Source organism: Stomoxys calcitrans, chromosome 3 (genome assembly GCF_963082655.1).
Source record: "Stomoxys calcitrans chromosome 3, idStoCalc2.1, whole genome shotgun sequence".
Taxonomy (NCBI): domain Eukaryota; kingdom Metazoa; phylum Arthropoda; class Insecta; order Diptera; family Muscidae; genus Stomoxys; species Stomoxys calcitrans.
This window is the reverse complement of record NC_081554.1, coordinates 30,677,616-30,749,704: the sequence shown is the minus strand read 5'-3', so window position 1 is coordinate 30,749,704 and position 72,089 is coordinate 30,677,616.

The window sequence follows — 72,089 nt, the reverse complement described above, 5'->3', positions numbered from 1 at the left end:
TTCGCATACAATCAGAACGCTGCCGCAAGCAGACGCTATGAATGATATGCTATTTTAATTTAGAAATCTAATTTTTGCATAAATTGGTTTGTAATGGATTTATTTTATCCAAAGAATTAACGACGTTAAACTTTCTTCAAAAAGTTATAAATTATTTTTAAACCCACCACCGTAGGAGGGGGGAGTTCCAGTTTAGTCGTTCCGTAACACCTTGAAATATTGATCCGCCACCCCGCAAAGTTTGTATATTCTAAGTATTGTTGTTCTAGTCATGTCCATTCGTCATTCTGTTCGTCTCTCCGTCCGTTAGTCTGTGGAAGTCACGCATAAAGCTAGCCGCTCGAAATTTTGCACAGATACTTCTGTGTATTGATGTAGGTCGTTGGGGATTGCAAATCTGCCATATCCAAATGCAAATTTTGCCCATGAACATTCCACTAAGGAACAGGCGCAAACGTCTCACATATTAATGAGTGCAGTTCGATTCAAGTTTTTTATGGTTTCGCCTGGATTCGAACCCAGGCGTTCAGCGTCACAGGCGGACATGCTAACCTCTGCGCTACAGTGGCCTCCATATCTGCCATATCGGTTCAGATTTGTATCACACATCCAGCCGACATGCAACAAATACAAATTTTTCCACTGGACATTCCACTAAGGAACAGGGGCAAACTTCTGACCTATCAATGAGTGCAGTCTAATTCTAGTTTAAGCTCAATGGTAAGGCCCTCCTTTTTATAACCCAGTTCGAACGGCGTGCCGCAGTGCGACACCTCTTTGGAGAGAAGTTTTACATGACATAGTACCTCACAAATGTTGCCAGCATTAGGAGGAAAAAATCACCGCTGAAAATTTTTTCTGATGGTCTCGCCAGGATTCGAACCCAGGCGTTCAGCGTCATAGGCGGACATGCTAACCTCTGCGCAACGGTGACCGCCGACATGCAAGACACATTTATTTGCATAAATACGCATGGCCCATTCACACTACCATTCATACACTCATTTACTTTAATGGACATTTTGCTTATTGGCACAGATGCTGGCATTGGTTATCGTTATTCAACATCTATTTTAACATGATAAGTGGGTTATAATTCTCACCTGGTTGATATAACAATTCCTATTTAATGTCACATCGTTCGCATCGCAGGTCAGGTGTCATTGCGCAGACAGAATAGTAAGACGTGTGGGATAGTCCGTAGTCGGAAAGCCTCGAAACTCTATGGACTTAATCAACAACTAACGCAATCTGTTCACATCCTAATGCGACTTGTTCGCATCCTAGCGCTGATTCGTTACCATCCTAATGCGACTCGTTTGCATGCCAACGCTGACTTGTTCGCATTCTAACGCAAATTCGTTTGCATCCTATCGCGACTAGTCCGCATCCTGACGCTGATTTGTTCGCAAATTAACACTGGTTAGTTCGCATCCTAACGCTCATCATCCGCATCCCGACGCTGACTTGTTCGTATCCTAACTCTGATTCTTTCGCATAAAAACGCGACCGGTCCGCACCCTAACTTGTTCTTGTTCGCATTGTAACGCGACTTAAGAGCATCGAAGCGGTGATTCGTTCCCATCCTAACACGACTCGTCTACATCCCAACACTGGCTTGTTCCCATCCTAACGCGACTCGTCTGCATTCGCTGATTCGTTCGCATTCTGAATCACATCTTTGACTTGTTCGCATTCTAACGCAAATTCATTCGCATCCTCTCGCGACTAGTCCGCAACCTGACGCTGATTTGTTCGCAAACTAACTCTGGTTAGTTCGCATCCTAACGGTACTCATTCGAATCCCGACTCTGACTTGTTCATATCCTAACTCTGATGCGTTCGCATTAAAACGCGACTGGTCCGCACCCTAACTCTGAATTGTTTGCATTCTAACGCGATTTATTCGCATCCAAGCGCTGATTCGTTCCCATCCTAACGCGGCTTGTCTGCATCCCAACGCTGACTTGTTCGCATCCCAACGCTGATTCGTTCGCATCCTAACGCTGATTCGTTCGCATTCTGCATCCCAACTTTGACTTGTTCGCATCCTAACGCGATTCGTTTCTTAATCTGATCTTAACGCGACTCATCTGCATGCTAATGCTGACTTGTTCGTATCCTAACGCGACTCGTCTGCATCCTGACGCTGACTTGTTCGTATCCTAACTCTGATTCGTTCGCATCCTTGCGCGACTGGTCCGTATTCTAACGCTGGCTTGTTCGCATTCAAGCTTTGATTCTTTCGCATCCTAACTCTGATTCGTTCCCATCCTAACGCAACTCATCTGCATCCCAAAGCTGACCTGTCCATATCCTAACGCAATCCGTTTGCATACATACTACATTACACACCCCTCCCCTACCTCTGCTCTTATCTTTCCAGACTCCAGCTGTGAAACCAATGTTGCGCGCATAAGGCAAATCTAAGCCCTTCGAAAAAACTCACTGCCGGAAGACAAACGAATACCAGATAGTTCGAATACCAGAAAATCCGAATACTAGCCGAATCCTTAACCGCCAGAAAGTTTAACGGAATTGTTACACTGTCCGATTGCCGAAGAAATCTACCGAATACCGAATCTACCCGGCTCAATTTCCTAGAACAGGCACTTACGGGCTAAAAGACATCGATGGGGATTTTAACAATATGCGGACCGACACACTGATTCAATCCTTAAACCAGTACTGGGTGGACCGGGTCCTCAGAGACTGGATAGGCCATAGGCTAAGAAACAGTTAAATTGTAGGTCCCAAGACATAGATGTAAGGGAGAAAGTGGCACAGGGCACTGTATCGCCTCTTCAATGGGTGACCACCATAACCGACCTATTACGGATGATGACAGAGGATGGATTTGAACACGTCTGCTACGCAAACGATGTTAGAATACTTCTAAGGGATAAGGATCCGAACAAGCTATGCAGTAGAGCCGAAAGGGTCTTGCAGATGGCCTACGACTGGGCTAGACCTAGGGGTCTCAATGTTAACCCAGAAGATACCGAAATCTGCTTGATCACGTGAAAGACAAAGCTGGGCCAGTTTGACTCACCACGTTTCCTCAATAGGACGATTTCGATTTCTGACAAGGTCAAACACTTGGATGTGATCTTAGGCAGGAAACTGACTTGGAAATGTCACATTCAGGAGTGTACCGAGAAGGCTCCTCACTTCTATGGAGGAAAAGTGAAACGTGAGGATAATACAAAAGGTGCAAAGAACATGTTGTCTTGGCATAGGCAGGGGGTGAGAACCACGCCCACTAAGGTACTGGAGACTATTCTACATAGCCAGCTCATAGGCATACATATTAAGTGTGAGGCAGCCATTTCGGCTATGAGACTTAAGGCGATGGGAGAATGGATAAAGAATAGGACGAGGCACTGCTGCCAGCAGCACAGACTTGGATTGACTGGACCCTAGTATTGCCATCTGGAAGATCATGTTACACGGATGGATCAAAGCTAGAGGACAGATTGGGCCTGGGGGTTTACATTGAGAACCCGGAGACTGGGATCTGTTTTAGACTGCCTGAACACAAAACGGTCCTGCAGGCGGAGATCCGGCCGATTGCGAAATGCCTGAGGTGGTGTGGTGTTAACGAGAGGACGTCGAGTGTGAATATCTTTACGAGCAGTAAACTGGCCATAATGGCAATAAAAACCAAGACGATGAGCAACGACCAACCTTGGAGTGTAAGAGTGAGAATAACGCCTTTTCTGATGATGGCACAAACGGCATCGTTTGTGTGCCGGGTAATAGCGGAGTAGGGGGGATTGAAGGGCAGACGATTTGGCTGTGAAGACCAGAGGACTGCCGTCAATAAACTTGGTTAACCCGAAGCCTTTCGGGTCGACGCAATCCGAGTAAAGGGCGTGGGTGATGAACGTGCATTCAACACTGTGGAACAGCGAAATGGTCGGTAGGATAACGAAAGTCCTATGGATTGTGAAGACCACTCTTTTATGGAAAGAAAGTAAGAGGGAGATCAATATAGCTTACGGTATCATATCAGGACACATAGGACTACAAGCTCACTTATGGAAAATCAGTGCGGCAAGTGATAACATGTGTTGGGCATGTGTGGAAGATGAAGAGACGTTGGAGCCTTTACTATGTCATTGCCAGGCTTTCGCGGCTTACAGACAGCAGCACTTAGGTGGGGACACAATACCAGACATGAACCAACTTAGGGGCGTGGCATGGAAAACAGTTGAGGTCTTGTAAGATGAAAATATTCCTGACTTAGATTTCTCCTCGAGGTTATTTTTTAGTATTTGAAGCGCACAACAAGCCGATTACTGGCTTGGGTGTATGTCCAGAGCAGTGTTGCCAATCAAGAAAATTATTTCCTACCAAAATTTGAGACAAATCCTACAAAATCCGATTAAAACCTACCAAATATTCTACAAGCTAAGAATGTGGTATATATTTTTTTCTTTCAGCCAACACTCAGGGGATGTCCCCTATGAATGCAGTGGATTTGCGTTGGCGAGAGGAAATTAGGAATTAAAGGGGGGAAAAGGATGCAGTGTTTATTGACATTCGTCTCAAATCCCTGGATGTCAAAGTGGGTGGGACAAACATTAGCCGGAAGTAGATTCGAACGGTTCGGGGGAAATAAGAATTCTCTATATAATGCATTGTACGGTCTGCTGGCCAATCAATTACAAAGTGGTGTAAGTTCCTGGAATATCTAGTATGCCTGACATACATCCTTACATCAGGATTAAGAAGACGGATATCAGACAAACACACACCATGAAAGTATCGATAGAACAACGCCAAACAACCCACATTGCGACGATGATGAAGGGAGGCAATAGAGTTGGATATCCCAATCAACGCCATCGCTCTTCTCTGTACACGGTCCCGTAGCTCCAGGGATGATTTTGAAGCTCCAGCCCATACATGTGAGTTGTACTCCATTTTCGGCCTTGTGAAAGTGGTGTAGATGTTAAGAAGATCAGACGGAGTGAAGTAAATCTTACATGGAAGCCTAAACACTTGAATGCTTCTTTCGACACTTCGAACACATGTTTAGCCCAACGGACATCACTTTGTATTTTCATGCCTAGAACATCAAGAGCTTCTGATTGCTCAACATCTACAGCGTTGATAGACAAAGATGATGATATGTTCCTGTACCCATCACCGAAGAGTTGGCCATTTTGGGATTCCTTTTGCAACCAAATAAAGTATATATACTAGCCCGTCCTTATATTCGTAGACGATCTAGCCATGTCCAGCCATCTGTTTGTTGAAATCACTCTACAGCTTAAAGTTCAAAGATGGCCCAAATGTTGATATATCATCCTTTATATCGATATCCCACCATAGTGCAGAGGTTAGCATGTTCGCCTATGACGCTGAACGCCTGGGTACGAATCCTGGCGAGACCATCAGAAAAAATGTCAGCGGTGGTTTTTCCCTCCTAATGCTGGCAACATTTGTGAGGTATTATGCCATGTAAAACTTCTCTCCAAAGAGGTGTCGCACTGCGGCACGCCGTTCGGACTCGGCTATAAAAAGGAGGCCCCTTATCATTGAGATAAAACTTGAATCGGACTGCACTCATTGATATGTGAGAAGTTTGCCCCTGTTCCTTAGTGGAATATCCATGGGCAAAAAAATTTGCATATCGATATCACGATAAGAAAATTTGGTTTTATAAAAGTCGTTTTTTTTTTGTTATGATTTCAATAAACAGCCGTGCCGAATTTGGATGAAGCGATCTCCATGCTTAAGGGGTTTGAGACCAGAAAAGCGCTTTTGCTACCAATTTTCGCCGTTGCATTGAGATGTATGGGCTCTGGAATAACTGAGTACGTACCAGATTTGGCCATATTTGTATGCAGCTGCCATTTGGCCCTGTTTTTCTATTGAAAGCATTGAACGCAAAAAAGCTACATATCTTACCCAGAATTTAAGAAATTTGGAAGCGATCCCTTGACACTTGTACCAGTCAGAGTCAATAGCAGAACTTTCACCCGTTTTGATGCAATCAGATCCCTAAAAACAAATACACAGAAAGGACAAGAAGTTAAATAATTTAAGTTTATCCCTTATTAACTTTGTATTTATATGTTGGAAATCCTAGCATAAATTGAGGTCAGCCTACCTACCAAATCTACCCAAAACGGCCACACTCCAGAGTGGCATGGGCCGGATTAATACCCAAACCCTCTTTTCACTCAAACCTAACCTAACCTAATGGATTCATTAATTACGGTTCTTTTTATGTAAGTCACATAGTTTAAGAGATACAGCCATTTTAAAGTTTTAAAAGCCAAGATTAAATTTTTGATTGATTTTCTATGAAATTTAGATTTTTTATTCATAGGTTCAGGCCAGATCAGAACCTTTTTAGGCACCGTTATGATCGAACCACGTCCTTTCAAAAAAAATTTTTTCACTCATCCTTAAAACTTTTAACTTCACGGCAGAATTAAAACAAAAGACTTAAGCAACGAACTTGCTTTGGAAAACTTTCAAATAACCAATGTTACCAACATCCAGATATTATCTCAAATACACATTAATCACACACCAAATAGGATTCATTTCGCTACTTGACGGTTAATATAGTTGCTATTACCATAATATGAAAATTTCAAAAGCCTTATATAGAGAATCAAAACTCAAAAATTATACGAACAACTCGATGTTAGCCTCCACAATCTATATAAATTATGTTTAAATTAGAGATTTTTCACTATTTAAAATACAAATAAAATGAAATCGGAGACTTTAAATTCCATTTGCTTGGCTGCACTTTGCGTACAGGCACCACGGCTTTGGGCAGGCAGGCATTATTCATTGCTGGTTCAGCCGCAGCACTTATTATTATGCCAAAATGCCATTAGCAAGTGCCTCGGCACTTCTTTTGTTTTATTACCCAAAAATTCATAATTCCACAGATGTACTAAATAAATATGTATTTGCAATTTTAAAATTATGTTTTCCGCTTATGGTTGTGGTTGTTGTTGTTGCTGTTGTTGTTAGTGGTGGTGGTAATGATGTACTATTCCATTAAAAATCTAAGTACACACTCATACTAATGAGATTAATTACCTTAATTAGCTGCAATACCATTTAAAATAATCAACAAAAATAAAAAAAAACTGCAACAACATAGGTAAAGGCATCAGTAACCGAAACTTTTACTAAATCGCAAACAAAATGTTAATTTGGTTGATTTTATTTTATTTCTCTGCGCCGGCAGCAGCAGCAGCAACACCGCCAACAATCCACATCGCATATAAATATTTTTTTTACTATTTTATTTAATTATAATGGCTTCCAAAAGCGCAGCCTAACTTCACCAGTTGTGAATTTATGGCAGTGTTGATAAATTTGAAGTTGTGGTACTTTTCTGGTACTTCTTTCTATTCGTTTGAATCATTATATTGCCAGTGTATTATTGCAAGGCATATTGATGATTGAACCAAAAGGATTCAACCCACTTGCTAAAAAAATTGAGGATTGCAATGATGGAAATCTTATATATAACCAGTAAGGAAAGGCAACAGTCGGGAGTTGACGACTTTTTAATACCCTACCTACATCTACCCTATAAATACAAAGTGGGAGCTGTACATAATTCTGAACTAAAATGTAATAACACACGGTTGGCAAATGACACCAAATTAGCCAAAATCTGTCGAACATATATATGGGAGCTACATCTAAATCAGTTTTGATCAAACTTCTTAGATATTGTGATAGTCATCGAGGAAAACGTTGTGCACATTTTTGGCAAGATTGGTTAATAAATGCGTTTACAGAAAGTGAATATCGGGCGATAAACATATATGACAGCTATATCTAAATCTGAACCAATTTCTATGAAATTCACCACTGATGTTAAGAGTAATAAAAAAATCTTATCTGCCAAATTTCGAGTGAATCGGTTAACAAATGAGCACTTTATTGCAATATTTCTTAAAATCGGACGAATATATATATATGGGAGCAATATCTAAATCCGAGCCGATTTCGACCAAAGTTAATAGATATTGTGGAAGTCGTCAAGGAAAGTGTTGTACAAAATTTTTCCAAGTTTGGACAATAAATGCGCTTGGAGTGGTTAAAGGAATGAAAATCGGGCGATACACAAATATGGCAGCTATATCTAAATCTGAACCGATTTCTATGAATTGCATCAGTAATATTAGGAGTCAGAAGGAAATTTTTTCTGCCAAATTTCGAGAGAATCAATTAACAAATGAGCACTTTATTGCAATATTTCTCAAAATCGGACGAATATATACATGGGAGCTCTATTTAAATCTGTACCGGATTCGTCCAAACTTTATGGATATTGTGGAAGTCGTCGAGGAAATCGTTATACAAAATTCTGGGAATGTTGGTCAATAAATGCGCTTGCAGTGGCTCTAGAAGTGAAAATCGGGCGATATATATTGGGTTGCCCAAAAAGTAATTGCTGATTTTTTAAAAGAAAGTAAATGCATTTTTAATAAAACTTAGAATGAACTTTAATCAAATATACTTTTTTTTATAGTTTTTTTCTAAAGCAAGCTAAAAGTAACACCTGATAACTGACAGAAGAAAGAATGCAATTACAGAGTCACAAGCTGCGAAAAAATTTGTCAACGCCGACTATATGAAAAATCCGCAATTACTTTTTGGGCAACCCAAAATATATATGTGAGAGCTATATGTAAATCTGGACCGATTTCTATGAAATTCACCAGTAATGTCGATAATCAATGGAAAATTTTTTTCCTACCATATTTCAAGAGAATCGACTAACAAAGACCATTTTATTGCATTATTACTGCAAATCGGACGAACATATATATGGGAGCTATATCCAAACCTGAACCGACTTTTTCCAATTTCAATACGTTTAATCTCATGTCTAGCCCAATTTGAAGGCGATCGAATGAAAATTGCGACCTGTAGTTTGTACACAAATTAACATGGACAGACAAAAAGACACAGGTAAATCGAATCAGAATGTAATTCCGAGTCGATCGGTATTCTTATCAATGGGTCTATCTCTCTTCCTTTTGAGTGTTACAAACAAATGCACTAAGTACCACAGTAGTGGTGTGGGGTAGAGACTCAAAAACGGCTGAACCGATTATCTTGAAATTTTCAGAGATTGTGTAGGTTGGTCTGGAAAGAAACATAGGACACATAATTTTTTGATATCGGAAGGTGGGCGGACCCTCCCCCTTACCCCAAAAGTACTACCCAAAAATATAATAACCCCAAATCCCCTAAAATAAGTTAATTTGACGATAGTGACAATATAGGACTCAAATGAAAGGTATTCGGGAGTAGATTGCATATATGGTCAGAAAGGAGATATAGGCTTTATAATTGGTTGATTTCGGAAGGGGGCGGACCCTCCCTGTTACCCAAAAACACCACCCAAAATCAAAAATGGACCGATCGGGACAAAATGGGTATCAAATGAAAGGTATTGGAGAGTAGAATACGAATATGGTATTAAATTTTGGGTCTAAGTACCCATCGGGCCGCCCCAACCCCACAATTCCCCCAAACAGACATATTGACGTTCATGTCAATATGGGGCTCATATATAAGGTATTCGGGGCAGTTTACGAATCTGGCATACAAAATTACATCGATGTATAGGGGGTCACTCTACCTCCCAAAAACGCCTCTATGGGCATATGACCCATCATGACTATATGGGTTCGTTTGTTTGTTCCGTAGAATCAAAAACGGCTGAAATGATTTTCCTAAAATTTTCACAGACTGCGTAAGTTTGTCTGCAAGGAAACATAGGCTAAATAATTTTTAGATATCGGCCCCGCCCCCTTACCACAAAAACGCCATCCAAAACCAAAAGTGGACCGATTGGCACAATATGGGCATTAAATGAAAGGTATTGCAGACTAGAAAACGAATATCGTATTAAAGGTCCAAGTACTCAGCGGGCTGCCCCAACCTCAAACTTCTCTTAACAGATGTATTCGACGTTCATGTCAGTATGCGACCCATATGAAAATTATTCGGCAGTATATTACAATCATGGCAAATAAGGTCCGAGTATTGGAAGGTCGCCCCACCCTCAAGTAACCTCAAATGAGCACATTAGCCGATCATTGCTATATGGGACACAAATGAAAGGAATTTGGAAGTAGATTACGAATATGACATTAAGATTTGAGTTTAAGTCTAAGTGGCGCTATTCCTCCTAAAAATACGTCGTACAAATTTGTCTAGGAACCGAGCAGGGGTAAACTTCGCACGCATTAATGAGTGCTTTCCGATTTAAGTTCAAACCTAATGATAAAGGACCTTTTTGTATAGCCGAGTCCGAACGGCGTGCCGCAGAGCGACATCTCTTTGGTACTTCGAAAATGTCGCCAGCAAATGCCATATACAATACTTTGACCTTAGAACTTGACTTCTTAAGACTCTAGAGATAGCAATTCTTATCCAATTTGACATTTAGTACAACGACTTCTCCTATGACATTGAATCCAATAGCAATACAATTCTTATCCATTATTCTCTGTTTGCCTAAAAGGAGGTACCGGGCAAAGAACTCGACAAATGCGATCCATGGTGGAGGGTATATAAGATTCGGGCCGGCCAAGCTTAACACGCTCTACGATGTTCTCGCCAGGACTCGAACGGAGGCGTTGAGCGTCATAGGCGGACAAAGGCTACAGTGGCACGAATGCGATATTCACATTCAGGGCGAAGTGCCCCCACCCTAAAAAGATATTAGAGAATTAAAGAAGGCGCAGTGAAGCTGGCCCGGTTTGGCTAGTATACCATACAAATATCCTTTTAATTTTATTTTGGCACTGCTGCTGGCTAAACCATAGAAAAAACCAAATTCTTTTCTAAAATCTTTGTTAAACGAAATCTTCGAAATTTTCATTTTACTGTCAGGGAACTTTACCATTTTCATTTTGGTACCATTTCAAGTTGTCAATTTTTCATCCCTGATTTATCATGTATTTGTCTCTGCTTCTCTCGCTATCTCTTACTCTCATTTTGCCATCCAAAGACACTCATTGGAGGATAATCATAAAAGCATGGATGCGGAGATGGTATCATGTGGCGACGCCAAGGCAGTAACACTGGCAATTAAGCTTGCGTTGGCCCGCATTCATGGCATTGCATTGCCCGAATCAAACCAAACCAAAGTAAACTAAACCGAAATGCATATGCACCGCCACATTACAATTACATATTATGATTATTTACTATCTGCTACCTGCCACAACACTCGAGAATAATCTTCTAAGATTGGTGGGGTCTGGTGTCGTTGCTGCTGCTGTTTTGGCTGGCTGACTGTGGGCCAGGTTGGCTGCTTGTTTGGTTGAATGACTTGGTTGCCACTTTTGTTGGTTTTTTTTTTTTGGTTAGTCTATCGCACAATCTTTCAATCTCAATGATACTCCACAGTAACTGAATTCGAATGACACGCAAATTTCTATGCAGCAGGAAAATTCGAATAAAATAAAATCGTCGACTTGCATTATATTTTCTTAATTTCAGTTACCAAGTGAGTACCAGCAATATCTATGCCCCCCACACATCAAACTGAAACAAAAATAAAAGAAATATGTATATCATCACTTATAATACCAGGTGTTACTAGTGTGAGTAACTCTATGTAAGTAAGCTTGTCTTTAAACAGAGCTGTCCAATTTTTGAGAAATAGAGTTTGGGAAACCTAGTAGGAAAAGACAAAAGTCGGCCGACTATGTAACACTCTACACCAATGAGTCCGTCAACTGTTATTTAGCAAATAGGAGAGCGTATAAATTGACGTTATATCGGAGCTAGAGTCAAAATATCACTTAAAAGCACTGAAATTTTATACAGTGCAAGTTTTTATACATTACAAATTTAAGCTATTGGTTGCCCAAAAAGTAATTGCGGATTTTTCATATAGTCGGCGTTGACAAATTTTTTCACAGCTTGTGACTCTTTAATTTCATTCTTTCTTCTTTCAGTTATCAGCTGTTACTTTTAGCTTGCTTTAGAAAAAAAGTGTAAAAAAGTATATTTGATTAAAGTTCATTCTAAGTTTTATTAAAAATGTATTTACTTTCTTTTAAAAAATCCGCAATTACTTTTTGGGCAACCCAATATATATTTTATACTGTATAATATGTACTGTATAATTTGTCCTGTATAGTTTGTACTGTATAATTTATACTGTATAATCTATATTGTAAAATAAAGGCCACCGTAGCGCGAAATTAAGCATGTCCGCCTATGACGCTGAACTCGTGGTTCGAATTCTGGCGAAGACATAGGAAAAAAAAATATTCAGCGGTGGTTATCCCCTTATAATGCCGGCGACATTTGTGCCACTGCGCCACGCCGTTCGGACTCGATTATAAAATGAAAGTCCCTTATCATTGATGTTAAACTTGAATCGGACAGCACTCAGCACAAGTTTGCCCCTGTTCCTTAATGGAATGTTCATTGGCAAATTTGCGATTTGCATATCCGAGCTTCAAGCTAAATCCTGAACATCTCGCTTCGCTCACATCTTTCCACAATGCTATTAATGTTCTTGGAGAACACATGCCATTCAAATCATCAGCAGCAGGATGAAACTTTTCACGACAAACCAGAGTAGGCCAGACTGACAGCTCATTGAGCACTATCTTATTGCTGCAGAACTACATGACCCCCTCCTTTCTTCTATACATTCACTTTTCACCTAAGTCTGCTTTTTATTTTATCGGACCGTATATCTCAAATTGTCTGCAGTGTCGTAGTAGGAGCAGTCCTTATTGTCCCGCCTATGCCAAGACAATATGTTCTCCAAGACACCGGAATCTGGGAATAATGAGGTTGATCGAAGGCTTATCATTACAGAATTTCTGGTGAAAGAAGCCTTAAGGAGCTTCAAACCATTTAAGTCACCCGGACCTGATGGAAAATTTCTGGCGTTACTAAAAAATGAGGCCGACTATCAGGCGCCTCATCTGGCCACTATTTTCACAGTGTGACCAGGTCTTGCATATATTCCCAAAGCCTGGCAAGGGTGATATTCATACCCAAGCGCAGCAAGGCAAGTTATGCGACACCAAAGGCCTGCTGACCTCTATGCCTTACGTACTTTCTAACCATGGAACGTATTGTGGAAACCATGAGAAAGAGCAGGGCATCCAGAGAACTGCTCAAATAAAAATAGCATGCCTATGTGAAGGGAAGGTCGGTGGTGACTGCCCTCCTCGAGGTTGTGCATAAAATAGAAGAATCCTTCGATGCCAAGATGTACACATTGGCGGTTTATATTGGCATCGAGGGGGCTTTTAACAATGTGCGGACCGACACACTGATCCAATCCTTACAACAGTACCGGGTGCACCGGATCCTTAGAGACTGGATAAACCACAAACTAAGAAACAGGTGGATAAATTTTGGGTCTCATGACATAATTACAAGGGAAAAAGAGACACAGCGCATACCAGAGGAGGCTATTTTATCTCCACCACCATAACCGACCTATTACGGATGCTGATTAAGGGTATGGTCCCGTCAGCTACGCAGACGATAATACTTCTAAGTGTTAAGGATCCGAATCAGATATGCAGAATGGCCGAAAGGGTCCTTTAGACGGCATATGACTGGGTTTGACAAAGATGTCTCAATTTTAACCCAATGAAGACTGAAAACTGCCTGTTCACGAAATAGACGAAGTTGGGCCAATTTGACGCACCACGTTTCCTCAATAGAACGATTTCGATATCTGAGAAGGTTAAATACTTAGGAGTGATCTTCGACAGGAAACTGAATTGGAACTGTCACATTCAAAAGCGTAGTGAGAAGGCTCACAGATGTTGGGCACCATGTAGATAGGCCGTAGGATTGAAATGGCGCTTGAATCAGAGGACAGTGCATTGGCTCTACAGGAGCGTGAAAAGACCAATATTTACTTACGCCCCAGTAGTTTGGTGGACTGCGATGGAGAACAAGAGCAACGTAAGGATAATACAAGAGATTCATGGAAGATGTTGTGTTGGCATAGGCGAAGCGTTGAGGACCATACCCACCAGGATACTACTTGATATCCGACCCATTGACATAAAAATTAAGTCTGAGTCAGCCACCGCGACTATGGCGCGATTTGACGTGAGGCGATTTGAGAATGGGTAGAGGATAGGAGCAGGTCACACCATCTTCTGTCGAATCCTGTGAAAAATGCATTTTCATCAAAAGCCTCAACATGTCCTCTGTTGTCCCTGCTCTTATTCCCAAGTCAAATACTAATGTATCAATTTGGTCATATGTTTTTGAGAGAAACGTTTTTTCCTTGGCGGCGTCATTAACGTTATCGACCTGTTCGGAGTAAAACTTTCAGGAGGCTCGTTTTGCTTCTTTGGTATGAATCCATTAAGAAGTTTAAAAATTTCATCGAAAAACTTGAAAATTCCTAAACTATGCGTCCTAAAGGAAATGAGCCACAATTGGTGACTCCCTCCGAAAATTAAAAATATTTATTGAAATACAATACAAATGCATATTTACCAAGAACATTGCATTAAGGAACAGGGGCAAATTTCTAACATATCAATGAGTGCTGCCCGATTCAAGTTTAAGCTCAATGTTAAGGTACCTCCTTTTGATAGTCGAGTCGGAAGGGCGTGATGCAATGCGACGTCACTTTTGGGAGAAGTTTTTGCATGGCATAGTACTTCACAAATGCCGTTGTGACCGATCGCCGTGGGAACAGAATGATCATTGGTTATTTAAAGACGCCCATAACTCGCCTTGTCATATTTTAGGCACTCAGTTCTTGTACAAGAGCCGGTGCCTGCCGGCCTCTCGCTGAGAATCTCCGCTGAATGTCCGCAACTGCCGTTGCAGCTACTCCGTATGGAACATTCCATTATCCGCAAGTTGTGGACGCGCCCGGTAGCTTGCAGCTAAGCTTCTTGTAATAGCAATGAACACCACACAGATCGGACCTCAATGTTTTAACCTGTGTGGTGCTTTTAGCTATCGTGCAAAACGTGAGCCACCTCAGCACATTACATCCCTGGATTTTGAGCGTGTGCTCAATATAGTCAGTTTTAAGCACTTGCATTAAGATAACAATGGCAAAAGCACAAAACAGCTATAAAATTCGTTAACAAGATCGGCTTGCTTAGAGTTTACCATAAGTTTGTCATGCGATTCTTCTCAGTGGATGGGGTATTAAAATTATGCGGAAATGGCAGCCAAGAAAGTGCCTTTGGGAAAAACCAAGTACAAGGCTGATTTGAAATGTTAAAGAATTATAATATCTCAAAATAAATTTGGATTTATAATTTTTAAGAATCCATGCAGGCCGACTACTGGTTGGCAAATTTTCTCCTTTTTCAGTTGCACAAAAAAGAAGTGTTAGAAAAATCAGTGTTTCCAGGCCATTTAAAATCAAGTCTACGCAGGGTACACACGATTCGTGGCAAGCGAATTCGACACCTCTTGTTTCTTGATTGCCTGGCTCCTCTGAGCAGCAATGCCAAGGTTTCGTGCGTGGGTGTAATTTAAATGTTTGATTTAATTTTATTAGATTTTTCATGAAACGAGCCAATGTTACTCAGTGTTGTGGCTTTTTTGTTTTTGGGCATTGCATTTAAATCATAAAACTCAGCACAAAAGTGATTGTAACCAAGCGGCGAGAGTTAAATAAACACTAATAACGACAGCCACACACAACGAACAGAATGAAGAGATTGCGATTGCCAGGCTTTGTAACAGAAAATTTATTGAGCGTAATTTTAATGGCCCCAAATAGTCGGGTTTGCTGGCTTTTCATTGCTTCACTGCAGCATAATTGAATTTCAAATTTTTGAATTTCCACAAGATTTACAGCCTTGGATGATTAAATCATTTGAGTTTTTCATTAGAGTGCCCTAAAAAGCAAAACAACAACAACAACAACAACTGCAAGGAACAAACGCTTTAAGATAAAATTTACAAATTGCCATAAACAATTCTCAGTGTTGCTCTCAGTGCAATCCTTAGCAGCTAGTAGCACTTGATGAGGGCGGCAAACTAAATGATTCGGATGAGGTGGCAAGATGAATTGGTAGGCGAGGTTTTAACACCAGATAGTGTTGTGATATTGCAAATGTAAGTCCATTTTGCTTAGCTTGTACATAAATGCTGCAATTATTTATCTGGCTAAATATGCATAGTTGAAGTTATTCCCTCAGAAGTCATTTGTTTCAATTTTCTTAATCTCTTGACAAAAGATAGATGCTTTAAAACATCATTGAATAATTTGATAAGTATGATATTTTCGGAGGCCACCGCAGAGGTTAGCATGTCCGCCTATGACGCTGAACGCTTGGGTTCGAATCCTGGCGAGACTATCAGAACAAATATTCAGCGGTGGTTTTCTCCTCCTTATGCTGGCAACATTTGTGAGGTACTATGCCATGTGAAACTTCTCTCGAAAGAGGTATCGCACTGTGGCACGCCGTTCAGACTCGGCTATAAAAAGGAGGCCCCTTATCATTGAGCTTAAGCTTGAATCGGAGTGCACTCATTGATATGTGAGAAGTTTGCCCCTGTTCCTTAGTGGAATGTTCATGAGCAAAATTTGCATTTGCATGATATTTTCGTTAAATTATTTATTCTCACTATTGATTTCAAGCCATTAGCAACTCCTCCTCAACGAGCAAAGCATGACCTTAAAAACATAATCTGAAAATGTCGAGCTGGCGAGACTAGGAACTACCCTACACATTCCAGGGATACTGGAGTCTGTGAGTATGCCTCCAGCGACATGTAAGCTAAGTTTTCAGTACCAGGCCCGAAGGACAACGAATGATAGATGGTTACAAATGGGGGGCTGTGAGCAATCCACAACTATGTGGCTTATTTAGACTTGAAGAGGTCTACCGCTTTGTTGTCATTGGGTAGAACAGAAGTTTCAGCCATTGTGTCCGTCATGACAGGTCACTGTCTAATCGGCAAACATGCTGACAGACTGAAGGTTGCCAGCAAAGACTTTTGCAGAAACTGTGAGGACATTGAAGAAGAAGAGACTATAAAACACTTTTTGTATGTGTGTCCCGCACTAGCAGTCAGAAGGAGTTCCACTTTAGGTTCTCATTTCTTTGCGAACCTGTCTGATTAAGTGGATGTGAACATTTGGCTTTTTAAAGCGATCAGGATGATTCAACGGTAGGAATTAGAAGGCATTTCCCTTCTTCTGTTCCTGTGGTATCACAATGGACGAAAACGTCTAAGTGAGTTTGATGGCAGGCTGCCACTTAAACCCAGCCTTATCTAACCTAATGTCATGTTGCTAGTTGAAGCTAATTTCCTCTAAGATAAGACCATGGAAAGGTCATTAAAAAGATTTAAAAAGTAACTCTAACAAGTTAAAGCGTCCTAAGTTCGGACAGGCCGAATCTTGGGAACCCACCACCATGGATTCTGCAAAAAAAAAAAAAATTATATAAAATAAATTAAGTTGTAGGGCATAATTTTATTCTACATACCGAACTTCTGTCAAACCAGAAAAAATTAAAGCTTCTAGGAACCGAACTAGGATTATCGAGAGACCGGTTTATATGGAAGCTTTACCAGGTTAAATACCAATTTAGACCGTACAAGGCACAGTTGTTGGAAGTCATATCAAAAGACTACTTGCCAAATTTCAGACAAATCGGACAAAAATTGTGGCTTGTAATGTCTCAAGAAGTCAAATCGGGATATCGGTTTATATGGGGGTTATATCATATTCCTGACCGATTTGGCTTCTTGGGACAAACATTTTTCAAATTCAAACTCAGTAAGGGTACATTTTCGGCAGAATCCATGGTGGTGGGTAACCATTATTTGACCCCGACGAACTTGGCACACTTTTGCTTCTTCAATTCTTGCAATACTCAGACCGCTACTTTTTGAGAAAAAGGCTATTTTGTGCGACATTTTAAAGAAAAATCTATTTTTTGTCCGACCTTTTCTCTCAAATGATTTTCGACTCAGACCCAATAACCTACTACAAATGCACATCAGTGACAACCTCTTCTGGCGCCTGGTTGTCCGTTGGAGAGTTTTATGGGAAATGTGTGTTAACGAGTAGTTCCAGTGTTTTCTCACTAGACATTGTCCATACATGCTCTGACTTCTGAATGTATCTTACCGTAATAAGTAATAGGATTTTTCTTAGTCTGGAGGCGTCAGATGTATCCTCCACGGATCTGCAGAATTCCACCTGGGATTTGTACTGAGCCTTTTTCATCTCGCCCTTGTATTTTCATAACTCAGCCTTATAAACTTCCCAATCGTTTGATTCCCTTCTGGCTTTCGCTCTGTTGAAGAGCTTTACGCAGTCCTTCCTTAGACCAACCAGTTCTGGGGTCCACCACGGCGGTTGCGATTTGCCCCTTGCATTGGCTCTAGGATATTATGACACAAGCGAGTCATTAAGGGCTATCTAGGTTCGCTTGATCACTATGTCGATGTCTTCCGCAGTTTCCACTTGCTTTTCAGGCCTACAGGGGTTAGTAGTGCAGAAGCTATGGCGAAACATATCCCAATCCGCCTTTCTTGTCTTTAGCCGAGTGAACACTTTTGCAGTATTTTCTCCAAGGCTGACGCCACCGTAGCGCAGAGATTAGCATGCCCGCCTATGACGCTGAACGCCTGTGTCGAATCCTGGCGAGACCATCAGAAAAAATTTTCAGCGGTGGTTTTCCCCTCCTAATGCTGGCAACTTTTCTGGGGTACTATGCCATGTAAAACTTCTCTTCAATGAGGTGTCGCAGTGTGGCACGACGTTCGGATTCGGCTATAAAAAGGAGGCCCCTTTTCATTGAGCTTAAACTTGAATCGGACTGCACTCATTGATATGTGAGAAGTTTGCTCGTGTTCCTTAGTGGAATGTTCATGGGGAAAATTTGCAAAATTCTCCAAAGGCTGAAACTAATGTAACGATGATCAGAGAAGCTGTCGCCAGCCAACACTTCCCAGTCGCACATTCCTCTGCTTGTATTGTATCTTACTATACAAAGGCAATATCAAGTATATTCTGGCTGTTCCTGATAATAAAGGTCGGCCAATTTCCTTTATTAGAAATCGCCAGATTCCAACTTATAATATATTCGGTAAGCAGATCATTCCATTCTTTAATTTCCGAATATATTGGGTTGCCCAAAAAGTAATTGCGGATTTTTCATATAGTCGGCGTTGACAAATTTTTTCACAGCTTATGACTCTGTAATTGCATTCTTTCTTCTGTCAGTTATCAGCTGTAACTTTTAGCTTGCTTTAGAAAAAAGTGTAAAAAAAGTATATTTGATTAAAGTTCATTCTAAGTTTTATTAAAAATGCATTTACTTTCTTTTAAAAAATCCGCAATTACTTTTTGGGCAACCCAATATATAGCATTTTAGTTTAATGTGAATTTTTGTCATTGCCAATTATTTTAGAGCATCTAATTCACAACCCATACAACATGCAAACAACTCGCGAAATGATCGGTGTTCTGCCTTATTAGTGTTTATAAATTGTTTCACATTACTTTAAACTACTTTAAAAAAATCATGGTTTTCTATCTCAAAGCTGATTGTGAAGAAGACAGACATTTGATAAGCATTTACCCATCCCCTATGGTCTTCTTCATTAACATAACTATTATGACTTAATAAAGTTCGATAATTATATATGTCTGACATTGCTATAGCTGCTAAACATACCACGAACTAGCATTCCCCTCATGTTAGTTCTATTGAGGGATTTAACGTGCATGCTAAGATTTTCATTATTTTCCACATTCTAATTAGAACATAATTTACACTCATTATATTTTTGCATGGCGTTTTGCCACCTTTAGTAGATACTTTTTTCTGAACCCATAAACAATACGGAAAGTCCACACAGTGATGTGTAAAGTATTTACAAAGGCAGCCATCATTTAAACCGATAATCATACAGTGAAGAAGTGCATAGCTGAATCTTGAAAGTATTGTAATAAACCCTCGACATCTCGATGAATACTTGCAAATTATTAAAATGAAATTTCTTAATTACCTTTTGGAAAAATGAGTTGTTGAAAAAGAAGAAATATACAGGCAAAACCTATGAAACGAAGAACTATTCTACAATATTTAAGCTCTTTATTTGTGGATTTTAATTAGCCATTAATGCGAATGACACCATAGGATAGGAGGTATATTTATTTAATCATTCCGTTTGCAACACATAGAAATATCTATTTTCGACCCTACCAAGTACATACGAGGGTTGCCTTTTATGTTTAGGGATCAGAGAACACAAAAACAAGTATTAATCATCGAATATCGCTTTATTGTTGTTCAAAATATTCCCCATTAAGATCAATACACTTTTGCATGCGTTTGAAGCAATTGTCAAAGCACTTTTGCCACTGTGATTGAGGTATCATCAACCGCTTCTTCAGGAGTCGAAAAACGTTGACCTCTCATTCGGTGCCATAGATGTTTTGAGTGCTCAAATATGCAGTTGATTGGTATTTTTGGAGCATTTCTTTCGACCAATCGACACGAGCCTTTTTTGAGCGATTGACAAATTGTGTGGGATCCAATTTATTAGGACGGTCAAATGTTCATGCAATATTGAATGTATTCTGGTCGAACTAATGCCTAAGGTTGTCGCAATCTCATGATAGGTCACACGATGATCTTGCAATATCAGTTGGCGCTCAGCATCAATGGTTTTTGGAACAACAACTGGTTTTGGACGACCTTTACAAATTCGTCTTGGAGTGAACTACGACCTGGGTTGAATTCACAATACCTTCGATAAACACTGGTCTTGATGGAGTTTCATCGCCAAAAATTAAATTAAGTTCATCGATATACTGCTGTTGAGTTAATCTACGTCGAAAGTTGTAAACCAGTAAGGAAGGGCAAAAGTCGGGCGGTGCCGACTGTATAATACCCTAACCTATCCTTTAAGTACAATGTGGGAGCTATATCCAATTCTGAACCATTTTTGATGGACCTCGGCGGGCAAAAATATGCGCAAACTGCAATAACTACGGTTGACAAATGACAACATTATTGCAAATTACCCAAAATCTGACGAACATATATATGGGAGCTATAACTAATACTAAACCGATTTCCATGAAATTAACCAGTAATGTCGAGAGTCATTAGAAAATCCTTTCTGCAAAATTTCGAGAGTATCGGGTAACAAACGACCATTTTATTGCAATATTACTGCAAATCGGACGAACATATATATGGGAGCTATATCCAAATCTTAACCGATTTTTTCCAATTTCAATAGGCTTCGTCTCTAGGCTGAAAAACACGCCCATACCAATTTTCGAGAAAATCGGTTAACAAATGACCATTTTATTGCAGTATTACTGCAAATCGGACGAACATATAAAGGGTGATTTTTTTGAGGTTAGGATTTTCATGCATTAGTATTTGACAGATCACGTGTGATTTCAGACATGGTGTCAAAGAGAAAGATGCTCAGTATGTTTTGACATTTCATCATGAATAGACTTACTAACGAGCAACGCTTGCAAATCATTGAATTTTATTACCAAAATCAGTGTTCGGTTCGAAATGTGTTCATTCACCGTAACGTTGCGTCCAACAGCATCTTTGAAAAAATACGGTCCAATGATTCCACCAGCGTACAAACCACACCAAACAGTGCATTTTTCGGGATGCATGGGCAGTTCTTGAACGGCTTCTGTTTGCTCTTCACTCCAAATGCGGCAATTTTGCTTATTTACGTAGCCATTCAACCAGAAATGAGCCTCATCGCTGAACAGTGAATGAACACATTTCGAACCGAACACTGATTTCGGTAATAAAATTCAATGATTTGCAAGCGTTGCTCGTTAGTAAGTCTATTCATGATGAAATGTCAAAGCATACTGAGCATCTTTCTCTTTGACACCATGTCTGAAATCCCACGTGATCTGTCAAATACTAATGCATGAAAATCCTAACCTCAAAAAAATCACCCTTTATATGGGAGCTATATCCAAATCTGAAGCGATTTTTTCCAATTTCAACAGGCTTCGTCTCTAAACCGAAAGACAAGCCCATACCGAATTTGAAGACGATCGGATGAAAATTGCGACCTGTAGTTTGTACACAAATTACCACAGGCAGACGGACATAGCTAAATCGAATCAGAAAGTGATTCTGAGTCGATCGGTATAATTATTAATGGGTCTATCTCTCTTCTTTTTAGGTGTTACAAATTAATTCACTAAGTTTTAATACCCTGTACCACAGTAGAGGTGTAGGGTATAAAAATAATCGCACGAAAATGTTCATATTTTAATTCCATTTTTTGGGCGAGATGAATCTTTTAAGTAGCTGTAAACCACACAAATAGCGCTCGTATGTCAAAACGTTCTGAGTATGTATAACCTCAAAAATGTCAAGCTTTACGATAGAGCTGTGAGTTACCGAAATATACCTCCGATACAAACCGATCTTCTGTTATACCTTTTTAACCGCTAAAGGTCACAATCCCTATTATGACTTTAATGACATGACTCTACTACAACATCTGCATCTTTCCAGAACCTGATATGGCTCCCATATAAACCCATCCTTTGATTCGATTTCTTAAGCAACTATTGGGTTGCCCAAAATGTAATTGCGGATTTTTTAAAAGAAAGTAAATGCATTTTTAATAAAGCTTAGAATGAACTTTAATCAAATATACTTTTTTTACACTTTTTTTCTAAAGGAAGCTAAAAGTAACAGCTGATAACTGACAGAAGAAAGAACGCAATTACAGAGTCACAAGCTGTGAAAAAATTTGTCAACGCCGACTATATGAAAAATCCGCAATTACTTTTTGGGCAACCCAATACATAAAGGAATTCTTATTAATTTTTTGCTTGACCTCCCATTATCTTTTTTAGTTTCCGCCTTTAATGAGAACAAATTTCGGCCCGGTAGAAATTACCTTGTTCTTAAACCCACCTCCATAGATAGAGGGTTAACAAATCCAGTCATTCCGTTTTTAACCTCGTCCGTCCTTCCGTCTATCAAAATCACGATAGAGTTCTAACGAATAATAATATCCGCTTAGAATTTTGCGCTGATATTTCCTATCGATGTGGGTCAATGGGTATTGACTAAGGGTCATACCGATTCAGATTTGAATGTAGCCCCCATATAACCGATCCCAAGTTTAGAGACCTCAATTTTCATCGGTTTTAGCTGAAATTTGGCACAAGAACTTGGGTTATGATTTCCAATATCAGTGCCGAGTAAGATCCGAGTCTGAGTCTATAAACTGATATAGCCCACATACAAACCGATATCAAGATTTGACTTCTTGAACTTGGTACAAGTCTTCTGTTCTGACTTCCAACATCATTGCCGAGTATGATCCCAATCGGTAAATAAACTGGAACGGAAAACTGGAAAACGAATATAAGAAAGACCAAGAAATTCAAAATTTTTTATACCCTCCACCATAGGAGGGGGTATACTAATTTCGTCATTCTGTTTGTAACACCTCGAAATATGCATCTGAGACCCCATAAAGTATATATATTGTTGATCGTCATGCCATTTTAAGTCGATCTAGACATGTCCGTCCGTCCGTCTGTCTGTCATAAGCGCGCTAACTTTCGAAGGAGTAAAGCTAGCCGTTTAAAGTTTTGCAGAAATACTTCGTCAAGGTCGGTTGGGATTGTAAATGGGCCATATCGGTCCATGTTTTCATACAGCTGCCATATAAACCGATCTTGGGTCTTGACTTTTTGAGCTTTTAGAGGGCGCAATTCTTATCCGATTGGAATGAAATTTAGCACGACATGTTTTGTTATGATATCCAACAATTGTGCCAAGTATGGTTCAAGTCGGTTCATAACCTGATGTAGCTGTCATATAAACAGATCTGGGGACCTGTCTTCTTGAGCTTCTAGAGGGCGCAATTCTTATCCGATTTGAATGAAATTTTGCACGACATGTTTTGTTATGATATTCAACAACTGTGCCAAGTATGGTTCAAATCGGTTCATAACCTGATATAGCTCTCGTGTAAACCGATCTGGGGACTTGACTTCTTGAGCCTCTGGAGGTCGCAATTATTATTCGATTTGCCTGAAATTTTGTACGACGTATCCTATCATGACCATCAACATACGTGTTTATTATGGTCTGAATCGATCTATAGCCTGATACAGCTCCCATATAAATCGATCTCTCTATTTTACTTCTTGAGCCCCCAAAAGGCGTAATTCTTATTCCAATTGGCTGACATTTTACACAGGCCTCCAACATATAATTTTATTGTGGGCCAAACCGAACCATATCTTGATATTGCTCTAATAGTAGAGCAAATCTTTTCTTTTGTCCTTTTTTTGCCTAAGAAGAGAAGCCGGGAAAAGAACTTGACAAATGCGATCCATGGTGAAGGGTATATAAGATGCGGGCCGGCCGAACTTAGCACGCTTTTACTTGTTTTTTTGATATTTGTTTCCTATAATTTTAATCCTTTCTTTTAAATCCTTTTAATAAGTAATCCAAAGAAGCAAAAATGTAATCCAGTTTCGAGGTGGTATCCAGTTATCTCTTAAATCACGCGTAATCCAATAGTCAAACGATTGTTCTGCCGCACCGTTGTGAATGTTCGAATGTTTCAAACCGAAATGCTTGCCTTACCTTTCATTTCAACTCCTTTTATACCTTTGCTCTCCGTGAGTTCTCGTTATATGCAAATGATGGGGAATCGTGGCAAGGAATTCCAATGGCTTCCAGTTATTTTAAAATTTGAATATGCGCACCAAGGCTTTTTCGATTGCAGGGGATATGGTAAAAAACAAATCCTTAGGTATATGATGGCCACATTCTATTAACATTTTGGGGTGGTTAGGGAAAAAATACATTTCATTATTAAAAAAACATAAACCACCACTTTTGGTCTTGTAATACGGGGAAAAGGGGTAGTTAACCCTTTTTAATGGATATTTTTTAGAACTGGAATTGTAAAAAGGGGTATTTTGTGTGTTTCAAGGATAAAAACACAAATTGGGAAGTTCTGGAATGGAATGTGTTGCCATATTGCATAATTCAAACGTCTAAAGCAGAGTTGTATTAATCTTCTGACATAAAATTCAATTTGTGTTTGTTTGTTCCAATCAAAAGTAAACCGATAAAGACAATACGGGTATCAAATGAAAAGTATGCGGGAGTAGATAACGAATCTGGCATACAAATTCATGTAGAAGTTTGGAGGGTCACCTTACCCCCACAAAAAAATGGACATATTAGCCAATCACTGGTGTATGGGACTCGGTTTGTTTGATCCGTATAGACTGGAAAACGGCAGAACTGATTTTCTCGAAATTTTCGCATATTGTGTAGGAGGGTCTGAAAGGAAACATAGGCTATATAATATTTCGCTATCGGACTGGGGACAGACCTTTCCCCTTATGCCAAAAACACAACCCAAAATCAAAAGTTGACCAACCGAGAGTAGAATGTGGTATTAAAATTTGAGTCTAAGTACCCATCTTAGTTTCTAGATAGCGAAATTCTTATTCGATTTAGCTGTAATTTAGTACTATGACACTTTCTATGCCATTTAGGTTGGTCTGGAAGGAAACATAGGCTATATAATTTTTCGCCATCGGGCTGAGGACGGACCCTCCCCCTTATGCCAAAAACACAACCCAAAATCAAAAGTTGACCGATCGGGACAATATTGACATCAAATGAAAGGTATTAGAGAGAAGAATACGAATATGGTATTAAAATTTGAGTCTAAGTACCCATTGGGCTGCCCTACCCCAAAACTCTCCCAAACAGACATATTGGACATTCGTTTCAATATGGGGCTCAAGTGAAAGGTATTCGGGAGTAGATTTCGAATCTGGCATACAAAATCAGATCGAGGTATAAGAGGTCACGCCATCCCTCAAAAACGCCATTAGACCCAATATGACTATATGATACTTGCCGGAACCGATTTTCTTAAAATTTTCGCAGGTTGTGTAGGTTTGTCTGCGAGGAAACATAGGCTATATACCTTTTAAATATCGATTGGAGGCGTACCCACACCCTTACCCTAAAAACGCCACCTATATCCGAAAGTGATCCGATGGGCACAATAAGGGTATCAAATGAAAGGTATTGGAGACCAGAAAACGAATATGGTATTAAAATTTGGGTTCAAGTAGCCAGCGGGCCCCCTCACCCATCCCCAAAACTGCTCTAAACAGATATATTCGAAGTTCATGTCAATATGGGACTCAAATGAAAAGTATTAGGCAGTAGATTACTAATATGGCATAAAACATTAGGTCCAAGTAATGGGAGGTCGTCCACCCTTAAATACCCCAAATGGGCATATTAGCCGACCATGGCCTTATAGGACTCAAATGAAGGTTGTTGTTGTTGTTGTAGTAGTGTGTTATACACTAAGGCGGCAGCCCTTGCCGATGAAGAACTCCATCGGCTCAATCCGATGGAGAGTAAAATACGAATATGGTATTTGAGTCTATATACCCATGGGGCCGCCCTAACCCCAAAACTCCCCCAAACAGATATATTGGACATTAATTTCAATATGGGGCTCAAATGAAAGGTATTAGGGAGTAGATTACGAATATGACATTAAAATTTGCGTTCGAGTCTAGGTGGCGCTTTTCCTCCTAAAGATAAGTCAAATGGGTTATTTGACCCATTATGACAATATGGGACTCAAATAAAAGGTATTTGAGAGTAGAAAACGAATTTGATATCCAATTCTGGAGCCAAGTGTGCTAAAGCACCCCCTAAACTGAACTTCATTTCCGTTGGGTATAACAATGAATTGGGGGCCACCGTAGTGCAGATGTTAGCATGCCCGCCTATGACGCTGAACGCATGGGTTTGAATCCTGGCGAGACCATCAGAAAAAATTTTCAACGGTGGTTTTCCCCTCCTAATGCTGGCAACATTTGTGAGGTACTATGCCATGTGAAACTTCTCTCCAAAGAGGTGACGCACTGCGGCACGCCGTTCGAACTCGGCTATAAAGAGGAGGCCCCTTAGCATTGAGCTTAAACTTGAATCGGACCATCGCACTCATTGATATGTGAGAAGTTTGCCCCAGTTCCTTAGAGAGGAATTAGGGAGTAGATCTCGAATATGACATTAAAAATTGCGTTCAAGTCACGGTGGCGCTTTTCCTCCATTAGATAAGTCAAATGGGTTATTCGACCCATTATGACAATATGGGGCTCAAATGAAAGGTATTAAGGTGTAGGTTACGAATATGACATTAAAATTTGCGTCCAAGTTTAGATGGCGCTTTTCCTCCTTTAGATAAGTCAAATGGGTTATTTTACCCATTATGACACTATGGGACTCAAATGAAAGGTATTTGAGAGTAGAAAACAAATTTGACATCTAATTTCGGAGCTAAGTATTTTGGGGTGCGCCCTAAAGCACCGCCTAAACTGAACTTCATTTCCATTGGGTATAAAAACGAATTTCATATCTATTTGCAGTGCAAAGTGCCGGTGGCCTCCAAACAGTTCATATTTACCGGCCAATACAATATGGGGCTCAAATTAAAGGGATTTGGAAGTGCAGCACGAATTTGATATCCATATTTGAGTTCGAAATGTCTGATGTGCCATCCCTCCCCTAATGAGAACACTACCATTAAGAAACCGAGAAGGGGCAAATTCTCTCAATGAGTGCTTTCCGATTCAAGTTTAAACTCAATGATAAGGGACCTTTTTCTATAACCTAGTCCGAACGGCGTCCCGCAGTGCGACAACTTTTTGGGGAAAGTTTTTTCAATGACTATGCATGACATTGTACCTCGCAAATATCATCAATATAAACAGGGGATAAACACCGTTTTGTCCGATGTTTTCGACAGGATTCGAACGCGTTCAGCGCCATGGGGAAAGTTTTTTCAATGACCATGCATGACATTGTGCCTCGCAAATATCGTCAATATAAAGTGGGATAAACACCGCTTTGTCCGATGTTTTCACCAGGATTCGAACGCGTTCAGCGTCATAGACTACAAAGGCACGAATTCGATATCCATATTCAGGGCGAAGTGTCCCCACCCTAAAAAGATATAAGAGAGTTAATGAAGACGCAGAGGAGCGGATTTTTCCATTTTTCATTAGTCATTAAATAATTTTAAATAATAGTAGGAAATTTGTTCTGGTATACCTTAAAGGTGTTATGGCGGCTAAAAGCCAATACACCCTTATATACCTGCAGAAACTAGTGCACCATTTTTTTGCTGTATAAGCTAATCATGGATTTGAAATTTTCCCATTTTTGCCTATTTTTTTTTTTTTCAATAATCATTTGGGAAACATTTGATGATGTCAACGAATGCAACGATAAGCCATTAACTAACATTTTAAAATGTCAATTGTGATTGATTTATTTTCAAGATTTCAGTTATTAGGAATTTGTCAAGATTTTCCCATTTTTTAATGCAAATGCTGAGTGGTAATTTATGTAAATCTTTGTGGTGTCATTAAAATCATGCAGCGACTATTTTCAGAACAATTTCAATAAAAACAAGTTTCAATATTCAATCAATAATTAATACAGACCTCGTAATAATTTTGCACATATAGCCAAAGCTTATAACAAAATAAGACAATAAAAAAATATCAATAAAAGCTATGTAAAAAGCCAGGGAGACAAAAACAAAGAACAACAAAAAAAAAATCCTCCATTCACATCTATCTAATTTGTTTGATTTGTGTACATATTTAGCTGCGATTTCTCAGTATTAACTGACACCTGCCTGTCACACTGACATTTCGTCTGAAATGTCAATTTGACACAAAGTGCCAGAGTAAAGATGTATTCTCAACACTTGCAACAGATCGTGTGAGTGAGTGACTCGACTCGACTCGATTCGTTTGTTTTCGTTCGACCACTTTGATCGATGGCCATCCATTGGCGCATGGAAAAGTAGCAAACAATTATAATTGTTGACAATTTTACAGATTTTTGCAATCAAGCAAGACTGTGAGAGTCGTGATATGTGATGCAAAAAAAATAAATAAAAAAAATGATAAAGAAGAACTCCTGTTGGGCATCCAAAGATGTCTTGACATTCTTTGCCTCAAGAATTTCCATTGTCAGTTGGCAAGTTGTGAGTGTTCAATTCGAAATGTAACCGAAAAATGTAAATTTAACTTTTGGTTTGGTTTGTTTTTTTGTTTATGTATCTTAAGGAATTTAAATTTAATTTCGTGTTGTTTTTTTCGATTCTCCCCAATTCCGATCGATACAATCGCATAATGACTAAATGCTGTAGCTTTAGGTGATTTGAGATGCTGCGATTGCTGCTGTTGTTGTTCAATTCTCTGATGGATGATGTTTGCGGTGACACAATGTCATTTGCATTTTGATTGACAGCTTTGGAGGCAAGAACAAGTATTGAAAAAAAGCGAAAAAAAAAAGTTTGACACACAAGTTGCGGCGGCTCGAGAGAACTTGCAAATCTCAGGTCTTGCCAAGCTACTTTTCATAAAATTTTAAGGAATGTCAAATACGAGGAGGGTATGATAAATGGGTCAAACGAAAATATATGGAAGACAAGAAGACAAATGGCATCCAAGTGCTAGCTGAGGTAGAAGTTATGTAAACCCAACGTTAACCATAACCATTAATGAAAAATATTTGCTATACCTATTGAGACTCAAAAATCACAAAGAAAATATCATCAACAACAAGTAAAAGCATGCTAAGTTCGGCCGGGCGGAATCTTGGCAATCCACCACCATGGATTCTGCTTAAAATGCATTCAAAATAAATTTAAATGAAGGGCATAATGTTACTCTACATACCAAACTTCTGTCAAACCAGCAAAAATTAAAGCTTCTAGGAACCGAAAATGAATAATTGAGAGACCGGTTTACATGGGAGCTATATCAGGTTATAGACTGACTTGGATCGTAATTGGCACAGTTGTTGGAAGTCGTAACAGAATACCGCATGCAAAATTTCAGCAAAATCGGACGAAAATTGTGGCTTGTGTAATCGAGGCGACGATAGGAAACCTGGGAGGAATGGAAGAGGTTTCCCATCGGCTATCTGAGACGACACAAGAGGTTGACGGCGAGGCAATGCTGCCAGCGGCACAGTCTTGGATTGACGGAACCCTAGCATTGCCATCTAGAAGATCATATTAGAGGGATGAATCAAAACTAGAGAACAGAGTGGGAATGGGGGTCTGACCATACTACAGTCCTGCAGGCGGAGATCCGGACAATCACGTAAAGTGGTGTGGTGCTAACGCAAGAACTTACTGTCCATAAAGATGTTCACACTCGACGAACATCTTTATGGACAGTAAAACTGCCATAGGAACAATAACAATCAGGACGGTAAGATCGCGAACAGCCTTGGAATATAAGAAAGAAATTCCTTCTCTGAGGATGGCAAAATCAGCATAGTTTGGGTGCCGAGACATAACGGAGTAAGGGGAAATGAAAGGGCAGACGATTTGGCGGTGTTGGCCAGAAGACTGCCGTCAATAAACTTGGTTAACCCGAACCCTTTCGGGTTGACGCAGTCCGCGTTAAGGGAGTGGGCGACGAATGAGCATGCAACATTGTGGAACAGGGAAACGATCGGTAGGACTGCGAAAATCCTATGGGGAGGTCCGGATTGTAAGAAGACGAGACTATTAATAAAAGGAAGTAAGAAGGAGGTCAGTAAAGCTTTGGAGCATTTCTTATGTCAATGCCTGGCTTGCGCATTTAACAGATACTAACACTTAAGTGGAGACACAATACCAGACTTGAGCCAACTTAGGTGCGTTGTATGCAACACAATTAAGGATTTTGTAAGTAGCACGGAATTTCTAACTTGGATTTTTTTTTCGAGGTTAGGTTAGGTTGAGAAGAGGGTGCAGATGTTAATCCGCCCCTTGCCACTATGGACATACACCCAAGCCAGTAATCGGCTTGATGTGCGCTCTAAATACTAAAAGGTAACTTTTAGAGCGCACATCAAGCCAATTACTGGCTTAGGTGTATGTTCACTATGGATGGGCGGATTAATAACCGCAACCTCTTTTCAACCTAAACTAACCTAACCAGACCCAAAAACAAAAATAAGTGAAAAGGCGTAAAATTCGGCCTGGAGCAACTTTGGATACCCACCACCTCGGGTATACATGTAAACCACCTTTTTCATAATCTGGAAAAAAATGCTTAATTTATGCCCCCCTAGCTGCTATACCAAATACCATATTTGGTATAGCTGCTATACCAAATATGGTATGAATTTGGATCAAATTCGACATGGACATTGAGTGGTCTAATAAGTACAAGTCATTGCTCAATTTTGCAGAACAAAATATTGATTTTTTTCTGTAGCTATTTCCAAATATAGACCGATCTGAACCAAATACGACATGGATGTCGAAAAGCCTAACATAAGTCACTGTGTCAAATTTCAGCGAAATCGGATAATAAATGTGACTTTTATGGGCCCAAAACCTTAAATCGAGATATCAGTCTATATGACAGCTATATGCAAATCTGAACCAAACCTGGACCGATCTGGGCCAAATTGATGAAGGATGTCGTAGGGCCTAAAATAACTCGCTGTCTCAAATTTCGGCAAAATCGGACAATAAATGCCCCTTTTGTGGGCCCAAAACCTTAAATCGAGATATCAGTCTATATGGCAGCTATATCCAAATCTGGACCGATCTGGGCCAAATTAAAGAGGGATGTCGAAGGGCCTAACATAACTCACTGTCTCAAATTTCGGGAAAATCGGACAATAAATGCGCCTTTTCTGGGTCCAAAACCTTAAATCAAGATATCGATCTATATGGCAGCTGTATCAAAATCTGAACCCATCTGGACCAAAGTAAAGTGAGATGTCAAAGAGCCTAACATAACTTGCTGTCTCAAATTTCGGCGAAATCGAACAATAAATGCGCCTTTTGTGGGCCAAAAACCTTAAATCGAGAGATCGGTCTATATGGAAGCTATATCCAAATCGGGACCGATGTAAGCCAAATTGCAAATAGATATCAAAGAGACTAACACAACTCAGATTAGCAAATTTCGATGAAATCGGACAATAAATGCGCCTTTTATGGGCCCAAACCCTAAAATCGAAAGATCGGCCTATATGGCAGCTAAATTCAAATCTGGACCGATCTGAGCCAAATTTGAGAGAAATGTCGAGAGGCCTAACACAACTCACTGTCCCAAATTTCGGTGACATCGGACAATAAATGCACCTTTTATGGGCCCAAAGCCTTAAATCGAGAGATCGGCCTATATGGTAACTACATTCAAATCTAGACCGATCCTAGCCAAATTGCAAATAGATGTCAAAGAGACTTGCACAACTCTAATGTTGATGAAATCAGACAATAAATGTGCCTTTTATGAGCCCAAAACCTTAAATCAAGAGATCGGCCTATATGGCAGCTACATTCAAATCTGAATCGTTCTGAGCCAAATTAAAGAAAGATGTTCAGAGGCCTAATGCAATTCACTGTACCATATTTCAGCGACATCGGACAATAAATGCAGCTTTATGCAAATCTGGACCGATCGGGGCCAAATTGAAGAAGGATGTCGAGGGGCCGAACACAACTCACTGTCCCAAATTTCAGCAAAATCGATTAATAAATGTTACTTATATGAACCTAAGACGTTAAATCGGCGGATCGGTCTATATGGGGGCTGTATCAAGATATAGTCTGATATAGCCCTTCTTCGAATTTAACCTGCCTATGGACAAAAAAATAATCTGTGTAAGGTTTCAACTCAATAACTTTATTTTGAAAGACTGTAGCGTGATTTTAACAGACAGACAGTGGGACAAACGGACGGACATTGCTAAATCGTCTTAAATTTTTCGACGATCAAGAATATATATACTTTATAGAGTCGGAAATGGATACTTTGATGTGTTGCAAACGGAATGACAAAGTGAATATTCCCCCATCCTTCGGTGGTGGCTATAAAAATTTGAACATAGCGACTCATCATGGAGAAAGGAATATATCTTCATGCTTTGAGTATGTATTCAAAAAAACGATGATCCCAACATTTGCTTTGATAGTTTCCTATTGAATCTTCAATTTACAAAGTTTCATCTCATTACAGAACATACACTTTCAAGTGTTCTTTCCTGTCTACTGCCATACCACCATCGTTGCTATAATAAACAACCATATTGTCAATTACATTTTCAAAATAATTCCACAGTTAAAGCTTCAAGTTGAAAATAAACTTGAAAAATGTTAATTGCCTTAATTCTATTAGGAGCAGCATATGAACATTACCTCAACAATTGTGGTGACTTTTGCAATTGCACAATTATGGTCATTACCATATAGAAATCATTAATAAATCTCATATGAAGCGGTGTGGTGACAAAAAATAGCCCCACTTTAAAACTTTCAAAAGCGGCCTCGAAATGGGGTCACTGATATTCTTAACTATATTAGAGATATTCAACATTCACATATTCTGTAATTGTTCGACTATCCTCTCATTTGTAATGCATCTGAGTCGAATGTGAATGCTTAGGCAGTCAATTTATATTTTAATTTTATTGAAATTACCCATAGGTATTTGCTTTGATTGTATGAAAACAATTTTCATTCGTAAAGGTAAGAAAAATAAGGTAATGTAAGGTAATTGGTGGAGATATATGAATAAATTCTCGATGAATCACGTGATAATTGAAAATGACATTTAATTTTAAAACACTTTATTGTTGCTTTACGAAAGTGACTAATATGCATTTGGAATTTCATCAACATGTAATTACAAGCAGATACAATCTGCGATCTGCCATCGTATAATCCATTGTGACTCCCCATGTCCTCTTCTACTGTATTTAGTCCTCTAAGTTCTTCTAAAAAAACAAAAACAAGTAAAAAGGAGTTAAATTCGGCGGGCCGAACTTTGGATGACCACCACCTCGGGTATATACGTAAAACACCTTTCGTCAAAATCCGGTGAAAAATGCCTTCCGTATGCCCCATAGCAGCTATATCAAAATATGTTCCGATTTGGCCCAAATACTAATAAGTACAAGTCATTGTTCAGTTTGTCAAATTTCAGTGAAATCGGATTAGAAATGCGCCTTTTATGAGGCCAAGATTTTAAATCGAGAGATCGGTCTATATCGCAGCTATATCCAAATCTGGACCGATTTGGGCCAAGTTGCAGAAAAATGTCGAAGAGCCTAACACAACTCACCGTCCCAAGTTTCGGCGACATCGGACAATAAATGCGCCTTTTATGGGCCCAAAACCTTAATTCGAGAGATCGGTCTATATGACAGCTATATTCAAATCTGAACCGATCTGGGCCAAATTGAAGAAAGATGTCGAAGGTTCTAATACAACTCACTGTCCCAAATTTCAGCAAAATCGGGTAATAAATGTGGCTTTTATGGGCCTAAGAACTTAAATCGGCGGATCGGTCTATATGACAGCTATATTCAAATCTTTTGCCATATGGCAAAAGTATATCGAGGGGCCTAACACAACTCACTGTCCCAATTTTTGGCGAAATCGGACAATAAATGCGCCTTTCATGGACCCAAAAACCTTAAATCGAGAGATCGGTCTATATGACAGCTATATCCAAATCTAGACCGATCTGTGCCATATTGCAAAAGTATATCGAGGGGCCTAACGCAACTAACTGTCCCAAATTTTGGCGAAATCGGACAATAAATGCGCATTTTATGGGCCCAAACCCTTAAATCGAAAGATAAGTTTATATGGCAGCTATATCAAAATCTGAACCGTTCCATATATGTGCCCATTTTGAACTTTTTTTTGGGGTGTGGTGACCCCATACATTTCGACATAAATTTGTATGCCAGATTCGTTATCTACTCCCGCATACTTTTCACTTGATACCCATATTGTCCTTATTGGTCCACTTTTGATTTTGGGTGGTGTTTTTTGGGGTTACGGTGGAGGGTCCGGCCCCCTCCTGATATCAAAAAATTATAAAGCCTATTCCTACTTCCTAACCATATTCGTAATCTACTCTAGAATACCTTTCATATGAGTCCCATATTGTCATGATCATCAAATAAACCTATTTTAAGGGGTTTTGGGGCTGGGGCGGCCTCCCCGGTACTTGGACCCAACTTTTATTATGAAATTCGTACTCTACTCTCCAATACCTTTCATTTGAATCTCATATTGTCCCGATCGCTCTACTTTAATTTTTGGGAAGTACTTTTGGGATAAGGGGGAGGGTCCGCCCCTCCCGATATCAAAAAATTATAAAGCGTATGTTTCCTTCCAGACCAACCTACACAATCTGTGAAAATTTCAAGGTAATCGGTTCTGCCGTTTTTGAGTCTATACGGAACAAACAAACATACAAAGTTTATTGGGATGTGTATTACATACGGCTCAAGGAGTACAATAAGATTACCAGAGCGGCAAAACGTGCCACCTGGAAGCTTTTCTGCGAACAGGATAGCGCTAATGATGCCTCCAAGACGAAAAAGTTTCTCTCACAATCCCATGTGCAAACTAAAACGTTAGTAGACGAAATGGGAGTGAGAACAGAGAGCGTTTAACAATGTGCGGACCGACACATTGATTCAATCCTGAGACCAGCACAGGATGGACTGGGTCCTTAGAGACTGGATAAACCATATACTAAGGAACAGATGGATAAATTTCGGGTGCCATGGCATAATTATAAAGGAGAAAGTGGCACAGGGCACGACACAAGGAGGCATTTTATCGCCACTCCTGGGTGTGACCACCATAAATGACCTATTACGGATGCTAACTGAGGAGGCACTTGAACCCGTCTACTACGCACACGATGATATAAAAGGAAGTAAGGAACCGAAACAGCTTTGCAGTACGTTTGTTCGTTTTGGCATCGAAGGATTCTTCTATTTTATTCACAATCTCGTGCAGGGCAGTCTCCACCGACCTTCCCTTGACATAGGCATGCTGTTTGTACTTAAGCGGTTTGCTGGATGTCAAAACTCTTTATCTTGTTGTACACAATACGTTCCGTGGTTTTGAGTAGAAAAGATGTAAGGCTTATGGAGTTAATATGTAATTTTTCTACATCTTCATCTTAAAGTGATCACAGATCGCTTCCATGGTTTTTGAGTAGAAGGGAAGGTAAGGCTTATAGAGTTAATATGTAATTTTTCTTACATCCTCAACTTAAAGTGATCACAAAACCGCTACTTACTTCATTATTTTTTGCCCAAACTGCGTCCAAAATCTCCATCGATATTTATTTTTAATTAATAAGAAAACAATTCTCATTTGTTGAATAATTTGTTCCACAAAGCGCAACAGGTAAACCATCATATCATTGATATAAATCCCCTTTCTAACCTAACCTAACTATGCCAAACATTTCCTTTACTTTTAATACAATGTAAATGTTTAAAAATATCCAATGATCATTCATTGAAAAAAAAAGAACAGGATGTCGTAGCTTCCCTGCCTCTCATTATTATAATTATTTCTTTTTTTATTTTCTTAGTAAGGTGGCCAGTGTGGTATGACCAACATTAATTAACAAAAAACAAATCGAATACAGATCTGTAAATGTTAACTGCATTGTGCTCATCATCTTTTACAACCTCAACATCGATGACGATATCGATGATGTTGCTGCTGGTGATGAGCTGTTCATTACTGAATATTTAAACTGTTGCAAATGCAATGCTAAATTTTGTTCATGTCCACCAATGCATATTCTGAAATCAAAAGCCTGCATAAGCCACAAAGCAGGACGGACAAATCATTACGTCCACAGAAGCATCACAAAAAAATTTCCATTGAAGTCTGTCATAGGAAGACATTCAGCAAGAGAGGAAAAAAAACCCGATTCAAAGACATATTCTTCTTGTTTTGAGTTGGCTATCAATGAATCAACAGGATGACATTAAATACCTTTAAAAGTGTTTTTTGTTGCCCACTTCTTTACACTTTACATTCTTGCTGTAGCAGCAGCATTGCATTCTGCATTAAAACATTTAAACGAAAGCGGCGATAATTTATGACAGAAAGTTAGAGAGTTACTCATATGTGTATGTGTGTTACATGCATTTGTGTTGTGTTGATTGCTATCAGTTTGCCAAACAAGTTAACATGGCCAATGGTAAGTTTGGTTGGAAATTTTTATGCTCTTGGTTATCAGATGATTGGGTACTTTATGATACTTCTTCCATTACCCAACAGAAGGTGTCTAGGGTCTAGGTGTCTTATTATAGTTGACCTGCTTACTTTTTTTTATTATTCTTACAACCATAGGACACTAAACCAGTCAATTCGATAGAAACTCCTCAAAATATTGATCTCCAATCATATAAAATATATATATTACAGATCATCTTGAATGACCCCCTTCATTTCAATAGCATCCTGCTGTAAATCCACGTTTAATGCTCTTTGGTCTGTGATCCCTTTCTTCTGTTCTTATTGACTAAAGCGTTATCATTCATTGATTGATGATTTCGTTGATTCATGATTTATGACTTATTGGACACTAGGACACTAAACTAGTCATTCCGATAGAAACCCCTTAAAATATTGATCTCCAATCATATAAAATATATATATTACAGATCATCTTGAATATCCCCCTCCATTTCAACAGCATCCGGCTGTAAATCCACTTTTAATGCTCTATGGTCAGTGATACCTCTTCTTAACCTTTCTTCTGCTCTTATTGACTAAAGCGTTACCATTCATTGATTAATTCATTCATTGATCCATGATTGACGACTTCTCGAAACGAGTAGTAGAGATTGCTGCCACTATGTTTATGCTTCCTTCAATTTTTATACCTACCTCTTGAGTTCCGTTTACTACATCACTTAAAGAAAATGGAAAACTTTGCAAATTTACAATACAAAAAACCCTCTTTGAGTTATAATTCAAGTTCTAGCTCTTTGGGTTTCCAGCTTTCCTCATTAATATGCCGAGTTCTTAAGCTGTTAGAATTTCTACGAATTGTTTAAGAAATCAACAGCAGGGGAATTATTACATCTGTTGGAATTTTTCTAGCGCCTAGATTTGAATTATTTACACCGTATGGTTTTTCCACCATCCGCTTTAGGCCATAGACAATATCAGCATGATCTTCCTGTAGTTTTCTTTAGTTTATAATCATTCTTTTGAATCTATTCATATTGTAAATTATTTTAATACCCTTTAGAATTTATTGCAACTCTTGCAGCCCCTTCATCAAAACATTTTAGTTGACAAATTGCTTCTCATGATTAAATAGTCTACTTAAAGCCGCTATATCAGCAAGGTACTACTTCTTTAATAGTTTGGGTTTGGCGAAGTTAAGATTTTCAGCTATGTTTCTAAAAAAATAAAATACAAATATTTCCTCTAGACATGAATCGGTTTATAGCCTAATACAGCTCCCCTATAAGCCGATCTCCCTATTTTACTTCTTCAGCCCCTAAAGTGCGCAATTCTTACTAGATTTGGCTGAAATTTTACACAATGACTTCTACTATGGTCTCCAATATTCAGTTCAATTATGGATCGAAATGAACCAAAACTTGATGTTGTTCCAATAACAGCAATTCTTTTCTTGTATCCTTTGTTTGCCTAAAAAGAGATACCGTGTCAAGAGCTCGACAAATGCGATCCATGGTGGAGGGTATATAAGATTCGGCCCGGTCGAACTTAGCACGCTCTTACTTGTTTATCTTAATATGCACTGATCCAGATAATATTTTGGTCTCTGGACGGGATGCTGAAAATGCGATAATGGGTAATAAATGCTTTTCTACGGGTTTTAGACCCAATATCGACATATCATTTTATACATATCATTATAAATCGAAATATGGCCAGGTATGGACTACTTCCAGTTCAAACAACGGGAGTCCTAATGATACTCACAATTTTAGCGAAATCGGGTATTAAATGGGGGTTTTAAAGCCTTCATGGTCTAAATCGGTAGATTGGTCTAGATATTGTAATTATACCAAAATTTTGTTAGATCTGGGTGATTTTTAGTTTGGATGTCGGGAAGATTAATTCAACTCCCTATTTCCAATTTCAGCGAAATCAGTTAACTAATGCAACTTTTATCGGTTTAAGTACTTAAATCAACAGATCGGTCTATGTAGCAGCTATATTTACAAATGCTCCAATCGGTTGTCATCCGACCCGAATGGGGTCCACATTTATTATCCCACTTTGCTAAAATTTGGAATAGTTAGTTTCGTGAGGCGCTTCAACATCCCTTGGCTCAGATCAGTCCCGATGTGGATATAGCTGCCATATAGACCGATCTCTCGATTTAAGGTTTTGGGCCCATAAAAGGCGCATTTATTGTCCGATGTCGCCGAAATTTGGGACAGTGGGTTAAATTAAGCCTCTCGACATACTTTTACAATATGGCACAAATCGGATCAGATTTGGATATAGCTGCCATATAGACCGATCTCTCGATTTTAGGTTTTGGGCCCATAAAAGGCGCATTTATTGTTCAATGTCGCCGAAATTTGGGACGGTAAGTTAAGTCAAGCCCCTCGACATATTTCTGCAATATGGCACAGATCGGTCCAGATTTGGATAAAGCTGCCATATAGACCGATCTCTCGATTTAAGGTTTTGAGCCCATAAAAGGCGCATTTATTGTCCAATGCTTCCAAAATTTGAGACAGTGTTTGTATTAGGCCCTTCGACATCCTTCGTCAATTTGGTTCAGATCGGTTCAGATTTGAATATAGCTGTCATATAGACCGATCTCTCGATTTAAGGTTTCGGGGTCATAAAAGGCGAATTAAATGTCCGATTTCGCCGAAATTTGGGACAGTGAGTTGTGTTAGGCTCTTCGAAATTTTTCTACAATTTGGCCCAAATCGGTCCAGATTTGGATATAGCTGCCATATAGAGCGATCTCTCGATTTAAGGGTTTGAGCCCATAAAAGGCGCATATATTGTCCAATGTCGCTAAAATTTGAGACAGTGAGTTGTGTTAGGCCCTTCGACATCCTTCGTCAATTTGGCTCTTGTCGGTCCAGATTTGAATATAGCTGCCATATAGACCGATCTTTCGATTTAAGGTTTCGGGGCCATAAAAAGCGAATTCAATGTCCGATTTCGCCAAAATTTGGGACAGTGAGTTGTGTTAGGCTCTTCGATATTTTTCTACAACTTGGCTCAAATCGGTCCAGATTTGGATATAGCTGCCATAAAGACCGATATTTCGTTTTAAAGTCTTGGCTCCATAAAAGGCGCATTTATTGTCCGATTTCACTGAAATTTTACACAGTGACTTATGTTTTTTTTAGATATAGCAACTAAAAAGACCAATATTTTGTTATACACAATTGAACAATGACTTGTACCGATTAGTATTTGGTCCAAATCGGAACATATTTCGATATAACTGCTATGGGGCATAAGGTATGCAATTTTCATTGGATTTTGATGAATAGTGGTTTACATATATACCCGAGGTGGTGGGTATTCAAAGTTCGTCTCGGCCGAACTTAACGCCTTTTTACTTGTTTGTGTGTGCAACGCCATCTATTTTCAAAATGTGACATTATACTTCTTTTTATTATTTAAATGAATTTTACCCCTTTCATTGGAAGTAAAAATCTTTCAAATGGAAAAGTTCACCCCCTTACAACATATATATTTTTTTAACATTCCATTAAAATGGAAGTGCATAAAAAAGGGTTGAATTGGTGCGTAGTGTGTGGTAAGGGTTGTTGGCAAGAATCAAACAAATGCTACATTTAGTTGTTTAAAGGATGTCGAAAACGAAACATCATTTGAGATTTAATAAAAAGGAAATTTGGAGAACAATGCAACAAGGAAATGAGACGGGAACATAAGAAAGGCATTTCCTTTAAAACGGATCAATATATGGAAATTTTCCCATATCATTAACATCCTGTACAATGAATAGCTAATTAACCGATTTTCATTGATTTGATTTACAGATTGCCTACCAACATAAGGGCTTACAAAATTTTACAAAAACCGAGCAAAGGAATACAAATGACTTGACAATACATCATCATCATTGGCACTTCATTAATCATACTGAGCATATGATGCTGGAATACCAACTTTTTGAAGGTGAAAAATCTATAGCAATCAAAGAATGACACGCTTCGAAGGTAAATAAAAGAGACCCCAACAGAAAGGAGAGAAAAAAATATGGTTACAAACAAAAACATGTTAGAAATTAGAAAATTAACGTTAAAACCCATGACATCATTTCCGTGGCGGATTAAAAATTATACAAATGACGAATGAAAATCGAGACCAATGACAGTACGGGGGTAACTTGCTAGTCTCAGTTAGCCAACCAAGCAGCCATCAGTCTGTCTGTCAGATGGCCAATAAACAGTGTTTGTGTTTTTGTTTTTGTTTTATTTCTTCTCTTTACATTGTCAATATGAAATGGAGCACCAAATTTCAATTTTAATTTCTGTCCAAATACAAAAACACCCATAATCAATGTAAGGCCTTAAAAGAAAACAAAGTGTTAACACCGTTGCTCCATGCGTTCATTCGTTCGTTTGCCTATAACATAATTAGGCACAGAAAGAACCATAGATATTGGAAAAAAAAACCTCAAGTCAGTCTTTGGAATAGTCTTAGAGCATTGCCCACAAATGGATGAAGTGAAGTGAGAAGGCAAAAACCGATGAGGCTCGATTTGACTGGCTGTTTGACAGGCAATTTAATGCGTTTAAGACCATTTTATGCAGCATCATGCCTTGGACAAATATTTGTGTTTGAATAACACGCACGCAAGCACTCACGCATGCGTAAATATCACAGGCCAACAGCCAGCTAGCTCAATGGCCCCAGAGATGACCAGTAGCTAGCATACATAGGTGACTACTGACAGCCGCCGGTCCAGGCCATATTTACCCAAATGTCTCTAAGCCAAACAAATGACCAGGCAAGTGAGTGAGCAATGTGACCAGCAGTCAACAAACTTAACGCTAATTATAATAAGCCAATTTAAAGTTGGTTCATATTGCGGTTTCATGATCGTCGTCGATCATTTGTAAGCAAATAGACTTTTGAAGAGAATCTGGGTATGATGATGCCTGTGCATTTTTATACCCTCCACCTCCATTCTCCAGGATGGGGGTATACTAATTTCGTCATTATGTTTGTACTACTCGAAATATTCGTCTGAGACTCCATAAAGTATATATATATTCTTGATCGTCTCGACATTTTATGTCGATCTAGCCATGTCCGTCCGTCTGTCCGTCCGTTCGTCCGTCTGTCTGTCGAAGCACGCAACTTTCGAAGGAGCAAAGCTAGCCGCTTGAAATTTTGCACAACTACTTCTTATTAGTGTAGGTCGGTAGGGATTGTAAATGGGCCATATCGGTCCATGTTTTGATATAGCTGCCATATAAACCGATCTTGGGTCTAGACTTCTTGAGTCTCTAGAGGGCCCAATTCTGCACCGACTGGACTAAAATTTTGCACGTGGTGTTTTGGTAACACTTCCAACATCTGCGCTAAGTATGTTTTAAATCAGTCCATAACCTGATATAGCTGCCATACAAACCGATCTTGGGTCTTGACTTCTTGAGCCTCTAGAGTGTGCAATTCTTATCCGATTGGAATGAAATTTTGCACGATGTCTTTTGTTATGATATCCAACAACTGTGCCAAGTATGGTTTAAATCGGTCAATAATCTAATATAGCTGCCATATAAACCGATCTTGGGTCTTGGCTTTTTGAGCCTCTAGAGTGCGCAATTCATATCCGATTGGAATGTAATTTTGCACGACATGTTTTGTTATGATATCCAACATCTGCGCTAAGTATGTTTTAAATCAGTCCATAACCTGATATAGCTGCCATATAAACCGATCTTGGGTCTTGACTTCTTGAGCCTCTAGAGTGCGCAATTCCTATCCGATTGGAATGAAATTTTGCACGATGTCTTTTGTTATGATATCCAACAACTGTGCCAAGTATGGTTCAAATCGGTCAATAATCTGATGTAGCTGCCATATAAACCGATCTTGGGTCTTGACTTCTTGAGCCTCTAGAGGGCGCAATTATTATCCGATTGGAATGAAATTTTGCACGACGTGTTTTGTTATGATATCCAACAACTGTGCCAAGTATGGTTCAAATCGGTCAATAATCTGATATAGCTGCCATATAAACCGATTTTGGGTCTTGACTTCTTGAGCCTCTATAGTGCGCAATTCCTATCCGATTGGAATGAAATTTTGCACGATGTGTTTTGTTATGATATCCAACAACTGTGCCAAGTATGGTTGAAATCGGTCCATAACCTGATGTAGCTGCCATATAAACCGATCTTGGGTCTTGACTTCTTGAGCCTCTAGAGGGCGCAATTCCTATCCGATTGGAATGAAATTTTGCACGATGTGTTTTGTTATGATATCCAACAACTGTGCCAAGTATGGTTCAAATCGGTCAATAATCTGATATAGCTGCCATATAAACCGATCTTGGGTCTTGACTTCTTGAGCCTCTAGAGTGCGCAATTCTTATCCGATTTGAATAAATTTTGGCACGAAGTATTTTGTTACGATATTCAACAATTGTGCCAAGTACGGTTTAAATCGGTACATAACCTGATATAGCTGTCATATAAACAGATCTGGGGACTTGACTTCTTGAGCTTCTAGAGGGCGCAATTCCTATCCGATTTGGCTGAAATTTTGCATGACGTATTTTATTCTTACTTTCAACAACTTTGTCAAATAAGGTTCAAATCGGTTAATAACCTGTTGTAGCTGTCATATAAACCGATCTGGGATCTTGACTTCTTGAGCTTCTAGAGGTCGCAATTGTTATCCGATTTGCCTGAAATTTCGTTCGACAGATCCTCTTATGACCATCAACGTATGTGTTTATTATGGTCTGAATCGGTCTATAGCCTGATACAGTTCCCATATAAATCGATCTCTCTATTTTACTTCTTGAGCCCCCAAAGGACGCAATTCTGATAAGAATTGGCTGATATTTTACACAGGTCTCCAACATATAATTTAATTGTGGTCCAAACCGGACCATAGCTTGATATCGCTCTAATAGCAGAGCAAATATTTTCTCATATCCTGTTTGCCTAAAAAGAGATGTCGGGAAAAGAACTCGACAAATGCGATCCATGGTGGAGGGTACATAAGATTCGGCCCGGCCGAACTAAGCATGCTTTTACTTGTTTGTTTTTTTTTTGACATAATGAAGCTCTGTGGTATATAAATGTGAAATAATTTTTAGATTTGCAGTTTTGCAAAATTTTTTTATGCTCCACTAAGAGAAAAATTTTCAGGGATCGAACCCACCTACCGGCAGTTTCAGCTTGCTGACGATTTACCGGATGAATACCTTTTGGTATTTACTCATCGCCCATCTCTAACCATAGCTCATCTCTTACCTGTTGAATAACTGCAAAGTAAAATTGAATACCCTACAATAATTACCCATGGTACTGAAGCCATAGGCTGAGTAACTCAAGGAAACCTCCATCAAATCACTGGTATTTCTTGTTGATTCATGACATTAAAACAATGGTATTTCCGTACCCAAATTCAATGTTGAACAAAATGTAAATTTGTTATAATTTTATGATAGTGATCTTCAATAATCATTTTTGATGATTAGGTATTTGGGCTACCATATTTCTTACCTTGTGTTTTCATTTCTGCCGTGTCATGTTATAGTTAAATAGTGCTATTGTTTTTTGGGCATCTACCAGTTTTCGATATAAGAAGGTGAAGTTAATTTTATTTTCATACAAAAACGGTTTTCTTAAAGAATATTGGCTTTAATATTGACTTATTCAAAAAAATCAAAATTTTACCAAAAATCCTCAAAAAATTTTTAGTTTGTAGTGAAAATCTTAAAATGGTAGTATCTACTAAAATAAGCATCCAATAAGTAAAAGCGTGCTAAGTTCGGCCGGGCCGAATCTCATATAACCTCCACCATGCATCGCATTTGTCAAGTTCTTTGAATGATTTTTTCAAATATATATGAGCTATATCAAGTTATTGATGGCTGTTAAAAGTCATAGAAAAACCCCACCCCCAAAATTTCAAGATTCGAGCCTACGGCTCGTCTACATAGTGCCCAACATCTGTGAGTCTTCTTAGTATGCTCCTGAATGTGACGCTTCCAATTCAGTGTCCTGTCCAAGATCACACCTAAGTATTTGACCTTGTCAAATATTGAAATCGTCTTATTGAGGATATGTGATGCGTTAAATTAGCCCACCTTCGTCTTCCTCGTGAACAGGCATATTTCAGTCTTCTCTGGGTTAACATTGAGACGTCTGGGTCTAGCCCAGTCATATGCAATATGCAAAACCCTTTCGCTTCTTCTGCATAGCTCTTTCGGATCCTTACCACTTAGAAGTACTATAATATCGTCTGCGTAGCAGACGGTTCAAATCCCTCCTCAATCAGCATCTGTAATAGGAAATATTCCATCAAAATTTCAAGCGCCTAGCTTTTCTCCTTCGAAAATTAGCGTGCTTTCCATAGACGGTCAGACAGACGGACGGACGGAGGGGCATTTCTAGATCGATTCAAAATGTCATGGCGATCAAGAATATATATATTTTATGGGGTTTAAGACCAGTATTACAAACAGATTGACGATGTTAGTGTACCCCCATGGTATGGTTGACGTTGTACGACAAATATGCATAATTGAACAATTTTAATGTAAAGGGTTGTTAAATTTTAAGGGTCGATGTTGATTTTGAACAAGTTGAACGCGTTGCTCGATTGTGTATCTTTCCATCATTAAAATTAAGTGAGTCTGATTTTGAAGTAGAGATATTGATTAAAGATCTAGTGGCCTTCCACCCTCTTAAAAATTTAACCATTTAATTGATTTAGACTAATTTAAGAGAGTGACGATCCAGTGACCATTTTTTTGAACATTTTTGACGATTATGAAAATTTTTAAGCATTGAAATGTCAATTTCCGACCCTACAAAGTATATATATATATTTCTGATCTTCGTAAAATTCTATTGTAAGACGATTTAACGATGTCCGTGTGCCTGTCCGGCAGTTGTAATCACGCTAGAGTCTGTGAAAAATTGAGATATTGAGTTGAAATTTTGCACAGAATCGCATTTCTTTTATGCGTATAAAAGACTCGCATTTTTTTATACGCAGGTTAAGTTCTTGAATGGGCCAAATCGGACTATATATAGATATAGCTGCCATATAGACCAATCTGTTGATTTAGGGTCTTAAGCCCATAAAAGATGTATTTTTTGTCCGATTTCACTGAAATTTGAAACAGGAAGTTGTACTAGGGGCCACGGTATTCATACCGAATATGGTCCATATCTGGCCATATAGACCGATATGCACATAAAAACCGAAATTATTATCTGATTTCACTAAAATTTTAATCAGTGAGTTGTTTTAAACCTCCCGACATTCGACTCAAATATGGTTCAGATCGTGCCATATTAAGAATAGCTGTTATATAGACCGATATGCTGGTTTAGGATCTTAAGCCCGTAACAGGCGCATTTATTACCCAATTTCGCTGAAATTTGACATAGTGAGTTGATTAAAGCCTCCCGATATCCGACTCACATATGATTCAGATCAGTCTATATTCAGGAAAATCTACCATATAAAGCGATCTGCCGATAAAGGGATTTGAACCCAAAAAGATACATTTATGTCCCGATTTCACTGGACCTTGAAACAGTGAGATATTTTAAGCCTTCCGTCGTCACACCTAAATATGGCTCAGATCGGACAAAGCCGCCATATAGACCGATCTGCAGATATAGGGTTTTAGGCCCATAAAACAGCAATTACTATACGATTTCGCTAAAATTTGAAAAGGTCTCGGGACCTGAATGAAATATGATCGATCCATACCAGCCTTCGTTTGAATATTATTATGATTATGGTAGTTGAGTTGTTATAAAAAATGATGGTTTATTTGTCCATTTTTACTTGTTATTCAAGTTTGACGAATTTTTTGCCAAAAGACCTGGCAGCACTGTCTAGAAGCTTTTATAAACAGATATAACCCTCATAACCGATACCAGAATTTGAGTTCTTGAACTTCTGTTTTGACTTCCAATATCCGTGCCGAGAATGATCCGATCCGGTCTATAAACTGATATAGCTCCCATATAAAATGATCCGTTGATTTGACTTCTTGAGCCTCTAGAAGCCTCAATCTTCATACGATTTTGCTGAAATTCGGCTCAAAAACTTTTGTTTCGACTTCCAACATCCGTGCCAGGTATGATCGGCTTTTTTATCGATGTAGGTCGTTGGGGATTACAAAGGGTCATATCGAATCGTATATGTATATAGCCCACACATAAACCAATGTACAGTTGGAATTTCTTTGGCCCCCAGAGGCCTTAATTTTTATCCGATTTGACTGAAATATGATCTAAGAACTTCTATTCTGACTTCTAACATCCGAGCTGAGTATGATCCGAATCGGTCTATAAATTTATATAGCCCCTATATAAACCGTTCCCTGGTTTGACTTCTTAGTTTTCATCCGATTTGGCTGATATATGCCGAGAACTTCTGTTCTGACTTCCAATATCCGTGTCGAGTATGATCCGAATCGGTCCAAAAACTGATAGAGCCCCCTTTAGATTTGACTGAAATGTGGCACTAAGACTTTTTACGATGCGTCATCCAAATCGGCTTATAAACTGATCCCGGGATTTGACTTCTTAAACCTTAAGCAGCCTCAATTTTCATCCGATTTGGCTGAGGTTTGGCATAAAGACTTCTGTTCCGACTTTCAGCACACGTGACAAGTATGATCCAAATCGGTCGATAAATTTTATACCACTACTACTACATTTCCTATGAATCAATGAGTGCAGTCCGATTCAAGTTTAAGCTCAATGATAAGGAGCCTCTTTTTTTATGCTGAGTCCGAACGGCGTGCCCCATAGCGACACAGCTTAGTAGAGAAGTTTTGACATGACAGGATACCTCACAAATGTAGGCAGCATTAGTAAGAGGATAATCACCGCTAAAAACTTGAACCGATGTTCAATGCCTGATTTGAAACCAGGCGTGCGGCATCATAGGCGTACATAGGCTAACCTCTGCACCACGGTGTCATCCCTATAACCGATACCACGATATGAATTCTTGAGACCATAGAAGCCGCAATCATTTTCCGATTTGATTGTTAAAAAATAATTCAAATACAAACTAAATCACGACCTGTAATTTTAACACAAATTAACATGGATAGGCAGACGGACGATCCATCTTCCTTCCAAATGCTCTAAGTTATAATGCCTTGTACCACAGCAGTGATGTAGGATTTGACAGACACACACCAGAATAGCCGTATCCTCTTAGAGGTTAAAGGTTTTAATTCTGACTCGCTCAAAAAATACAAAATATCAATCTTCAAAGAAATCTTCAAAATGTCTGAATCTTCTTCCAAAAATCTTAATTTGTATAAGAAAAATTGTATTTGTTTAATGATTTTTCTAAATTTATTATTCCATATTGCTTTTATAAAACCAGTTTCTTTGTAGCTAGCTAAGCGATATGTGGTTTCATTGCGAAAATCTTTAGTATCACCTACATTTTGTGTTGCAAGTTTGTAATGTAACATTCCACAAATTATCTAAAAGGATCATGGCATAAAAATTTGTTTATAATTTTGGAGAGAAACCACAAACCGGCCAAACTAAACCACATAGGCTTTTAACCAAATTCCCATTCTAATGAAACTGCATACTTAGCCAATTAAATAACAAATAAAACGCTTTGTGGAAAAAAACCAAACAACATAAACACACACCATGACATTAGCATTTTTAATAAGGCATAATTGGAAAATGCTGTGATAGTTGAATATCATATGAATACAAGTCGCCAGGGGATACCTCTACCTAGAATTAGTTATGACACCCAAGTCACTTAATAAAGTTTTCCTATATTTGTAAGGCAACACCCACATTGAATCAAAAATCTACTCGGGGGCTTAATTAGAGCTTTATTTTACAGTAGGGTACTGACTCAATCACAAGAAAAAAACATTTTTATTTTGTTTTCTCATTACTCTGTGGTCCACAACAACATTTTAATTAAAAAACTTACCAATTTTGTACACCAACTAGCAGTAGTCGTCCATTCACACAACGTTCCCAAGGCCTACAATGGAATTCACTTAAATTAAAATAATGCCAATTAGAAGTTCGAGAGAGCCACTGCTACAAAACGGTGACAAAAACATTTTAACATAATTCATAGTAGAAAATGCATACAAAAAAGCCTTCACCAAAGATACTCAAAATACGATGTGCACAGATGAACGATCGAACGATTGATCGATGGAACGTCTGTCTCACGATTTAATGAATTTGATTGCATTAAAGTAACATCGAATGCTAGTTATGACAAAAACAGTGCCAGCATTAATATTCAACTGGATACCAAATTGGTCATACTTAATCTGTACTACCGATATAGGCAGTTTAGAGACATTTGCAACATTCATCATATTAAATCAAATGAAAATGTCGTAAAGGAGCGAGGTATGAACAGGTGAGAAATAGCAGAATGAAGTATGAAGAAGTGAGAACGATCAGATATCGTTCTAAGTAGCATCTAAAGAAAAACAAAGCAAAATGTGTTAAATTCAGCCAGGCCGAATGGAATGACCGCACGACCATGAATTCCGGCAACAATTTACTCTCATTAATCCAATTTGTATTTTAATTATCTTGTAATCAATCAAATCGTATATTGATTTAGTCTTATAGGAGTTCAAGAAGTCCGATTTGGTGAACGGTTTGCACGAGGGCTATATCAGTTTATAGACCGATTCGAATCATACTTGACACGGACATTAAAAGTCAAAACAGAAGTCTTTGTGCCACGTTTTGGATAAACCAGGTGAAAATTGAGGCTTCTAGGGTTCGAGAATGCAAATCCGAAGATCGGTTTATATGTGGGCTATATCAGTTATTAGGCCGATTAAAATCAACCTTAATATGGATATTGATAGTCATATCACAAGTTTGTGTGCCAAATTTTTCTAAACTAGGTTAAATTATAGACCGCTGAAAATCATACTTGGCACGGATATTGATATTTTCTATGGGATCAAGAAGTCAAATCAGGGAATCAGTCTATATGGCGGCTATCTTAGTTCATGGACCGATTCAAATCATACTTGACACAGATGTACGAAGTTATTACGGAAGTCCTTGCGCCAAATTTCTGACAAATTAGATGAGAATTGAGATCTCTATATTTACTTTTTCTTTTATTGGCTATAGCCGAAGCGGGCCCGCTCCACTGTGCCTTTTTTAACTCTTTAATATCTTTTTAGGGTGGGGACACTTCGCCCTGAATGCGGATATCGAATTCGTTCCATTGTAGCCTAAGACGCTGTACACGTTCGAATCCTGGCGAGAACATCGGACAAAGCGGTGTTTATCCCCTCTTAATGTTGGCGACATTTGCGAGGTGCAATGCCATGCATGGTCATTAAAAAAATGTTCCCCTTATCATTGAGCTTAAACTTGAATCGGAAAATACTCATTGATGTGTGAGAATTTGCCCCTTATAGGTTCCTGGTGGTAATGTTCTTCCTTAGGGTAATGTTCTCATTTGGGGAGGGATAGCACCTGAGATATTTCGACTCAAATATGGATTTTTATGTCATATTCGTAATCGACTCCCTAATACCTTTCATTTGAGCCCCATATTGAAATGAATGTCCATTATGTCTGTTTGGGGGAGTTTTGGGGTTAGGGCGGCTCGATGGGTACTTAGACTCAAATACCATATTCGTTTTCTACTCTCCATCAGATTGACCCGATGGAGTTCTTCATCGGCAAGGGCTGCCGCCTCAGTGTATAACACACTGCTACAACAACAATAACCTTTCATTTGAGTCCCTATAGCCATGGTCGACTAATATGCCCATTTGGGGGTATTTGGGGGTGGGGGACCTCCCATTACTTGGATCTAATGTTTTATGCCATATTTGTAATCTACTTTTCATTTGAGTCCCATATGACATGAACTTCGAATATATGGAAGGGGCCCGCTGGGTACTTGGGCCCAGATTTTAATACCATATTAATTTTCTGGTCTCTAATACCTTTCATTTGATAGCCTTATTGTGCCCATCGGACCACTTTCGAATATGGGTTGCGTTTTTGGGGTTAGGGAGAGGGTCCACCTCCACCCGATGTTTAAAAATTATAGCCTATTTTTCCTTCCAGACAAACATACATAATCTATGAAAGTTTTAATAAAATCGGTTCAGCCAAGTTTCATATAGTCATAATGGCGTTTTTGAGGGGTGGCGTGACCCCCTATACTTCAATTTAATTTTGTAGCTAGATTCAAAATCTACTCCCGACTATCTTTCATTTGAGCCCCATATTGAAATTAACGCCCAATTTGTCTGTTTGGGGGAGTTTTTGGGTTGGGGCAGCTCGATGGGTACTTAGACTAAAATTCTAATACCATATTCGTATTCTACTCTCCAATACCTTTCATTTGATACCTATATTGTCCCGATGGGTCCACTTTTGAATTTGGGTTGTGTTTTTGGCATAACGGGGAGGGTGCGTCCCCCTTCCGATACCGAAAAATTATATAGCCTATGTTTCCTTTCAGACCAACCTACACAATATGCGAAAATTTCGAGAGAATCGATTTTGCCGTTTTCAGTCTGTACCGAACAAACAAACCGAGTCCCATATATCCATGATTGGCTAATGTGCGCATTTTGGGCGTTTTTGTGGGGGTGGGGTGACACCCTATACATCGATATGAATTTGTATGCCAGGTTTGTTATCTACTCCCGCATACTTTTCATTTGGTACCCATATTGTCCAAATCGCTTCACTTTTGATTGTGGGTGGTGTTTTTGGGGTAACGGTGGAGGGTACGCTCCCTCCGTTATCAATAAATTATAAAGCCTATGTCTACTTTTTGGCTATATTTGTAATCAACTCCCAAATACCTTTCATTTGAGTCCCACATTGTCATGATCATCAAATAAAACTATTTTAAGGGGTTTTTGGGGCTGGGGCGGCACCCCATGTACTTGGACCCAACTTTTATTATAAAATTCGTACTCTATTCTTGAATACCTTTCATTTGAATCTCATATTGTCCCGATCGGTCCACTTTTATTTTTGGGTATTACGTTTGTGGTAAGGGAGAGGGTGCTCGGTTGTTTAAGGCGTTTTGGGAGTCGATACCATCCATTTCGTTTTATACACATTTACTGCTAAACCCATTTTCAATGATCTCTTTCAATTATTTCAAAGGCTCCAGTTACCGAACCATGATATCGATGTGTGTCATATCTATTCAAATCTGCATCTCGTATAATCTTCTCCAGCACGATATTTAAGAGATCACACGATAAGCTGTCTCCTTGTCTGAAACCTCGTTTGATATTGAATGGTTGGGAGTGACTCTTTCCTATTCTTACTGAGGAACGTGCATCAGTTGAGTGTAATCCTGCAGGGTCTTATTAATTTTGCAGGGATACCAAACTTAGACGTGGCTTGAAATACCCTTGAATGTATAGGTCTATCGAATGTGGCTTTGTAGCCAACAAAGGGATGGTAGGTGTTGATTTGTCCTTCTCGAGTCATTTCCAAGATTTGGCGCAGAGTGAATATCTGGTCTATAGTGGATTTACCAGGTCTAAAGCCGCATTGTTTGGGCTCAATTATCTCATAAGACTCAAAGGTGTAGTCAGTACGCTCGAGAGTATCTTGTATGCGATCGGGAAGAGACTCATTCCTCTGAAGGTGTCTCATTCTCCTTTCTTGAGTACGGGATATAGTATGCTGGGGTTCCAATCATCGGGTATGCCTTTTTTTTAGCTAGATCGCGCAGACAAATTGAAGCAATTGCCTTATAAGCGTGTCGCCTCGAGTTTAAAATAGTTCAGCGGGCAACCCGTCGGCTCCTGTTGCCTTGTTGTTCTTTAGCCGGGTCACAACTACTTTAACCTCATTCTGATTATGAAATTAACATTCCATACCATTATCAGGGAATGGTTCTGCAGTATCCTCTTGGCCGCCAAGATCGGACACTGGCAGTTAGGTAAAATTTTCTTTCCATATCCTCAGCACGCTATCTGTATCAGTTTTCCTTCTTTGTCTCTGCAGAAGGATGTGCCTGTACCAAAACCATCGGTTTGAGGTTCGATTCTTTGATAGATTTTCCGGACGTCATTCTGACTCCTGTCGAGGCCACCGTAGCGCAAGGGTTAGCATGCCCGCCTCTGACGTTGAACGCCTGGGTTCGAATCCTGGCGAGACCATCAGAAAAAATGTTCAGTGGTCGTTTTCCCCTCCTAATACTGGCAACATCTGTGAGGTACTACGGCTTGTAAAACTTCTCTCCAAAGAGGTGTCGCATTGCGGCACGCCTTTCGGACTCGGCTATAAAAAGGAGGCCCCTTATCATTGAGCTTAAACATGAATCGGACTACACTCATTAATATGTGAGAGGTTTGCCCCTGTTCCGTAGTGGAATGTACAAAATTTGCATTTCTCTTCTGACTCCTGTACATCTCAATTTGTTCCTTTTTCTTTTTGTGGAATATACGTTTATCTTCTCTTCTCCTTTCCCGATACCTCTCCTTCATCTGGTTCGTTGCTATTGAATGCAGGGTTGTTCTGCATGCCGCATTCTTGGCTTCAGCACCATCTTCACACTCTTGGTTGTACCATGGGTTTGGTGGGGTAGGCTTCCGATACTCAAGTACGAATTTCGCGACATTTTCCATGTAGTGGGCATTGGGTTGCCATCGCGCCGTTATATCATTTGGACAAGGTGTGCCTTCATCAAGCCGTTGGTTCAGTAGAGTGGAGTAAGTCGCTGTCATCTGTTGTGTTTGCAGCTTTTCAATATCCAGCTACCGTGCAGTGTGAAATCGTACGTTTCTCACCATACTAAAACGGATGCGAACCTTTGCTGCAACAAGGTTATGTTCCGAATCGACGTTCGCTCCACGGATCGGTCGTACATCTAACACGCTGGATAAATGGCTTCCATCTATCACAACGTGATCAATTTGGTTCCTCGTATTTTGATCGGGTAACAGCCATGTGGCTTTGTGAATATTTTTATGTTGAAATCAGGTGCTACTAATTACCATGTTTTTTGCCGCGGCGAAATCTATCAGCCTCAACCCATTACTGGACGTTATCTCTTGGGAGGCTAAACTTTCCGACTGTTGGACCAAAAATGTTTTCCTTTCTCTATCTTCGCATTAAAATCTCCCAGAACGATTTTAATGTCATGGGACGGGGTAGCGGTCGTATTCGCTCTCTAGGCGCTCGTAGAAAATACCCTTGGTCTGCTCGTCTTTGTCTTCCGTCGGGACATGGGCACAAATAAGGCTGATGTTGAAGAATTTGGCTTTTATGCGGATTGTGGCTAGCCTCTCATCCACCGGGGTTAAGCTGGAGACAAGGTGTTTCAGTCTCCGACTAACCACAAATTCATGGCTCGTGTTATGGCAGCTATCGTATAGTTCGTCACCGTTTCGTGTTGTTGTGACGCCATTCCTGGTCCATCGAACTTCCTGTAGGGCGGTAATATCTGCCTTGTACTTCTCGAATACTTCCGCCAGCGCGCATACGGCACCTTCTCTATAAAGAGCCTGGACATTCCAGGTGCAGATCTGAAAATCATGGTCCTTTTTCGTTTACTTGGGTCGTCAACGTAAGCGGAGTCCGTTTTTCTATTCCTTTGTTTCTCAAAGAAATTCTTATAATTTTCCGGGGGTGGGTTAGGGGCCAAGCGCCCCAACCGCATGAGTTTTGTGGGATCGCACATGTATCCCTCGTTGTCTCAAGCCGCTTACTCCAAGATCCAACACACGCCTCCAGCCGCCCCAAACCTGGGAACAGACGCTGATGTTGGCCATTGGTTCTTTGAAGGCGCCAATAACTCGCCTTGTCATCTCGAGTATCCTTGGGACTCAGTATTGAATTAAGAGCCAGTGTCATCTGACTCCACACTGAAACTCTCCTCTCGAAAATCGCTGACAAATGCGGCCCGCTGCCGCATTTGCGGCTATTCCGCATAAAAACGGAGTTTTCCACCATCCGCAATCTGTGGCTGCGCCCGGTAGCTTTCAGATAAGCTTTCCGTCATAGCGATAAACACCACACCATTCGGAGCACCGTGCGGTGCTCACCGTTATCCCTTGTCGGCCGGGACATTGCGGTCCCTTGTTGATCAAGAAGTCAAGACAGGGGATTGGTTCATATGGGGGCTGTATACAAATCTTAATCGATATGACCCATTTGTAATCCTCAACGACCTACATCGAATAGAAGTATCGGGGCAACAATTCAAACAGGTAGCTTTACTTGTTCGACCGCTATTATGATTTCGACAGACGGAGGGACGGATATGACTTGATAGATTCAGAATGTCGGCAACATCAAGAAAATATGAACTTTATGGGGTCACTTCCAAACTGTATTAAGTACGGTCGAAATCGGTCTATTGGGTTGCCCAAAAAGTAATTGCGGATTTTTCATATAGTCGGCGTTGACAAATTTTTTCACAGCTTGTGACTCTGTAATTGCATTCTTTCTTCTGTCAGTTATCAGCTGTTACTTTTAGCTTGCTTTAGAAAAAAAGTGTAAAAAAAGTATATTTGATTAAAGTTCATTCTAAGTTTTATTAAAAATGCATTTACTTTCCCGCTTTGACATCTTGAGACCCGGGAAGCCGCAATTTTTATCCGATTTGGCTCAAAATTTTACTCGTAGTGTTCGGTAGGAAATTCCAACAACTGTGACAAGTACGGTCCCAATCGGTCTAAAACCTCATAAACACCGATTTCTAGAATATCCTTGTTTAGTTTGTCCTTTGGGCCACTGAGCATTGTGATATTTTATATTTGAAAATCCTTTAGCTGTACACACACTCCTCGTCTCAAACCATTTTAAACATTGAAATGTATTTCATTGGAGCAGGAGTAAAAACTTGAGACCAAAAAAAAAATAAAACATAAAACATACATACTTCTAATATCGGCGAGTTCCACCATAAATGAATGCAGCAGCATGTATGAGATAACAACAACTTGGAGAGTCTCAATAATTGTGTATGTTGTCATGTAACTTGTAACATTTTAGACACATTATGATGTTTCTTATGAATGCCAAAAGCAGCGCCGCCGCAAAACGCAGTGCAAACATAGACGCTCGCACACACCGACCTCATAACCATAGAAATGGAGGAGCTGCCCAAGCCCACAGATCAGCAGCCACTGCGGCTAGTCAGCCTAGTCAGTCGAAGGCTCTACAAAACTCACAAATCCAGCAATAATGATTAAAAACATTTATGATGGCGTTGTCGCCATCTCCATTGCCGCTGACTCCAACGACACGCCGCCGTCATCCATTGCGTTGCGTTGTGTTCCGTTGCAATGCAATGACGACTTTCCCCCTTTTTTAGCAATGACAAACGCCATGAAATCTATCATTTTCCCACGATACCCATAGAGTGTTCGATTAGCTCAAATATAAATCATATTGGGCTTTTTGTATACCCCCTTATACCACTACACTAAAAAACAAAGGTGCGTTAAACGAGTAAAGCGGGGCGCAAACGCAAAAAAACACCGCCTCAGACATAACGAAACGCACACTGTTGAGCTTGCTAGCTAACATCATTACAACAACATTAATCATCAGATAAAACGAAAAGTTATGTAAAAATTTCTCAGGGTATGCTGCCTTTGTATGGATTTTTAAGGTACTACTGCCTCATCTTCCACATCTGGGTAGGAGCTGGCCATAACTTTGTCAACTTTTGTCATGATCCTCATCATTATTTCGAATATGTAAAGCAATCCTTATATGGCCTTGCATGGTGGGATATTTAACAACTTTCTGGATTTATTACAAATAACAGATGCGACATAAATGTGTCGTCCATTTGGATTGATGGCGAAATGACAAAATCAATAAATGGTTTAATTTCCAAGAAACGGCAATGTTGTTAATAATTCTGTGCAGGAATTAATCTTCAATGCGGGATCCAATGCAGTTCAAATAAGTGATGTGCAAATAGCAACATTCTGAAATGTTGTCTGGGAGTAAAAATTGCAATGCGTAGAAGTGGCGTGGGGTAAAAAGTTTGTATTCAAGTTTTGTTATGTGCTGGAGGTAAATAGAATTTAAACAAAAGGGTGGTAAAAGGAATAGTAAAAACGGACCCCCCCAAAGAATCTCACCGAACCATTTAATACCAAACGAGGTTTCAGACAAGGAGATAGCCTATTGTGTGATCTCTATAGGCGACGTATGAACCACGAGCTATATGACGACGATAGCACAGTTACACGCATCAAAATATGTTGTCAGAATGGATGAAGAAGCTCCAGCGAAGTAGTCTTTTGAAGGCAAACACGGTGGTACACACAAACCGAGAAGATCAAAATCCCGATGGAAAGATCATGTTGTGGGAGACACCTCGAAACTCGGTGTCAGAGATTTTAGAATGAGCGCAGCAGATTGAGGCGCTTGTAACGCTATTCTACGTTCGGCTAGTGGAACAAACATTCTGTCATAGCCAATTAAAGTAGTATAAGTATGTCCTTCACTGGAAAATGTCCATAGTACCCTCTGGAAATTTCCAACTCACACATTTGACAACTCAAAAGAAGGCCGAGGTGACAAATTTTTAAGTCCTGTAAAGGCCTCTGAATACATTCATTTCTCTATTACAACTCCACTACCATGTCCATAGTTATATCCAAATATGGGCTGGTTTGCACCATAAATTGGGTTGCCCAAAAAGTAATTGCGGATTTTTCATATAGTCGGCGTTGACAAATTTTTTCACAGCTTGTGACTCTGTAATTGCATTCTTTCTTTTGTCAATTATCAGCTGTTTCTTTTAGCTTGCTTTAGAAAAAAAGTGTCAAAAAAAAGTATATTTGATTAAAGTTCATTCTAAGTTTTATTAAAAATGCATTTACATTCTTTTAAAAAATCCGCAATTACTTTTTGGGCAACCCATTATGAGGGAAAAAGTTTTTGTGAGGGAATCGCCACTGACACATTTTTTAATGTTCTCGCTTGGATTTGAACGAAAGCTTTCATCGCAAAGACTGATATGCTAACATCAGCGCCAAAGTAGCATCCTTTTGTAACATATTATGGTGTAGGGTGTAAAATTGGTTTTCAACAAATTTACACATTAAATGTCAGGACTTGACTACTCACAAACAAACCCATAACCTACCCACTGGCCGCACAAGTCAATAACCAATAAACGTTTGGATGACGCAACTGTCGTTTATCACGATTGTTTTCAGAGAAAATTGCGATATTGCGATCAAGAGCCTGATCAACAAAAATAAATAAGAGGCGTTAATTTCGGCCGAACTTGGATACCCACCGTCTCGGGTATATATTTAAACCACCTTTAGCCATCAATGCGCCTTTTATGGGTCCAAAACCTTAAATCAAGAGATCGGTCTATATGGCCAAATCTGGACCAAATTGCAGAAAGTTGTTGAAGAGCCTAACACAACTCATTGTCCCAAATTTCGGCGAAATCGGACAATAAGTTCCCCTTTTATGAGACCAAAACATTATATCGAGAGATCGATCCATGTGGCAGCTATATCCAAATCTGAAGCGATCTCAGGCAAATTAAAAACAAAAATGTTTAAGAGCCTAGCGCAATCAATGTCCAAAATTTCGGCGACATGGGACAATAAATTCGCATTTTATGGGCCCAAAATCTTATATCGAGAGATCGAATCTGTGCCTAACTCACTGTCCCAAATTTTGGCGACATTGGCCAATAAATGCGCCTTTTATGGGCCCGCAGACCTTAAATTGAGGTCTATATGGCAGCTATATCCAAATCTGGTCCGATCTAGGCCAAATTGAACTGGAATGTCGACCGGTCTAACACAACTCACTGTCCCAAATTTCAGCAAAATCGGATAATAAATGTGGCTTTTATGGGCCTAAGACCCTTAATCGGCGAATCGGTCTATATGGGGGCTATCTCAAGAAATAGTCCAATATAGCCTCTCTTCGAACTTAGCATGCGTTTTGGCGTCTCTTGACTGATTAAAGGGAAGCTCTAGGTTGTCTTACCTTAAATTTATTGGACATCCTGAGAGTATTCGAGTGAGAATTAAAGCTGCGTCTGTGGTTTCCAAGCCGATTACCCTGTACAACGGTCAATAACCAATTTGGGGGGTAGGAAAATCCAAGTGAGGATGATGGTATTAGGTCGGTGGAGCAAAACCCCAAAAGGGTTTAGAGTTCTCAGGCCAATTATGGTTTTGAGGATTTTTTTGCATACGACGTTTACCAATGGGGGAAAGAGGATTTTAGTTTGTAGCTTAAGTTAGGTTTAAGTGGCAGTCTACCTTCAGACACACTTAGACGTTTTCGTTCATTGCGATACCACAGAAACAGAAGAAGGAAGATGTCTTCTAGTACATAACTTTGAACATCCAGATCGCCTTAAAAAGCCCAATAATTTGCGAAGGTTCACACCCGCTAAATAAGATAGGTTCTCAAAGAAATGAGAACCTAATGTGAAACTCTTTCTGACTGCTAGTGCGGGACACACACGCAGAAGGTGTTCCAAAGTCTCTTCTTCTTCGATGTCCTCACAGCTTCTGCAAAAGTCGTTACTGGCAACCTTCAGTCTGTCAGCATGTGTCCCGATATGACAGTGACCTGTCATGAAGGACACAATGACTGAGACGTCTGTTCTAGCCAGTAACAGCAAAGCGGTAGATCTCTTCAAATCTATATTAGACCACATAGTTTTGGAATGTTCATATTCCCTCACCATTTATCATTCGTTGTCCTTCGGGCCTGGTCCTGAAATCTTAGCTTACATGTCGCTTGAGGCATACCCACAGATTCCAGTTTCCCTGGAATGTGTAGGGTAGTTAATGGGGTAGTTCATCCGGGGTAGTTCACCATTAATTACATAAAACCGGAAATCAACCCACAAGACAAAGAGAGTAGAGAACCAGAAGGAGCAGGGAGAAACGCTGATCTGTGATAGAATGATCCGACAAGCCTCTACAGAGCATCAAAATTGACAACAGGACTGAGTTAGTGGAGGAATCCAAGCAAGGGAAGAGTTGTTCACCCATTGTTCTGTTTCTTTTCCTGGCAAATCTTTAACTGCAGAAGTCTTCCTCACCCTGTGTCCTCATTGCGACGCTAATAGATTCAGGGACCACTGGCTTCTCAACTCCATCATACGCGACGGCCTGTTTCGAGAAATACTTGCCCACAGAACCTTCGCCACACTGCAGTTCATAGTAGCAGCCCACGCCTCATTCGCGGGAACAAGAGGTCCACCTCACCAAGAACCTTGCACAGGGCTTATCAGCGATCTATTGCTGGTCAGCTCGTCGACCATCTAGTTTTCCGCCACCCTCTTAACACGGCTTAGCCTGACAGCCTTTCTCTTAGTTTGAAAAAGTTATTGTTTCTTCCAACCAGTCTCGACGGAATGTGGTCTGAGGCTAAAGTCCTTAACCTGGCACGAATGTCAACGTATTTCGTGACAGTCCGATCAGGCCGCTGTGAAAAATCCGTGTATACAAAAGTTTCAGGGAAGGACTGGGTACCCCCGCCTACAGATACTTCTCCGACAAAATCATGTCCAACCTATTAACAAGAAACAACTTCCCTGGTAATCCATAACGTTACACATAAAGGGTGATTCTTTAAAAGCTATAGGAAAGTTTTTCAAAGCAAACGTATAAACTTAAGAAAAATGCATGAAATCTTTATATGAATCTATAGTACGGTCCATATAATTTAATGTTTGAAGATTATTTCATGCAAATGCTGACCGTGACTGTGCTTCTAATGGTCCATCCGCTTAGTCTAATTTTGGCGTTCTCTTTCTAACATCACGGCCGGTATTTCACGTATAAATATTTCAATGTTGTCTTCCAATGCGTTAATTGAAGCGGGCTTAGACCCACAAACAATAGTCTAAAAGCGTTAAATCGTACGATCTAGGTGACCAATTGACCGGTCCCAACATGAAATAAACTGTTCACCACACTCGCCCCCCAATAAGTCCATTGTTACGAGTGCTGTGTGGCACCGTCTTGTTGAAACCACATGCCATGCAAGTCAAGTTTTTGCATTTTTGAGCAAAAACTTCTCACTGTAGCGCTCACCATTCACAGTTATGTTACGTTTCTTATCATCTTTGAAGAAGTACGGTCCAATGATGCCGCCAGCCCTTAAACCGCACCAAACTGTGACTTTTTTTGGATGCATTGGTAGTTCTTGCAATGTTTCTGGCTGATCTTTATTCTAAAATCGATAATTCTGCTTATTTACGTACCCGTTGAGCCAAAAAGCTTCGTCGTCCAATGAAAAAATCGCGCGATGAACTTTCTTAACATTTTGATAATAAAATTCAAAAATTTGCTAGAATTGTTCGTTTGTAAGTCAACTCATGGTTAAATTATAGGCCAAACTAAAGATGTTTGACAGTGAAACAAAACACGAAACGTGCGTGAGCTGTTTAAACCGGTGTCGCCAAAAAGATAATAGCTAAAAAGTCACCCTTTTGCATGCCACTTTGCCGCATCTCTATCCCACAAACGGAATAGAGGAGTGCAACGTTCATAACTCCATCAGTCTAGAAGCCAAAGATCGAGTATGGCATTCATTGTTTCTCTCGGCACACTAATTCTTGTCCCAAAAATAAGCAATAACCTGTACCTTCTCGAGCATCTTGCGGAGAATATCCATAGCTAAGAATCGCTCGAATAAATGCCGTAAACATCCAGAGTTCCGTCACTTGTTTAAGACCCCTGCTAGATCCAACGGAGTTGCAACAAGATTTGAGCCTATTTACGCGACCCTTTTTTCGACATTCCCTCTCCATCTTAGCTTCTGTTTATGGTAATATCTACTGCACAGTTAGAGATTGTATCATTTGCAAACGATTGTATAATCATGACATCCCATGGCCCCCGTTGATGACATCCGCGATAGGTTATACGTCATACTTTCGTCCTTTCAATTACTTCACTACAACAAATCCACAGTTATCACTATACGCACAAAGGAGTACGTAGGCAGCTACACCGCAGCAGGCCACGTCGTCAAGACGTCTTAAAAGAAGAGTGCATGATCTTGTTAAATCGTTGAAGACATATAGCCGACAGCCCATACAAATCGTTGACGACATTTCCATATAGTTGTCGCGAAAACCATACATGACATATTAAGCGACATTGTGAACGAACATGTCATCAGTGGAAATTTTATAACAGATAATATGCAAGACTTGTCATCAAAAATGCCACATCGGTGACAAAATTCAAATTATCTTAAAGAAGTCTTTGACGACAATGTCATGATAGACGTTTGGACTGCTGGGTATGTAAGAGTCGATTGCGTAGCACTTGCAACTACCAACTATCCCTGAATACTTGTGTCACATTTGACATTTGTATGAAAAAATCGACATTTAAGCAAATCAAGGACTCAAAATCGGAATGAGGTCCAAAAATAATATCAAAATAATACAATGTTATACTGATGGCTTTTGGGCTTATGACTCTTGTCGATGTGGAGATTGCTATTTGGTAACATAAAGAGGGTTTGGTGGAAAGATGGAAAGAATATTTTTCAAAAATATTGCTATTCGATTGCAGATTTGACAAGAAAACCTCTGGTATTGCAATATAAAATTAAATGGCAACCTATTATCTAACTAAATTAGTGAAAAAGTAGAGTTTTATTCTTCTGGTATGAGCTTAAGCTTCAAGACACTTTTTTTAGCATCTACAAGTTTAACAAATTAAAATGTTAATGTTTTGCATCTAAGGTTTATTTTGGGTTTTTCTTATATACTATTTTACGTCATCTCCAATGGACAAAATGTGAATGAGAGCAGCAACAGGATTTTACAGCAAAGGATTTCTTATGTAGTCTTGCTCTCTGTGTGATTTAAGGTGCGCAGCCGCAGTAACATAATGATCAATTGTAATTCTAAGCGGGTGAAAAAAGGCGACAAACAGCTACATGAGCTACTTACTATCTGCAAATCTTCAAGTCAATAAACCAACATCGACCAAAAAGGGGAAGAACTGATGACTGAAGGATTTCAAGCCTCAACATCATCATGGCAAAGATTCAAGATGACCATAGAAACGACACCACAGCACTCTGCTAGTCTAAAGCCCAACTTACACGCAGACATTATAACAGTGATTGTATTTATTGTAATTGCCTCATGAAAGTCCCAAGCAAAAAGTCTCAACGTGATGAAATGCTGGAAGATGGAATAGCTGGATGGCACTTCATGCAGCTTAAGCAGGAAGGTATTTAATGTGATTTTTTCATAATTTTAAATTGTATTTGTCTAGGCTTTTTCAGGTTCCTATTGAAGATTTAAATGTTCGTGGTAGTTTAGCGCTTTTAGCAGGGAGGAGCACCCTATGCTGAGCTGATGTTACCAACTTTAATGCCAGCAATATATTATCATCTATGCCATCACATGTCATTTAACAGTTTTTACTATTCCACTTTTTTTTTGTAGATTAAATACCTCCTCTTTAGCTTTTAAATATTCCTCATTTTGCCATTTAAGGCGTATAAAGTGGTCTGATTTTGTTGCATGGTGGTTTCCTTGTTGGTACGGTGTTGAATTGGCATTATACGATTATGTCCGTTTGGGCTCTCTGCCGGCAAGTGAGCAGTAGTGAGTGGTGTATAATAGAGGGGGTAGAGAGAAAAAAAATTAATTTCTATTCTGTAAAACATTGTAAAAAGGGAAAGAAAGTGTCTTCTATCTAATTTAACTCTGGCATAAAATCCTTTTTACTATAGAGATAGCCATGGACAAAAGGCTTGAAATGGCACCAACTCGCTTCGGGAATTCACAAACCTATGTCTTCGTATGATATTGGAGAGAAGCTGACCCTGGCATGGATATACGAACAAATATGTGTGGCTGCAAAGTGTACGATCTTATCAATCTTGCTGGATAGACCATTGGAATACTTATTCAATGGCACCGCAAATAGGCGCAGCTTGCTTGCCGTCTCACCGCCCTTCCTGTCGAAAACACTTTATCATCTAAACAGATATCCTGCTTGATTTCAAGCATTTTTAATTGTTTTATTCCACAGCGCCTTACAGGTTTTACCCACCTTAATGTCCATGCATTCGTTCGGTGCATGTGTTGGCAGCATCCTACAACTATGATCGTATTCGATATTTGTTGCAGTGAAGCTTTGTAGCTCATTTGCCGCCTGTTTCATTCCGTGATTGATCTTCGGTTATGCCATTTTGTTAAATAGTCTTTTGAGGAGTTGCCAGGACTTTATATGGATGCCACTTGAACGATGGATTGGGCTACACAGACACACAAAAAAAGTTGAAACGCCGCCACCGCTGCCATCAAAGGCATTGTAATGATTATTTTAATGACCATTGCAGAAAAAGACAAAAAAATGTAGGTGAATGGAATCTCATTAAATGCTTTTGATCAACGACCAACTATTCTGGAAAGTCATCTAATAATGGTTTTGTATAAAACTTTAAAAGAGTAAATATTGGATGTTTCAAAAGATCGAGAGAAGAAGTGGTTGAAAATTACACAAATATTATATTCATGCACTTATGGCACAATTTAAATGCATGGTAATGTTTCCAAAAATGCAAATTTGAACTAGGCTAAGTATTAAGTGTTCCATGTTTCCCCACAAACATATCATCCAGAAACAGGGGTTCACTCATATCATTTACTATGTTCGTTAAACTTCGAAAAATCATCTCAAATAAAGGTTCTTCTTTGATAGCAGAGTCTGCTGAGCGACAAACCATTTTCTATAAGTTCTCATTATGTGCCCTATATAGCTATCAGATAACAATTTTAACAAGTAACAGGTAAGTTAAGGCCCGGGCGTGATAAGTACGCCCGTGCCGAATCTTATATACCCCCCGCCATGGATCGCATTTGTCGAGTTGTTTGCGCGCTATATCTTTTAAGGAAAACAAAGAATAATGGATAACAATTGTTATTCTATTGGAGCTATATCAAGTTAATGTCCGATGTGGGCCATAAAAAAATTGAGTATTGAAGACCATATTAGAAGTCATTGTGTAGTATTTCTATCCATTCTGATTAGAATTGCACCTTGTAAAGTCTTTAGAAGCAAAATCGGGAGATCTGTTTATATGGGAGCTATATCCGGCTATAGAACGATTCAGACCATATTGAACACGTATGTTGAAGGTCATGGGACAAGCAATTGTATAAAATTTCAGCCAAATCGGATAAGAATTGCGCCCTCTAGAGGCATACCAAGTCAAGATCCCAGATCGGCATACCAAGTCAAGATCCCAGATCCCAAAACACTTTATGCAATATTCAGCCAAATCGGACGAGAATAGTTCCCTCTAGTGGCTCAAGAAGTCAACATCCAAGATCGGTTTTTATGGCAGCTATATCAGGTTATGAAACAATTTGAACCATACTTAGCACAGTTATTGAAAGTCACAACAAAAAACTTCACGCAAAATTTCAGCGAAATCGGATCAAAATTGCGCCCTCAAGTGGCTCAAGAAGTCAACATCCAAGATCGGTTTTTATGGCAGCTATATCAGGTTATAGACCGATTTGAACCATACTAAGCACAGTTTTTGAGAGTCATACCAACACATTTCATGTGAAATTTCAGCCAAATCGGATGAAAATTGCGCCCTCTAGTGGTTGAAGAAGTCAACATCCAAGGTCGGTTTTAATGGCAGCTATATCAGGTTATAGACCGATTTGAACCATACTAAGCACCGTTGTTGGAAGTCATAACAAAACTTCTAATGCAAAACTTCAGCCAAATCTGGCAAGAATTGCGCCCTCTAGTGGCTCAAGAAGTCAAGATCCAAGATTGGTTTATATGGCAGCTATATCAGGTTATAGACCGATTGAACCATACTAAGCACAGTTTTTGGAAGTCGTAACAAAACACCTCATGTAAAATTTCAGCCAAATCAAAGTCAAGATCCAAGATCGGTTAATACTGCAGTTATATCAAGACATGAGCCGATATGGCCCACTTAAACTCCCAACCGACCTACACTGAAGTATTTGTGCAATATTTCAAGCGCCTAGCTTTACACCTTTGAATCTTAGCGTGCTTTTGACAGACATGGCCAGATTAACTTCAAATTTCATGGCGATCAAGGCTTTATGGGGTCTTAGGCAATTATTTCGAGGTGTTACAAACGGAATGACCAAATAAGTATAACCCCATCCTATAGAGGAGGATATAAAGAGGCATTAAATTCGACCGGGCCCGAACTTGGGATACCTACCACCATCTTTCGTCATAATCCGGTGAATAATGCATTATTTATGCACCCACAGCAGCTATATCCAAATATGGTCCGATTTGGACCAAATTCGCTACGGGCATTGAATGGTTCAATAAATACAAGTTCAATTTTGGTTCAATATTGATCTTTTTGGCAGCTATATTCAAATATTGACCGATCTGCACCATAAAGTCGAAAAACCTAACAGAGGTCACTGTGTCAAATTTCAGCGAAATCCGATATTAAATGCGACTGTTATGGGCCCACGATGTTAAATCGAGATATCGGTCTATATGGCAGCTATATCCGAATCTGGACCGATCTGGGCCATCTGCATGTAGGATATCAAGGGGCCTAACATAACTCACTGTGCCAAATTTCAGCGAAATTGAACAAATTTGCCTTTCATGGGCCCAGGACCTTAAATGAAGAGATTGGACTATATGACAGATATATCCAAATCTGGACCGATCCGGGCCAAACTTAAGAAGAATGTCGAGTATCGGATAATCAATTTGGCTTTTGTGGGCCTAAAACCTGAAATCGGCAGATCGGTCTATATGCGAGCTATACCAAGATATAGTCCGATAAAGCCCATCTTCGAACTTAACCTTAAGAATGTAACCCCCAGTCAAATATGGCTTTTAAAAAACAGTGGAATGAAGGAGAAAAATATGACCCAAAGAAATATTTCTCTCTCTTTCTTTCTTTCCTTAGAATTGCATGGTTTTAGATTAATCCGAGCTTAAACGGAAAACAAATCACTTTAATCGCGAGCAACTTTAAAACTAGCATCATACAGATGTTGAAAGACTTTGGGGGACATTGGGGAGCCATCAGCAACCAGATTGGCTTGTAAAACAAACTGAAACAACAAATGTTTAATTTAAGACTCCGCCTTGTTTTAGTTATTTATTCAAGCATTTCAAGCATCTACGAATACCAGAGAGAGGAGAACATCATCCAATGCTGATGCAGAAGGCTACAAATACCAAACCAACCCAGGCTGATTAACAAACAGAAAGCAGTAACAACACCATTTCCATCATAATGAAGATATGCATAAACCATACATGGGTACGTGCGGAAAGAAATTTTCAATTTGCTTTTGGCACAAAAAACTGGTAAAACAAAATTTTGAGATCAAGCATTTGGGGGAACATACATTACGCATTTACAGATCGAAATTGGAATCAATTAACTTATCTAGCGAAAAGCGGAAATGTAGTTCACGAAAAATCCATTTAGAAACTATTGGTACTATTTCTTATCAATGAGTGCTGTCCGATTAAAATTTTAGCACAAAGGCAAGGGACCTCCTTTCCAAAGCCGAGTTCAAAATAGTACCACTGAGTGACACCATTTAGCAGAGCAGCATTACTCGGTTTAATACCAATGCCGATGTGGCGCTAAGGTTCCCATATCCACCTATGATGCCGTATGACTGGATTCGAATCTTGGCGAGAACATTGTAACGTGGTTTTATCGTCAACTAAGGTAGACCACCATTCGTCCAGGATGTACCTTTAAGGAACCACAAACCTTAAATAATAACACACATTGGCCGGGTTTCGAGTAGAAAAAATGTTAACTAAACGGAACATTAATTTTAAATGGGGATAAGCCTTCTGTTAATAAATTTGGTTTCTTCAATACTTTTATAATGCAATGAGTTGTAAGAGAATGGTGGAGAAGAGTTGCTAAAACTTCCGCATACGCAATGGATTGTCCAATAATAACCCAGAAGAATGTTTTACAACTCATACGGACGATTATAACGCAATAGGTTTTAAGAGTATCGTCGCAAAGAGTTGCTAAAACATCCGCATACGCAGTGGATTGCCTAACGATATCGTAGAAGATAATTTCGCGACCCATACGGAAGAAAAATTGTGTAAAAATCTTCCAGAAGATTGTTTTGTTCATCGCGGGGACGAACGTTCTTCCAAATTTTTGAAAAATGTTTGAAGGGCACTATCGTTTTTTTGCTTGAATAAAATAAGCAAACCAATCGTTACAGAATCTGTACGAACTTCGATTGATTCTTCAGACTTCGGATCCGAAATCGTAATGAAATCTTTACGAAAGTTATATGGAGTGATTGACATGATTTCAGAACGAAACGTCGAAGTTTCAGAGAAAAATCGGAACGAATTCGTTCTGGAACGAAATAAGAAAAAAATCTTGGGAAATTAGGAAAGGGAAATTTCTTCTCGAAACTACGTAAAGAATTCTTAACGATTTCTGAAGTAATTTCATAATGAAATCGGACATTCCTTCCAAATTTCGCAAAGAATTTCGAAAAATTTTGGGTGTAATTTCGTAATGAAATCAGATGTTCCTTCCGAAACTTCGTACAGAAATCAATCAACAAACTGAATTGATTCATTGACACACATAATGGTAAACAAATAAATATATTGGGTTGCCCAAAAAGTAATTGCGGATTTTTTAAAAGAAAGTAAATGCATTTTTAATAAAACTTAGAATGAACTTTAATCAAATATTCTTTTTTACACTTTTTTTCTAAAGCAAGCTAAAAATAACAGCTGATAACTGACAGAAGAAAGAAGAAAGAAAGCAATTACAGAGTCAGAAGCTGTGAAAAAATTTTTCAAAGCCGACTATATGAAAAATCCGCAATTACTTTTTGGGCAACCCAATATGTATCCGTTGGCCAGAGAAAACTATCCGTATCTCGGAATAGGTACTACCTATTACGTAAAAATTTTCAAGTCTTTCAGAAATAGGCTCAAAATGGGCTCCAAAGACCCAACAGCTGCGGTGATGATATTGGACCGTAGCATGTTGTACGCCCTCCCTATAGGTCTGGATACCTTGACACCTGTAGTTGAGAGTAATGCTTCAAGTTACTACAGAAGAAGGCCGACTATCTGGCGCTCCATCTGGACACTATTTTCACAGCGTGCCTAGGATTTGCATATACTCCGAAAGTCTGGTTGGAAGCACGCCACAGGGATCATTTTATCGCCACTCCTATAGATAACCACCGTAAATGATTTATTACGGATGCAAACTGGGGATTGGTTTGAAGACTATATTATGATAATTCTAAGGAGTAAGGATCCGAACCAGCTAAGTGTATGTCAATAGCGGCATGGTGCGGATTATTATCCGCACCCTTTTTCAACCTAACTTAACCTAATGAAGACAAATATTATTTCCCCTCTATTTCCCCCCTATTTCCCCTTTTTTTAGCACTATATTCAATCCTTATATTTTCAAAAATATACAACAACAAAATCAACAACATCAAAGACTTCGATCAGAACTCATACCGAACTATCGGAAGAAAATTAAAAAAAATGTATATACGACAAGACGTTCAGACATCGTTCAAAATTCTTTCAGAATTGTCAGAACAAAAATTTCTTCAGACAAACAGTGCAGAAATCATTCAGAACTCCTTCCGAACTGTCGGAAGAAAAATTCAAAAAAAAAACCCACGCGAAAAGACGGTCAGAAATCATTCAGAACTATCGGAACAAAAATTTATTCAGATAAACAGTCCGAAAATCTTTCAGAATTCCTTCCGAACTGTCAGATGAAAAATACAAAAAAACACATATGAAAAGACGGTCAAAAATAGTTTAGAACTCTTTCAGAACTGTCGGAACATAAATTCTTTTAGAATATCGAACAAAATTCGAAACGAATTCGGTAAGATCTTGTCGAAAAACTTCAGAGAGAAGATTAAATTTTCAACTGACTTGGCAGAAACTTGGCACAAAGACATCCGTTATGGCTTTCAACTTCCATGCCAAGTGTAATCGGAATAGGTCTATCGACTGATATAGCACCCATATAAACCGATCTCCAAATTTGACTTCTTGGGCCCTTTGAAGCTTCAGAATCCGAATGGGTCTATAACCTGAAATATCCCCAAATAACACGATCCTCTGATTTCGCTCCTTGAGCCCCTATAATCTTAAATTTTCTCCTGATTTGACTGAAATTTGACACAAAGTCTTCCGTTATGGCTTCTAGCGTTCGTTCCAAGCATGATTTGAAATGCTGTATAAACTGATATAGCCCTCATGTTAACCAGATTTGGTTTCTTGAGGCCTTAGAAGTCAACATTTTGACCTGGTTGGGCTAAAATTTTGTATAAAGACTTCTGTTCTGACTTCCAATGTCCGTTTCAAGTATGATCCGAATCGGTTTATAAGCTGATATGTGAGAAGTTTGTCTCTGTTCTTTAATGGAATGTTCATGGATACATTTGCAATTTAGCCACATATAAGCCGATCTCCGGAATTGACTCCTTGAGCTCCTTGAAGTCTCAGTTTTCATCTGATTTAGCTAAAATTTTAGCAAAGACTTCCGTTATGACTTCCAACGTCCGTGCTAAGTATGGCTTGAATCGGTCCATAACCAAGAATAGCTCCCACATTAACCCATCTCCCCATTTGTTGAGTAGCGGTCCAAATCTGTAATATTGGGTTGCCCAAAAAGTCATTGCGGATTTTTTAAAAGAAAGTAAATACTTTTTTAATAAATCTTAGAATGAACTTTAATCAAATATACTTTTTTACACTTTCTTTCTAAAGCAAGCTAAAAATAGCAGCTGATAACTGACAGAAGAAAGAATGCAATTACAGAGTCACAAGCTGTGAAAAAATTTGTCAACGCCGACTATATGAAAAATCCGCAATTACTTTTTGGGCAACCCAATAGCTACCATATAAGCGGATCTACCGATTTGACTAGTTTCGATTTGACATGACTTCTTCTATGTCGTACAATATCCATACCATTAACAGATATAACTCCCATATAAACCTATATCTCGTTTTGAAATACCTAAAGGAAGCCATTCTTATGCTTCATGGAATTTATTGTTAGAACTTTTATTATCATCATGGTAGAGGGTATATAAGATTTGGTCTGGCCGAACTTAGCACGTTTTTACTTCTTTTGCAATACTCGTATCTCGCTTTGTTTGTGAGATATTCAAATAAAAAATTATGGAAATGGTGTAACTATTGCATACCATTGCATTCCAATCAAAATACAAATCCATATCATTAAAGCCAACAGTAGACAACACCATGAGCAGTAGCAACCGCAATAGCAACTCCATCCATTCCATACCAGTTAAACAAACAGAAATAACAACATCTTGTTAACAGACAACATGTGTACCTGCCACAGGTGTCTGTCCATTTCGCCAGTCTGTCTGTCTCTCCGTCTATCTGTCCGTCCATTTGTTTCATTCTTTCAACTTCAAGTTGCTTGTGTTCAATGCTTGTTCATATCTCATATTGCAACATATGTAGCTGCCACTGGCGCTGTGCTATGAGTGTTGCAACTAAGAGCCATGCATCTGCATATGATTAAAAAACAAGTTGAGGTTTTTTTTCTGGATTTACTTTTCTTATGGCTGCTGCATGCTGATGAGGCCAATTGGATAAACAAAATGACGCTATGCCACAACATACTTGGCTTTGATTTTGCAGCATCGACCCAGCATGTAAGTCGGTCCAACCAGAGATCTCTCTAACCGCTTGTCGTTGCATTAACATACATATTTATGAAAGCTAACATGGAGTGCAGATACATATTGAGCGGAACATTGTTAAAAAAACTGAACATGAACATGAAGATTTACTAATCAACTTAAACAAAATTCATAATGGCTACCATGGGGTTTGGTTTCACTTGGCGATGCGTTGGCGATGTGATGCTTTTGCTACATAGGCAGGCTACGCAAGTGGATTAAGCTAAAATAATACAACATTT